We start from the raw sequence: 72089 nt of genomic DNA, 5'->3' as shown, positions 1-72089 counted from the left end.
GCATTAAAGCGAGCGAAAGCTTCGCGTCCTAGTAGTGCTTGATAGCGACTTGAGAACGGGACGATATGGAAGGTCAGCTTTTCGCGGCGGAGGTTATCGGCAGAGCCAAATATGACTTTGAGCCAGAGAAAACCCATACAATGGGTGTCCGGACCAGGTATTACCCCTTGAAAGGAGGTTTTGCTGCGGCGGATTCTTGCTGGGTTTATCCCCATGTGCTGGATTGTATCCTGATATATTAGTTTTAGTCCACTGTCGTCGTCCATAAGGACATTTGAAAACTGGAGTCCACCAATTATTGGATCGAGTATCAAGGCAGTCCAGCCTACATTCTTGATATTCCTAGAATAATCTAGCTGATCGAAGATGATCGGTTTTGACAACCAGTGGCAGGACCCTTTGGGGATGGGCCGTGTGGTGCGTACCTTAACGGGCGCCGCATGTTTTGTTATGTGAAGTGAGTTCACTGTTTTTACTTCTTGTGGGAAGTTCTTTTGTTTCCTGGTGCTCTGCTTTTGGGGTTCGTCCTCGTCTTCGCTTGGCGTGTCGAGCCCCTTGTGTTCAGCATTGAGTCTGCCGAATTGTTTGAAAACCCAACAGTCTCTGTGGGTATGGTTAGCAGGCTTCCCGGGAGTACTGTGTATCTGACATATCCTGTCCAGGACTTTGTTTAGGTTGGATGGATCGTCCCTGTTATCCTGGGGGGGGGCGATTTTTCCTGATTTTGTCCTGAGCCTTTGAATCCGGCATTGACTGCCGTGCTCTTCGGACTTTTGTCCTTAGTCCAGCAATGCTCCTTGTTGCGTCGCGGTTTTCCGTTTCCATCCCTAGTTTCGGATGTACTTGGGTTGCTGGGGCTGCACCTTGCCAACCAGCTGTCCTCCCCTGCACAAAAGCGGGTCATGAGGCTTTTTAGTGCGGCCATTGTTCTTGGCTTTTCTTGGCCGAGGTGTCTGGCGAGCCATTCGTCTCGAACGTTATGCCTGAAACCTGCTAATTCTTCGGCGTCCGGATAGTCGAGTATCTGATTCTTTTTAGTGAGGAATCTATTCCAGAACTACCGAGCTGATTCTCCGGGTTGTTGAGTTATGTGACTAAGATCGTCTGCATCCGGAGGGCGGACATAGGTCCCTTGAAGGTTTGCTCGGAAAGCATCCTCGAGCTCTTCCCAGCTTCCAATTGTGTTTTCGGGAAGGCTTTTAAGCCAATGCCGGGCTGGCCCTTTAAGCTTAAGGGGTAGATATTTTATGGCGTGGAGATCATCTCCTCTTGCCATGTGTATGTGGAGGATATAATCCTCGATCCAAACTCCAGGGTCTGTTGTTCCATCATATGCCTCTATGTTTACGGGTTTGAATCCCTCTGGGAATTCATAGTCCAGGACCTCATCGGTGAAACATAGGGGTGTGCGGCACCCCTGTATTTGGGTGTGCCGGATTCTGATGATGGATTCATAGCGTTGCTTATGAGAGCTTGCTTTCTTGGCCCATAAATGGACCTGACTGGGCCATGATGCGAATCCTTAAGTGGGTCGCATGCCGATTTAGGTGTGGCACCGCTTGCCTCTTTATGCGGTCGTCTATCCAACCGTGTGGCTTTTTCATTTTTTGAATGTGAGGGCTCTTGGGCCTCTTTGTCGAATTGAGGCAGTAGCTTTCTTTTCGGATAGCTTTTAGTGCGGCGACTGTCGCTGTACTTATCTGTGGTATTGATTACTTTGCTCCATCTAATCCGGAGTGCATCTTCCGCTGTTTTTAGCTTCCGCTTCTGCTTTTTTAGGCTGCGTGTAGTTGCAACGAGCCTCTCGTGGAGATTCTTCTGCTCCATAGGTTTATTCGGCGTGAGGTCGTCTGGAATGCCGTTTTCGCCGGAGGAGGGATGTTCGGTTTCTCTATCCATGTTGCCCTGTTCGGACAGTTGCTCTAAGGCCTGCTCGTCGTCTACCGGCTCGTCCTGCTCTATGGCTGGGTTTTTGTCGAGGCGGGGCTTGGGTCGGTGTTTACGCCGACGCTTTGATTGCTTTCCGGGGGGTCGATCTCCCGTCCCATCCCCTTTTTCCTCATTGTCGCTTCCTTTAGGGGTATCCACCATGTACACATCGTGAGATGAGGTGGCTGTCCAATGCCCTATGGGCGTTGGTTCGTCGATATCTCCTGCATCGTCATCCATGCTATCGATGTCTCCGGAGTCGAAGTTGAGCACGTCGTTTGAATTGTCAACAGTGGCTACCAAGTGGGTGGTGGGTGGGCTTTGAATTTCTTCATTGTCCGTATCCCATCATCGCTGACCGTAGTTCGGCCAGGGCTCTCTTGATAAGGAGAGACACTTGAGAGAGTTCAGGATATCGCCACAAGGCGAGTGCTGAAAGATGTCTGCGGCGGTGAACTCCATTATCGGCGCCCAATCGGATTCGATCGGCAGGGGCGCGGGGGGTTCGGAATTCGGAAAGGAGTCCGGATCCTCGGAGTCACGGATCATGCAGAGTGCGGGGCTAGCGTTCGGCTTGATCGCCTTTGAGATCGAAGCCCCCGAGGTGACGTCCAACCACTCATCCTCGATTGGCGCAATAGGCTCCGAGTTAGGGGTTGGAACCGATGCGTGTGCGGCCTCTAGGACACTGTCCGGAGGCAGAGCTAGGTCATGCCCCTCGAGATAGTGCGGCGCGCTTGGCCGTGGCTCGAGTCCGTCGAAGATCAAGTCTCCGCGGATGTCAGCCGTGTAGTTTAAGCTTCCAAACCTGACTTGATCGCCAGGGGCGTAGCTTTCAATCTGCTCCAGGTGGCCGAGTGAATTGGCCCGCAGAGCGAAGCCGCCGAAGACGAAGATCTGTCCGGGGAGCAAAGTCTCACCCCGGACCACATCCTTGTTGATGATCAAAGGAGCCATCGGGCCTAAAGGCGACGACACAGAGGAACTCTCAATGAAAGCACCAATGTCGGTGTCAAAACCGGCGGATCTCGGGTAGTGGGTCCCGAACTGTGCGTCTAGGCCGGATGTAACAGGAGGTAGGGAACACGATGTTTTACCCAGGTTCGGGCCCTCTTGATGGAGGTAAAACCCTATGTCCTGCTTGATTAATATTGATGATATGGGTAGTACAAGAGTAGATCTACCACGAGATCAAGGAGGCTAAACCCTAGAAGCTAGCCTATGGTATGATTGTTGTATATGGAGATGATTGCCTACGGACTACAACCCTCCGGTTTATATAGACACTAGATAGGGTTAGGGTTACACAGAGTTGGTTACAATGGTAGGAGATCTTGAATATCCGCATCGCCAAGCTTTCCTTCCACGCCAAGGAAAGTCCCATCCGGACACGGGACGAAGTCTTCAATCTTGTATCTTCATAGTCCAGGAGTCCGGCTGAAGGTATAGTCTGGCTACCCGAACACCCCCTAATCCAGGACTCCCTCACCAATGCTGCTACTATTTTTTGGCCGGGGGGTGTGGTGTGGCTAACTTACCAGTAGCGTGCCCTCTAGAAAGCAACGCTGCTGCTAAGTTGTACCAGTAGCGTGGTTTGTAACACATGCTACTGCTAATTATCAGTAGCGTGGGCTCCAAAACACACGCTACTGGTAAACTTCTATGTATAAGCCTTTTCCTAGTAGTGCCACCTTCTATGAGATGGTGTCACGAGAGACAAACCCCGGCAGGCAGGCTCCCTTCTATGTAGTGGCGCGGATTTTTCCATTTTCCCCACGGCAATCGTTTCATATTCTGTACGTGCCATTGAGGAATATATAACTTTATTTAATACTAACGCGTAAAGTCAAACTTTGTTCCGTCTAGGCGTGGTACCCGACCCTCCTTCGAGTAAACAACTGCTACACGTGTCAAATTATCAAGTGGGCTGCCTTTTCGTACAGAAACGAACTCCACCGTGTACCCGCGTGGGTGTGGCCGGGAACGAGACGTGAGTACGTGTGTTCTGCGTGCACCTCTTCTTTAGGTGCAGGTATGTACGTGGGTGGGTGTGAAAGAGATGGTTTGTGCTAAACAGAGGCAATGTGTCGATGGTATCTCAAACAAAAAAACATAGCATATGCAATCTGTGTGAAACGGAGTCATAGATGTGAGATATCAATAGTATCTAAAGCAGGGATGAGGTGTGTGGTTGCATGATCGATAAAGAGTGCCATCGAATTTGTGTTTGCCCACGTCAAAGATACAGGGTGGCTGGCCTACTAGAATTTGAGAGGGCAAAGGTGCAATTTTCAAAGTGGCATGGATACCTAGCTACAACGTTCGACTATCGGTATGTGTGTGGGGGGGCAGCGATCGATGGGCTAGTATATGTGCCGGGAAGGAGAGGGACCTAGCAATGTATTGAGGGAGTTTGATCGGCATCCATGGATATGTGTAGCAGAGGAATAAGGTTTGGACAAAGACAAAGGTAGAGCGTCAGAGGGTTGGTGGTGGAGTGGCAGCTCACAAATGGTGGGAGAGGTCTGCTAGACAAACGGAGGGTATGAGTGCAATATCAAAAAGAGAGGGAAGGGGATGTCTGTCTGTCTATGCACGTGCGTGTGAGAGACGGGTCGGGAGGTATGCAAGGATGATGAGGGGAGACGATATGGTTGTGGTAAGCATACGTAACTACATAGGATGATTAACCGCCGTGTGTCCGAGAAAGGGAGAGACATAACTAGTGAGGTAAGTCTACCAGTGCGTGGGGAAAACGAATTATAGTCGACCTGGCTATATGTAGGGAGATCGGTCCGTATACATGCATGCATGTGTTAGAAGCAAATAAGGTCCGGAGAGACAGACAGGGGGAGAGGGGTGCAGCTAGGAGGTGGTGCTAGAGGCCTACCATGTCGAGGGGGAGGAGTGTGCGACTATGAGATTGATGAAAAGAGGGGCGGGAGTGTGCACCTGCATGGAACCATATTGGACATAGGGGGGCATGGACGGTGAGAAGAGAAGAGGGGAAGTATGTGTTTGTGGTAGGCACACTTGGCAAGAGAGGTATATCGACTAGTGTGTGCCGGAAAGAAGGAGCCGAGGGGCCTACACACACCGCGGGTGAACGACCTAAAGAGAAATAATGAACGTGTGTGATGGAGGGGACGCTATGGGAGGGTGAGAGGGGGGCGGGCGTGTGCATGCACGATAGAAAGTTAGCGCTACCTAGCTACAAAGAGAATAGGATCGTGAAGGTGTAAAAGACGAACAAAGATCATAATTCATTATAAAAAAAGTGGATACGAATACTTGAAGAATATACCATAATGTAGAACATTGATTATAATTTGGGCTAATGTGTGGCTTTTGTAGCTCAGGGATAAAAACTTGTCATAATGTAGGGGGTGGAGCACTATACTTTGTGTGATAAACACGGTGTACATATGGAACATGGTTTAGATTATGAATATATAGTTAGTACATCAAATGTAATATTATTTGGAATCAACATCAAGTGTATTCAAAAAATTTAATTCGAGTTCATATAGTATACATAGTTCATATCTATCTCTATAGTAATCATGTGGTGTGTTGTTAAGGTAATAAAAGAATTATGGTTGAAGTTGGCAACAATCATGATTGTAGATTCTTATTGAAATAGAGAAACGAATTCAAATTTAGTTCGAATTGCAGAGGTAGTATAGACATTTGGAATGCACTAAAATTTTGGTATGAGTAGGTTACATGCATTATACAGCCAACAAAAAATTTTAATTGGACATAACATGTTGGTATGAGTAGCTTTGAATAGCATTTGTATAGGAAAACGGGACAAGACTCTCTCTTTGTGTGGTGTGAATAGTTTTATTTTTTTCGTTGAGGGAAGTGCGAATTGATTTGTTACGTATCTTACACGTTAGGCTTGTCCCTAAAATTCGACCGACGCCTTGTTATGTCCCAAAAATTCAGATATCGTGCTCCCAAAACTGGTGCCTTCACAACCCGTGCCTTGCTATCTGAAATTAGAATGCACGCAAAAACTCCCTCCAGCTGCCAAATCCTGACTGGCGAAATCCCCCTTCTAACCTGAGACGAAAGGGGTGCTAGTTCAAATCGGTGGGGGTACTTTTGTAACACACCCTACATTATGGACAAGCAGGTCCCTAATTCATGGTTCCACCTCCGCTCCAGCCATGAAACCCCATCTTCCTCCATCCCCCACCTCACCGCTGCCAAAGCAGCAGCCTCTTCCCCGATGTCGTCGTCCACCACAATAGCTCGATGTCCCTCATCCACCTCCCTGGATGAGGATCCGTCATCCATCTCGTCGTCCATCGGTTCAGCCGCCCCGTCCTCCACCTCCATGGAGCTGCTCCGATGATCGCCTCGTCTACCATGGCTACTCCATCCCAACAGCGCCGCCTTAACCTGCTCCACCGGAACCGCAGCACCCTCACCGACTCCTCGGACGAAGCTCAGGCCTACTGGGCGCCACCAAAGAGGTTGTACACTCATCGCATCGCACCTTCTCCTTAACTCGACCTCCCGGTGCCGACGGTGCTCCATCCTGCACCCCCATGGAGCGGATACCTCGAAAAGTCGGCGCAGTGGACGACATCTCCACAGCAGATCTCCCCCAGTGCGAGGCCCCTTCGGCGGCGACATCCATACCAGCCGAGCGTGCTGCGGCTGCTCCAGCTCTCGCTCGCTCGCTCACGCTGCTGCTGCTGCTCCGGCTCTCGCTCGCTCGCTTACTCACGCTGCTACTGCTGCTTTCCCCCTCGCTCGTGTTGCTGCTCTGCTCCGATTTAGCTACACCTCAGTCGACTGAATCAAAATTTGGGTCAGTCGATTTTCAGGGGGTGGGGCACTCACCGAAGTTAACGAAGAACCACCCGCAGTGGGGAGGGGGGTTCGCTGGAGTGGTACCCCACTATCTATCTTAGGTTTCGGGGTGGGGGCAGTGGTCACCAGTGGTGGGGGCGCGGTGGTGGGCGGTGGCGTGGGGTTTGCCGGAGAAAAAGCTCGGCACGTGGGGGGAGGGAGGCTAGAGGGCTGGCCAGGGCGGTGGGGAGTTGTTTCGGGGCGGCGAGGTGGTGCAGGGGCCGGCGGTTCGGCCGGTGGTGGCTGGCGGCTAAGGGGGGTGTAGGTTGGAGATGAATTGCAGGCCCTCCGTAAACTACATGTCAAGTGCCTCTCTGCTAGAATTGCGTTCAGTTTCGACAGTAACATTCAGATTCCATACTAAATTTTAGTTTCGACAGTGAAGTTCAGAATCAACAGTTTTTACCTCATCTATTGTAGTCAGGTGGTTTTTGGTGATGTAAATTTTACATCTATTTTTCATCATCTATTGGAGATGCTATTAGAATCCCACTTGAGATTAACGATGTCTGTCTTCTCCTGCTTCAGCCTTGACGTCTTATGGCTCACCGGAGCTGCTCCAACGACAGAACGATCCATCACAACAAAGCAGTGCCCTAGACGCCGTCTACAGATTCCTCAGATCTTCCTCCACACCACCGACATCCACCTCTGCCTCAACTTCTTTAGCGACAAAGCCAATGATGCTGAGGTCGACACGGCTACGGCAAAGAGGTTGTACACTTGTTGCATAACTTATTACTCTACATTCATGTCGATCCATTAGGGCTATTTTGGTTCAACGGAAAAACATAGCAATAGGAAATTTTCCTATGGCACTCTACTATTCAATTATTCATGCATTTTGTTGGAAGGAATGGAGCGAAACATCCACCTGGACCTACTTTTCAAAATCCTATGCATGAAAACAAGACCAAGTGCATTAGTGGCAGAATAACATTCTAACTATACATGCTTTCATAAGGTTTCACTTTATTTTGGCCATGTTTCTTTGCATTCCTCTGCACTTCCAATTCCTATGAACCAAACACCCAAGTTGACCGAAATCCTGTGTTTACAAATGCTCTATTTACCATGTGCATTTCTATCCTATTCCGGTGTTTTCCTATCCCTGCATTTTAAAAATCATGCAAGCCAAATGAGCCCTTACAGAATTACTTCAGTTACAGGTAGGTGTCAAAGGAAACTTTGTGTGGTTTGTCTTGCTCCTGCCATGACATCGTCCACCTCACCTGAGCTGCTCCATCGACAGAAGCATCCACCAAACGAGACATCACGACTCCTGACTGTCTTTCATCGCCTCAGATCTCCTTCCCTGCCGCCGGCACCCACCGCAACGGCTTCACCATCATCGACTCGGCAAATGAACCTGAGGAGTACACGGGTCCACAAGAGAGGTTGCACTCTTTTGTTTCTGCTTATGTTATGCATTGCTTAAAATTACCTACTGCTTTGTCATCCTGTTCACCTCTTAGACTCCAAGTCAGGTCCAAATTAATGTTCAAACTTGAGTTCTAAATTAGTTGTGGGGCACATATCAAGGCAACAATGAATAGTATCTCTGTCTAATATCTGGTTCACCTAGGGTATGCCTATGTTGTTCATCTTGGGTGAGAAACGAATAGTAAAGCAATCATCATCTATCTTTTTATTAAATTAAAGCAATCATCAGCCTACTATCATTATTTTTCGATCCATCCACTGGTTGTTACCATCACTCTAGATTTCTGCATGCTCTCCTTACATAGTCTCACCATATTTTTTCGTATGCATGTCATATATTGTACACAGTCCTAATGAACATGTAGAGAAAAAGAGAAGAGTTTTGCGTGGCAATACAATGTCATGCAGACGTCGCTCCATGGTGGGTTCAATGGCAAACCCCCCACCCCTCTCCAGATTGTAATCCAGAGGAAGATATCTATTCTGACGTGGATTCAGACGCAGCTGACCACTCCTATTTACCCCCCAAGGTGTTTGCTCTACCGCCTTGGCATGATGATGTTATTCATATCATGCATATGTTGCCTTGTTGTGCCTACTTTTGACGTCATATATGTCATCTGCTTAGTTTAGACTATTGGGGAATGTAGTATTTCAAAAAAATTCCTATGCACATGCAAGATCTATCTAGGTGATGCATAGCAACGAGCGGGGAGAGTGTGTCCACGTACCCTCGTAGACCGAAAGTGGAAGCGTTTAGTAATGCGGTTGATGTAGTCGAACGTCTTCGAGATCCAACCGATCCAAGTACCGAACGCATGGCACCTCCGTGATCTGCACACGTTCAGCTTGGTGACGTCCCTCGTACTCTTGATCTAGCTGAGGCCAAGGGAGAGTTTCGTCAGCACGACGGTGTGGTGATGGTGATAATGAAGTTACCGACACAGGGTTTTGCCTAAGCTCTACAACGATATGACCGAGGTGGAAATCTGTGGAGGGGGGCACCGCACACAGCTAAGACAACTGTCAACTTGTGTGTTCTAGGGTGCCCCCTGCCCCCGTATATAAAGGAGCAAGGGGGAGGCCGGCCGGCCCTCATGGGGCGCGCCCCAAGTAAGATTCCTACTAGGAATAGGAATCCTATTCCTAGTAGGTTTCCAACAAGGGAAGAGAGGGGGAAGGAAGGACGGGGAAAGAGGGAGAAGGAAAGGGAGGGGGCGCCACCCCCTCCTAGTACAATTCGGACTCCTCAAGGGGGGGACGGCCAGCCCTAGGGCCCTCTCCTCTCTCTCTTACAAGGCCCATGTAGGCCCATTAGTTCCCCGATGGTTCCGATAACCCTTCCGGCACTCCGATATTTATCCGATGACCCCCGGAACTCATCCGTTGTCCGAATAACATCATCCAATATATCATTCTTTATTTCTCGACCATTTCGAGACTCCTCGTCATGTCCGTGATCACATTCGAGACTCCGAACTATCTTCGGTAAATCAAAACACATAAACTCATAATACCGATCGTCATTGAACGTTAAGCGTGCGAACCCTACGAGTTCAAGAACTATGTAGACATGATCGAGACTCATCTCCGGTCAATAACAAATAGAGGAACCTGGATGCTCATATTGGTTCCTACATATTCTATGTAGATCTTTATCGGTCAAACCGCATAACAACATACGTTGTTCCCTTTGTTATCGGTATGTTACTTGCTCGAGATTCGATCGTCGGTATCTCAATACCTAGTTCAATCTCGTTACCGGCAAGTCTCTTTATTCGCTCTGTAATGCATCATCCCGTAACTAACTCATTAGTCACATTGCTTTCAAGGCTTATAGTGATGTGCATTACCGAGATGGCCCTGAGTGACAAATCTTAATCTCCATCTATGCCAACTCAACAAACACCATCGGAGACACCTGTAGAGCATATTTATAATCACCCAATTATGTTGTGACGTTTGATAGCACACTAAGTGTTCCTCCGGTATTCGGGAATTGCATAATCTCATAGTCAGAGGAACATGTATAATTTATGAAGAAAGCAATAGCAATAAACTAAACAATCATAATGTTAAGCTAACGGATGGGTCTAGTCAATCACATCATTCTCTAATGATGTGATACCGTTCATCAAATGGCAACTCTTGTCCATGGCTAGGAAACTTAACCATCTTTGATTAACGAGCTAGTCAAGTAGAGGCATACTAGTGACACTCTGTTTGTCTATGTATTCACACATGTACTTAGTTTCTGGTTAATACAATTCTAGCATGAATAATAAATATATATCATGTTATAAGGAAATATAAATAACAACTTTATTATTGCCTCTAGGGCATATTTCCTTCAGTCTCCCACTTGCACTAGAGTCAATAATCTAGTTCACATCATCATGTGATTTCACACCAATAGTTCACATATTTATGTGATTAGTTCACATCTCCATGTGACTAATACCCCAAGGGTTTACTAGAGTCAATAACCTAGTTCACATTGCTATGTGATTAACACCCAAAGAGTGATCATGTTTTGCTTGTGAGAGAAGTTTAGTCAACGGGTCTGCCACATTCATAGCCATATGTACTTTGCAAATTTTCTATGTCTACAATGCTCTGCACGGAGTTACTCTAGCTAATCGCTCCCACTTTCAATATGTATCTAGATCGAGACTTAGAGTCATCCAGATCGGTGTAAAAGCTTGCATCGGCGTAACTCTTTACGACAAACTCTTTATCACCTCCATAACCAAGAAATGTCTCCTTAGTATTCTAAGGATAATTTTGACCGCTGTCAAGTGATCAACTCCTGGATCAATATTGTACCCCCTTGCCAAACTCATGGCAAGGTACACAATAGGTTTGGTACATAGCATATCATAGTTTATAGAAACTATGACTGAGGCATAGTGAATGATTTTTCATTCTCTTTCTATTTTCTGCCATGGTCGGGTTTTGAGTCTTTACTCAACTTCACACCTTGCAACACAGGCAAGAACCCCTTCTTTGACTGTTCCATTTTGAACTACTTCAAAAACATGTCAATGTATCTACTCATTGAAAAAAAATTATCAAGCGTCTTGATCTATCTCTATGGATCTTGATGCTCAATATGTAAGTAACTTCACTGAGGTCTTTCTTTTAAAAACTCCTTTCAAACACTCCTTTATGCTTTCCAGAAAATTCTACATTATTTCTGATCAACAATATGTCATTCACATATACTTATCAGAAATGTTGTAGTGGTCCCACTCACTTTCTTGTAAATACAGGCTTCACCGCAAGTCTGTATAAAACCATATGCTTTGTGCACTTTATCAAAGCATATATTCCAAATCCGGGATGCTTGCACCAGTCCATAGATGGATCGCTGGAGCTTGCACACTTTTGTTATCACCTTTAGGATTGACAAAACCTTCTTGTTGCATCATATACAACTCCTTTTTTAAGAAATCCATTAAGGAATGTAGTTTTGACATCCATTTGCCAGATTTCATAAAATGTGGCAATTTGCTAACATGATTCGGATAGACTTAAGCATTGCTACGAATGAGAAAATCTCATTGTATTCAACACCTTGAACTTGTCAAAAACTGTTTTTCGACAATTCGAGCTTTGTAGATAGTAACACTACTATTAGCGTCTGTCTTCCTCTTGAAGATCCAATTATTATCTATGGCTTGCCGATCATTGGGCAAGTCCACCAAAATCCATACTTTGTTCTCATACATGGATCCCATCTCATATTTCATGGCCTCAAGCCATTTTGCGGAATCTGGGCTCATCATCACTTCCCCGTAGTTCGTAAGTTCATCATGGTCTAGTAACATGACTTCCAGTACAGGATTACCGTACCACTCTGGTGTGGATCGTGCTCTGGTTGACCTATGAAGTTCTGTAGTAACTTGATCCGAAGTTTTATGATCATCATCATTAACTTCCTCTCTAGTTGGTGTAGCCATAACGGGAACAGATTTCTCTGATGAACTACTTTCCAATTCGAGAGAAGGTACAATTACCTCATCAAGTTCTACTTTCCTCCCACTCACTTCTTTCGAGAGAAACTCCTTCTCTAGAAAGGATCCACTCTTAGCAACAAAGATCTTGCCTTCGGATCTGTGATAGAAGGTGTACCCAACAGTTTCTTTTGGGTATCCTATGAAGACGCACTTCTCCGATTTGGGCTTGAGCTTATCAGGCTGAAACTTTTTCACATAAGCATCGCAACCCCAAATTTTAAGAAACGACAACTTAGGTTTCTTGCTAAACCACAGTTGATACGGTGTCGTCTCAATTGATTTTAGACGGTGTCCCATTTAACATGAATGCAGTTGTCTCTAATGCATAACCCCAAAAAACGATAGTGGTAAATCGGTAAGAGACATCATAAATCGCACCATATCTAACAAAGTATGGTTACGACATTCGGACACACCATTATGCTATGGTGTTCCATGTGGCATGAGTGTGTGAAACTATTCCACATTGTTTTAATTGATGGCCAAACTCGTAACTTAAATATTCGCCTCTGCGATTAGATCATAGAAACTTTATTTTATTGTTACAATGATTCTCTACTTCACTCTGAAATTCTTTGAACTTTTCGAATGCTTCAGACTTGTGTTTCATTAAGTAGATATACCCATATATGCTCAAATCATCTATGAAGGTCAGAAAATAATGATAGCCGCTGTGAGCCTCTACACTCATCGGATCGCATACATCAGTATGTATTATTTCCAATAAGTCAGTTGCTCGCTCCATTGTTCTGGAGAACGGAGTCTTAGTCATCTTGCCCATGAGGCATGGTTCGCAAGAATCAAGTTATTCCAAAAGCCCATCAGCATGGAGTTTCTTCATGGGTTTTACACCAATATGACCTAAACGTCAGTGCCACAAATAAGTTGCACTATCATTATTAACTTTGCAACTTTTGGCTTCAATATTATGAATATGTGTCTCGCTACGATCGAGATTCAATAAACCATTTATTTTAAATGTGTGACGATAGAAGGTTTTATTCATGTAAACAGAACAACAATTATTATTTGACTTAAATGAATAACCGTATTGCAATAAACATGATCCAATCATATGATGCACAACGCACACACCAAATAATATTTATTTAGGTTCAACACTAATCCCGAAGGTAGAGGGAGTATGCGATGGTGATCTTATCAACCTTGGAATCTCTTCCAACACACATCGTCACTTTGCCCTCAACTAGTATCTATTCATTTTGAACTCTTGTTTCAAGTTATTAATCTTAGCAACTGAATCAGTATCAAATACCTAGGGGTTACTATGAACACTAGTAAAGTACACATCAATAATCTGTATATCAAATATACCTTTGTTCACTTTGCCATCCTTCTTATCCGCCAAGTATTTGGGATAGTTCCGCTTCTAGTGACCATTTCCTTTGTAGTAGAAGCACTCAGTTTCAGGCTTGGGTCTAGCTTTGGGCTTCTTCATGGGAGTTGCAACTTGCTTACCATTCTTCTCGAAGTTCCCTTTCTTTCCCTTTCCCTTTTACTTGAAACTAGTGGTCTTGTCAACCATCAACACTTGATGCTTTTCTTGATTTCTACCTTCGCCGATTTGAGCATCGCGAAGAGCTCGAGGAATCGTTTTCGTCATCCCTTGCATATTATAGTTCATCACGAAGTTCTAGTAACTTGGTGATAGTGACTAGAGAACTCTGCCAATCACTATCTTATCTAGAAGATTAACTCCCACTTGATTCAAGCAATTTTAATGCTCAGACATTCTGAGCACATTCTCACTGGTTGAGCTATTCCCCTCCATCTTGTAGGCAAAGTATTTGTCAGAGGTCTGATACCTCTCGACTCGGGCATGAGTCTGAAATACCAATTTCAGCTCTTGGAACATCTTATATGCTCCCTGGCGTTCAAAACGTTTTTGAAGTCCCAGTTCTAAGCCGTAAAGCATGGCGCACAAAAATATCAAGTAGTTACCATACCGAGCTTGCCAAACGTTCATAACGTCTCCATCTGCTCCTACAATAGGTCTGTCACCTAGCGATGCATCAAGGACATAATTCTTCTGTGCAGTAATGAGGATATTACCCAGATCACGAACCAAGTCCGCATCATTGCTACTATCATCTTTCAACATAGTTTTTCTCTAGGAACATATAAAAAATAAACAGGAAGCTACAATGCGAGCTATTGATCTACAACATAGTTATGCAAATACTACCAGGACTAAGTTCATGATAAATTAAAGTTCAATTAATCATATTACTTAAGAACTTCCACTTAGATATACATCCCTCTAATCATCTAAGTGATCATGTGATCCATATCAACTAAACCATGTCCGATCATCGCGTGAGATGGAGTAGTTTTCAATGGTGAACATCACTATGTTGATCATATCTACTATACGATTCACGCTCGACCTTTCGGTCTCAGTGTTCTGAGTATTCTGCATGTGCAAAACTGGCTTGCACCCGTTGTATGTGAACATAGATCTTATCACACCCGATCATCACGTGGTGTCTCGGTACGACGAACTATAGCAATGGTGCATACTCAGGGAGAACACTTATACCTTGAAATTTAGTGAGAGATCATCTCATAATGATACCGCCATACTAAGCAAAATAAGATGCATAAAGCATAAACATCACATGCAATCAATATAAGTGATATGATATGGCCATCATCATATTTGGCCTTTGATCTCCATATCCAAAGCACCATTATGATCACCATCATCACCAGCTTGACACCTTGATCTCCATCGAAGCATCGTTGTTGTCTTGCCAACTATTGCTTCTACGACTATCGCTACCGCTTAGTGATAAAGTAAAGCAATTACATGGCGATTGTATTTCATACAATAAAGCAACAACCATATGGCTCCTGCCAGTTGCTGATAAATGTGTTACAAAACATGATCATCTCATACAACAATTTATATAATCACATCTTGACGATATCACATCACAACATGCCCTGCAAAAACAAGTTAGACATCCTCTACTTTATTGTTGTAAGTTTTACGTGGCTGCTATGGGCTTAGCAAGAACCGTTCTTACCTACACATCAAAACCACAATGATTTTTTGTCAAGTTTGCTATTTTAAACTTCAACAAGGACCGGGCGTAGTCACACTCGATTCAACTAAAGTTGGAGAAATAGACACCCAGTAGCCACCGGTGTGCGAAGCACACCGGTAGAACCAGTCTCACGTAAGCATATGCGTAATGTCGGTCTGAGCCGCTTCATCCAACAATACCGCTGAATCAAAGTATGTCATGCTGGTAAGCAGTATGACGATTATCGCCCACAACTCTTTGTGTTCTACTCGTGCATATAACATCTACGCATAGACCTGGATCGGATGCCACTGTTGGGGAACATAGTATTTCAAAAAAAATTCCTACGCACACGCAAGATCTATCTAGGTGATGCATCGCAACGAGTGGGGAGAGTGTGTCCATGTACCCTTGTAGACCGAAAGCGGAAGCATTTAGTAACGCGGTTGATGTAGTCGAACGTCTTCGCGATCCAACTGATCCAAGTACTGAATGAATGGCACCTCCACGATCTGCACATGTTCAACTCAGTGACGTCCCACACACTCTTGATCCAGATGAGGCCGAGGGAGAGTTTCGTCAGCATGACGGCGTGGTGACGGTGATGATGAAGTTACCGATGCAGGGCTTCGCCTAAGCTCTACAACGATATGACCGAGGTGGAAATCTGTGGAGGGGGGCACCGTACACGGCGAAGACAGCCTGTCAACTTGTGTGTTCTAGGGTGGCCCCAGCCCCCGTATATAAAGGAGCAAGGTGAGGACGGCCGGCCCTCATGGGGCACACCCCAAGTAGGACTCCTACTAGGAATAGGAATCCTATTCCTAGTAGGTTTCCGACAAGGGAAGAGAGGGGGAAGGAAGGAGAGGGAGAGAGGGAGAAGGAAAGGGAGGGGGCGCCGGCCCCTCCTATTCCAATTTGGACTCCTCAAGGGGGGGTGGGGCACCCTAGGGCCCTCTCCTCTCTCTCTCACAAGGCCCATGTTAGCCCATTGGTTCCCAGGTGGTTCCGATAACCCTTCAGACACTCTGATACTTATCCGGTGACCCTCGGAACTCATTTGGTGTACGAATAACATCATCCAATATATCATTCTTTATGTCTCGACCATTTTGAGACTCCTTGTCATATCCGTGATCACATCCGGGACTCCGAACAACCTTCGATACATCAAAATACATAATCTCATAATACTAATCGTCATAGAACGTTAAGCGTGCGGACCCTACGGGTTCGAGAACTTTGTAGACATGACCGAGACTCATCTCTGGTCAATAACCAATAGCGTAACCTGGATGCTCATGTTGGTTCCTACATATTCTACGAAGATCTTTATTGGTGAAACCGCATAACAACATATGTTGTTCCCTTTTTCATTGGTATGTTACTTGCCCGAGATTCGATCGTCGGTATCTCAATACCTAGCTCAATCTCGTTACCGGCAAGTCTCTTTATTCATTTCATAATGCATGATCCCATAACTAACTCATTAGTCACATTGCTTGCAAGGCTTATAGTGATGTGCATTATCGAGAGGGCCCAGAGATACCTCTCCCACAATTGGAGTTACAAATCCTAATCTTGATCTATGCCAACTCAACAAACACCATTGGAGACACCTGTAGAGCATCTTTATAATCACCCAGTTACGTTGTGATGTTTGATAGCACACTAAGTGTTCCTCCGGTATTCGGGAGTTGCATAATCTCATAGTCATAGGAACATGTATAAGTTATGAAGAAAGCAATAACGATAAACAAAAACGATCATAGTGCTAAGCTAACGGAAGGGTCTAGTCAATCACATCACTACTAGAAAAAGGGCTGCTAGTGGCGCACCTATTTTCGCTACTAATGGCGCACTACTGGTGCGCCACTAGCAACACGCCATTAGAATTTTTTTCTAATGGCGCACCTGTGGTGCGCCATTAGAATGTGGTATTCTAATGGCGCACGGCTGGTGCGCCATTAGTATGGCCCACGGTGCGCCATTAGTATCTGGTATACTAATGGCACACCACATAGAAGTGCGCCATAGTGCTAAGCTAACGGAAGGGTCTAGTCAATCACATCACTACTAGAAAAAGGGCTGCTAGTGGCACACCTATTTTCGCTACTAATGGCGCACTACTGGTGCGCCACTAGCATCACGCCATTAGAATTTTTTTCTAATGGCGCACCTGTGGTGCGCCATTAGAATCTGGTATTCTAATGGCGCACCGCTGGTGCGCCATTAGTATGGCCCACGGTGCGCCATTAGTATCTGGTATACTAATGGCACACCACATAGAAGTGCGCCATTAGTAACAAATTTTTTTTCAAATTTTTTTTTCAGAATTTTTTTTAATTTTTTTTTCGTTTTTTTCTTAATCTCAGGTCATTATGTCTTAATCTCGGGTCAATATGCTTAATCTCAAGTCAAATAGCACTCCGTGGTCAAACTTCCCAAAAGGTCACCCATCCTCACACTACTCCAGCCCAAGCACGCTTAACTTCAGAGTTCTGTCCAACCCCAGCAACAGCTCACTTCACAGGCACTTGTTGATATATCTAGCATATCAATCCTATTATACCTTATTGATGTCTAGGACTTTGTTCATGTTCATGACTATGATGAAATTTTGAAAAATATTTCAAACTTCCCGGTCATATTACGTATCATTTTTTGAAAAAAATTAAAAAAAATTCAAAACCTTTTCTTGAATTTTTTGCCTCTAGATCTTGAAAGCCCCGTAACTTTTTTTGTGTTAGGTTTTTGGGGATTTTGAAAATGTTTAACGAGGTTCCCCCAGTTAAATTCGGATGTAACTTTTCGAGTAGATGATTTTTCATATATAAAACTTTTTAATCCGAGTTTGTATGCAAAAGTTATGCCCATTTTACAAATTTCCAGAGAGATTTTGCAAATAAAGTCGAAATTTATATTTGTAAATTTTCCCAACAAGTAGACCACATATCACATGGCAAACTTTGGGCAAACTAGTAATGGCGCACCGTGGGGTGGTGCGCCATTAGTAGTTAAACTAGTAATGGCGCACCACACCCACAGTGCGCCATTACTAGTTTTGAAAAAAGAATATAAAACATTTTGAAATTTTTTTGAATTTTTTTTGAAAAAAACTTTGTAATGGCGCACCAGTGGACAGTGCGCCATTACTAGTTTTTAATGTCCACTGGTGTGCCATTACTAACAATTTTTTTTATTTTTTTTACTTTTTTTCAAAACTTCTAATGGCGCACCGTGGGTGTGGTGCGCCATTACTATGTCAACTAGTAATGGCGCACCACACCCACTGTGCGCCATTAGTAACAAATTTTTTTATTTTTTTTTCAAAACTTCTAATGGCGCACCGCACACCAGGTGCGCCATTAGTAATATATTACTAATGGCGTACCTGTATGTGGTGCGCCATTGCTATATTCTAATGGCGCACCACACACGTGGTGCGCCATTAGTGACCATTTCATCTATAGCTGTTTTCCTAGTAGTGCATCATTCTGTAATGACGTGATCTCATTCATTAAATGACAACTCTTGTCCATGGCTAGGAAACTTAACCATATTTGATTAACGAGCTAGTCAAGTAGAGGCATACTAGTGACACTCTGTTTGTCTATGTATTCACACATGTTCTAAGTTTCTGGTTAATACAATTCTAGCATGAATAATAAACATTTATCATGATATAAGAAAATATAAATAACAACTTTATTATTGCCTCTAGGGCATATTTCCTTCTTAGACATGTTCTATAATGCCACCTGTTTAGTTTTTATATCTTATATGGGAATTATGCAGTCTCGTGTCTTTTAGCCAGCCATAATATATGTGAAATGTGCAATGCCATCCTGTTTAACCAGGCATCATATATTTGAATGATATCTTGACCATCCTTTCTTCATTACATTTCCATTTGTCGACAATGTTTGTACATTAAACTACTCTTCCCATGAATCATCCATTTGGGTGGGAGATGGAAAAATCTGGAGTGAAAACAAGGCCTTCAGAGCAGAAAGTGCTACCTGTCGAAGCAGATCTATTGTTGGGCCCCGATAGCTCCTCAAAGATGGATTCAGAGACAGATGACCAGTCCTATTCCCCAACTAAGGTGTATGCTCTATCTTGGCATGGTTATGCTGCTCATATCATGCATATGGTGTCTTGCATTGCATAGTTTAGACATCATATACACAATATTCAACACCATGTTCTTAGTTCAGACATCATATTGAATGCCCTCTATTTAGCATATAAATCACATATGTCAATTAAATCATGCGATCCTGATTCCTTAGATAACATGTACTCCCTCCGTCCGGAAATACTTGTCGGGGAAATGGGTAAAAATGGATGTGTCTAGAACTAAAATGCATCTAGATACATCCATTTCTCCGACAAGTATTTCTGGACAGAGGGAGTATGTGAATTATGTCATGCGATCATGTTTAGTTATTCATCATATCTTTGAATTATGTTATGCTATGCTATCCAGTTTATATAGACATCATATATGTGAAATTATGTCATGCCATCCATTTTAGTTAAACAATATACATGTCAACTATTTCATGCCCTGTTTTTCCACACTATCTATTGCATCTGTCTCTCATACAATGTTTGTACATTAAACTATGTTTCCTGTTTATCAGCCATTTGAATTGGAGCAGGTGATGCCAGTATCTAGCGGCGTAAAAACACGATCTTCAAATAAAACAGTGCTACCTCTTGGTGGTGATAGCACCCCGGTTGTACATGCACGATAACCCGCCCTACCACACATAACCCCGACTCTCGCAGATTGTACCCCTACTACGATGGTCAGAGAACCAGCTTCACCCAATCTAACCCCAACCCTAGCAGATAGTAACCCAGTTCCTGTTGACACAGCACCATCTCCACCACAGAGCTCCCAAACAAGAGCAGTTAGTAAGGAAGCTCCAGTGCCCAAACGGCCAGTACTACCACGGCGAACCCCAACTCCACCAGTTAGTATGCCTATTCCTGTGGAGGAAGCACAAATAGCCAGTCGTAGTTTAGCATCTATCGCATTTCATGTTGTTAAATCCTATGTGCGTATCTTCCCATCTTGGAAATATTATACTGAAGATGAAGGAAAATGCCAGTTGGAGGTGTTTGTCCAGGAGTTATTTGTAAGTAATGTTATTCATGGCAATTACTTTGCTTTGTCCCATACATTCTACCTCCATGATGGTTATAATATAGCAATTTTTCCCATTTTTCTCTATAGAGAAGGACCGATTTGGAAACTCAGGATGAGGTAACCTGGTGCTAATACCTCTGCTATCTTCAAGAATGCTTTGTGGCAGTATTGGAATTACCTGAAGAAAATGTACTTCACTGGCAAAGAAACTCATAAAATTCCCTTACGTTCTCCTGAGACACATTTACTGGACGATGACTGGGAATGCCTTGTTCTGTACTGGTCCCGAACCAAGAATGTGGTAAGGTCTATGGGCTCATTTTTAATTACTGTATTCTTGTATCTTATTGTACTCTGTTCATGTAGAACAAGTGCTTAAACCTGAAGAACAACTGTTCTAATTTAAGATTCCATTACTATCGTACATACTGTTTTTCTCTTGTATAACTTTATTTACTCATACAAACTTATTTTTAAATTGAAGGATCCAAAACTCCAATGGCACAGCAGGTATGCTCATGCATGTTTCTTTAACAGGTTTGCTCTTATCAATAGCTCTATTGATTTCAATTTCAATTGTGTATACAACTGACTTCTCATATCATGCACATTACTAGCATCACAACAGAGCCAATGGCCTTGTTGTACAAGTAGACTCGTGGTACCCATCTGAAATCTTGTTGTGCTATGTAGTTTCCCACGCTTTGTATTCTTTCACTGTTGCTTTGTCTTGAACTGATATGATTTGAACAGTATCTCTATTTTGATTTGGCAAGACAATGCAGTGACCATAGGACAAAGATATATGTTTGTTTGATGCTTTTATTATGTACTAGTACTTGGCAATAGAAGACTTGGTAGTTTAATCTTGTCCACCTTACTAATGAACTGGTTCACCGAAATGAGTTTCATATACTAGTACATGCTAAACCTGTTATGTATCTTCTTGTTTCTTCTTTTAGAATGCTGACAGAATATTGGGGAAGAGTGTGTTATTAAGCAATGGTAAAGGAAGTAATGCAAATAAGGTTTAGGATAGTGAGATATCCTTGTTGGTCTCCAACAAAGCTGATAAAATAGCTAAGGAAGACTACCTTGAAGACAGTGAGATAACCCCAAAGTCCTGTGTTGGTTTAGTGTTCGAGTTACTGGCCACTACCGCTTGCACAAGGTATTCAAACTCACTGTCTGAATCAGTTCGGTTTCTTGAGTCTCAACCACAAGCTGAAAGACATCAATCAGCTATGCTGCGACAAGAAGCGGAAGGACCACGGAGGTCCCTGGAGCATTCAGATGCATACTTTCTGATGCAACATCAAGCGTTGGAGGATTTTAGCGCCAAACAGGACAAAGCTAATAAGGTTCCTAAGCTTATTGCCAGCATGGTGGATACCCAGGATAATGTTTCTTGAGCTCTTCTGAAGATTTTTCAGTTATGCTCTTGTTTTGTTGCCGCGTTTATTTTCACTAGTGGCCAATTTTGACTGCCATTGTATGTAATATGCTGCTTTGTTCCCTATATTTGCACTGGTGGCGAACTTTGATGCCTAGTGGATGTAATATGTGTAATAGCTGTAATAGGCTAGCCTTAGTTGCATGCTTACTTATTTCCTTATTGTCTTGTTTAGTTGTTTGCTTGTAGTCACTACCGTTCTTTTTTTGCGTTTTTCTAGTGGCCACAATAACCTATTTTTGGTAACTAGGCCACAATAATCATGGCAACACACGGACGGTTGTAACCATGGGCCTCCTGTGGGCCCTAGGATCCATGGACTTTCTACGGGCCTTATGATCCATGGGCCTTCTACGGGCCTTATGATCCATGGGCCTTCTACGAGCCGTAGGGTCCATTGGTCTTCTACGGGCCGTAGGATCCATGGGCCTTCTACAGGGCGTATAATCATTTCGCCAAACATGGGTCGTACTATTCATGGACCATAATGGGCCGTTAATAGGCCATATTTGATAACGCTATGAAAACAGCCCTATGGGTTAACGGGCCGAATGTAACCACAGGCTGAATTTGGCCCACAAACGGAACAAGCCAGTAACGGACCGTAACTAACCGGATTCTAGAAATGACCACATGAATAAATGGGCCCTTAGAAGGCCAAAAGTTTACATGGGCTGGAAACGCCCAATGGAATAATGCCCCGTTAATGTCTATAAAGCAATACACTGTTCATTATGGGCCAGTTTCTTCTCGGGCCTTTATTGGGCCCACAGTTACGATGGGCCTCATATGGGCCGAAAGACATCATGGGCCATACATGGGCCGGAAGTAACAACTGGCTGGAATCATATTGGATGGCCCAGATGAAGCTACTGGGCTTAATTCTGATAGGCCGTAACGGGTCGGGAGTTAGCGGGCCATAAATGGGCGATATACGAACAGGTCGTTAACGGGCTTTTCATGGGCCGGCCCGTTACCTTTTGACCAAGTCAAACGGGCCGGCCTTTTCACAGGAATGGGCCTCTGTTGGGCCGTGCCATGTGTCGACGTATCATAGGCGCCTCATGTCGAATGAGTCGATGACATCTGTCCCAACGGTGAGCCAACACGTGTTACCTCTGCCAATGAGAATTTTACACGTGGAAAATCCCCATTGGTCTGGGCTATTAACAGGTTATCGAATCCAAAACCAGACCCGATAGCTCAACGGCGACCCGTTACGGTGGATGCCTTGTGTCGGTCACCCTTGACGAAAACACTTCTATGATGCGCGATTTATCGTCATGGAAGTGGACACTTCCGTGATGATAATTTTGGTAATGTCATGGGACACTTCTATGACAGCACAGGTATCACTATCTTGATTCTGTCATAAAATCGTCATGGATGTACATGCATGACAGAAAATGTGACCTACTGTGACAAACAAGTATTATCACGGAAGTGTATTGTAGCGACCAGGCCTCAAACGGTCCAATCTCTGTGCTCTGGTGTCATCCCTGGATCAGTAATGCTGACACCACACAGTACTTGAAGTATTTATAACAGAGTAGCAATCACACACTTATTACATTGAGTATCTCAAAAGAGAACTTGTTACAATAAATAAGACTTAAGGCCATCTAATCACGATAATAGCGGAAGGCTTGGAAGATAAGTGAGTCCATCAACTCCAACGGCATCACTGAGTATAGAACCACGACCTAAAAGGCACCTCACTCATCGTCTGAAAAGTCTGCAACATGAACGTTGCAGCCCGAAACGGGTCAGCACATGGAATATGCTGGCAATGTAACACATAGAGAGCAATAAAAGAATAAGGCCATTCTATATGCATATTTGGCTGGTGGAAAGCTCTATGGTTACAGTTTTGCGTAAAGCCAATTTTTCCCTACTTCAAGGGAATAAATTTATTTAACAATCATGGTAGTCGTTAAACATTGAGAATGGTTGACAGCATTCTCAATCCCAATTAAGAATCATCATTAAGACCCAACAAAATTAATTAGAGTAACATGATGAGATTCACATGATAATACAAGTACTAGATACTCAAGATGTCCATAACCGGGGACACGGCTAACCATGATTAGTTTATACACTCTGCAGAGTTTTGCGCACTTTTCCCCACAAGACTCGATCTCCTCCGTTAGGATTCTCACACTACATGGTGTTTGAGAAACAGATGACCAAGACATAGTCTATCAGAAGCGCTAGCACCTTACGAACGGGTAGACCATACCAACCTACATTCCCTACATCTGCTAGTCTACCACTGTAAGAGTTCGCACAACTTACTCAACTATGCTAGAGCCCACAGTAGCTTGTGGCTGCACACAGAAGTTTCCAGTATGAATAATCTCATGATCCCATTGAGCCAGGGTGGCGGTCCAAAAGAAAAACAGGCAATCGCTGGAATACCCAGGTGCCTAAATCCACCTAGATGTGTATTTAAGTTGCCACCTTAGATAAACCATTAATTTAACAATCTCACATCTGTCATGGATTTCACTCACCCAATCCACGTCTACTAGCATAGCATGGCATAAAAGCAAACGTAGAAGTAACTCCCAAAGGTTTGATAATAAATAGGTAATAGGTACTACCTCATCTACTTCCCAAACCCACAATTTAATTAGATCCTAATCATGCAATGTGTGAGGGTTGATCTAACACAATAAAAACTGGGTAATAGGAGGTATGATCAAAGTGATACTTGCCTACCTGATGATCCGCAAAACCTAGCGATTCGAAGTAGCAAGAGGCACACTCCGGGTACTCTATCGCAAACAAACAAGCATACAATAAGTACTCAACTAATACACAAGTAAAACTCAAATAAGATATCTAACCAGAAAATTCAACTTAGGAACTCCGGTTGGGAAAAAGAACCAAACCGAATGAAGCAACGAAAGACAAACGGCAAAAGAAACATGCTTCGTTTACTATTCTGGATCTAGGGCAATTTTTACACAATAAAAACTGGGTAATAGGAGGTATGATCAAAGTGATACTTGCCTACCTGATGATCCGCAAAACCTAGCGATTCGAAGTAGCAAGCGGCACACTCCGAATACTCTATCGCAAACAAACAAGCATACAATAAGTACTCAACTAATACACAAGTAAAACTCAAATAAGATATCTAACCAGAAAATTCAACTTAGGAACTCCGGTTGGGAAAAAGAACCAAACCGAATGAAGCAACGAAAGACAAACGGCAAAAGAAACATGCTTCGTTTACTATTCTGGATCTAGGGCAATTTTTACACAATAAAAACTGGGTAATAGGAGGTATGATCAAAGTGATACTTGCCTACCTGATGATCCGCAAAACCTAGCGATTCGAAGTAGCAAGCGGCACACTCCGAATACTCTATCGCAAACAAACAAGCATACAATAAGTACTCAACTAATACACAAGTAAAACTCAAATAAGATATCTAACCAGAAAATTCAACTTAGGAACTCCGGTTGGGAAAAAGAACCAAACCGAATGAAGCAACGAAAGACAAACGGCAAAAGAAACATGCTTCGTTTACTATTTTGGATCTAGGGCAATTTTTACAGATGCAAAAACTTGTTTGAGTTGGTTAAACGGGAAGAGGGTTTTGAGACGAAATTCCAGGCGCTTGAATTGCCTAATTCCGATAAACGAGGGAAAAGTTAAACAAAAACGAACATCGGATCAGGAATCGCGATCAGAAAAATCGTGGATTTAATCCAAGAAAAAAGAAAAACGACAAACGGATTAATGAATGAACGTTCGTTAACTGGAACTAAACGATGAACGCGTTCGTTAAAACGAACAAACGAGCGAACGCTCGCTAAATAAATAAACCGGGGAAAACCGATCTATTCAAAAAACGAAAACTAGGGTTTTCTAAAAAAACCGAAACGGCTTTTTTCAGAAAACCGGCGGCGGCTACCTCGGCTCGGGGCTCCAGCGATGCTTCGGCGGGGCTCCGGGCAGCGGCGGGTAGTGCGGGGCGGCGGGGCGACGGCTCCGGCGTTCGGCGGCGGCTCTGGCGGCGCGGGTGGCGTGGGGAGACGGCGGTGGGTGTGGGGCTCCAGGGGGGCTCGGCGGGGTTATAAAGGGGGCGGGGCGGCGAACTTGGGGAAGGGGGCGGCCTCGGGAGGCGTGTCCTCCCCGGACTCGGTGGCGGCGGCGGTCGGGACTCCGGTCCCGACCCGGGCGGGAGGCGGCGGCGGCTGCTGGGCCGGCCTGCTCGGCTGGGCCCTTGGCCCAGTCGGGCGCGGGGTCTCTTTTTTTTAAACAATAACGCTGCAACTAAAAAAAATTCTAGAGAGATAAATAAAATTCTAAAAATGCCAAAACAAATTTTCACCGTCTAAATAAAATATTTAGAACAGGATGAACATTTTCTTGGCCCTAAATGCAAATTTTGAAAACGTGCAATTTTTCCTAAATTCAAATAAAATAGCAAATAAAGCCAAAATAAAATCTTATTTGATTTTTTTATTAAATCCTCAATATTATTCCCTCTCTCAAAATTTTATAATAGAAATAATTGAAGATAAAATAAATAAAATCAAATGATCGTATTTTCCAAATTTGAGAAAACTCAAATATGAAAATAACGAAATCCCCAACTCTCTCCGAGGGTCCTTGAGTTGCGTGATATTTCTAGGATCAACCAAAATGCAAATAAATATGCTATGCAATGATGATCTATTGTATAACATTCCAAATTGAAAATTTGGGATGTTACAAACCTACCCCCTTAAGATGAATCTCGCCCTCGAGATTCGGGTTGGCTAGAAAATAGGTGAGGGTGGTCCTTCAACAGATCTTCCTGTCGTTCCCAGGTGGCTTCATCCTCCGTGTGGTGGCTCTACTGAACTTTGCAAAACATGATAACCTTGCTGCGGGTTATTCGGCTGGCATACTCAAAAATCTTGACTGGTTTCTCTTCATAGGTCAAATCACTGTCCAACTGAATCGCTTCCAGCGGCACTATATCTCTCAGCGGTATATCAGCCATCTCTGCGTGGCAGTTCTTCAACTGGGAAACGTGGAACACATCGTGAACTCCTGACAATGCTTCGGGCAATTCCACTTATAAGCTACTTCTCCCATACGCTCCAAAACTTTGTATGGTCCTACAAAATGTGGCGCTAACTTTACCTTAACTCCAAAACGCTTAACTCCTCGAAGTGGAGAAACTCGAAGATAAACTCGGTCTCCGACTTCATAAACTGTCTCCTTGCGTTTTGAGTCTGCGTAGCTCTTCTGCCTGGACTGGGCTACTTTGAGCCTATCGCAAATTAATTTTACTTTCTGTTCAGACTCCTTAATCAGATCTGGTCCAAACAACTGACGGTCTCCAACTTCATCCCATGACAACGGGGTCCTGCACCTCCTTCCGTACAAGGCTTCAAAAGGGGCCATCTTCAAACTAGATTGATAACTATTGTTATAAGAGAACTCTACGTATGGCAAATTCTCGTCCCAACTAGATCCGTAATCTAGCGCACAAGCTCTCAGCATATCCTCCAAAATCTGATTGACTCTATCGGTCTGTCCATGTGTCTGCGGATGGAAAGCTGTACTGAACTCTAGCCTGGTACCCAAAGTTTCGTGCAACTAATTCCAGAACTTTGAGGTAAACTGGGTTCCTCTATCTGATACAATGCTCCTTGTAACTCCATGCAGACATACAATCGTGGTCATATATATCTTTGCCAACTTAGCACTAGTATAGGTAGTCTTCACTGGGATGAAATGAGCTACCTTTGTCATACGATCGACTACAACCCAAATCGAGTCATAGCCTGAATGAGTTCTGGTCAGTCCTGTAATAAAATCCATTCCTAGCTTATCCCACTTCCATTCGGGTATCGGCAATGGCTGTAGCAATCCTGCTGGCTTCTGATGCTCTGCCTTTACTCTCTGACATACATCACAAACTGCTACATACTCTGCAATATCCTTCTTCATTCCGGTCCACCAGAAAGTATCCTTCAAATCCAAATACATCTTGGTATTTCCTAGGTGAATCGAATATGGTGAATCATGGTCCTCTTGCCGAATCAATTTCCTGATCGTCGAATCATTAGGCACATAAACACGGTCTTCAAACCCTAAGGTATTGTGCTCATCCTCATGAAATCCTTTAGCTTTTCCTTTGCTTATTTTCTCCTTAATAGAAGCAATCTCCTTATCAGCCTTTTGAGCTTCTCTGATCTTATCCATCAAAGTAGACTGAATCTCCAATGCTGCTACATAGCCTCTCGGAACTATCTCCAAACATAGCTTACGCAGATTTTCGGCTAACTCCCTTGGTAAATCTCCTGTTATTAAGGTGTTGACATGACTTTTACGGCTCAACGCGTCAGCTACTACGTTAGCCTTTCTGGGGTGATAATGCAATCTCATATCATAATCCTTGATGAGTTCCAACCATCTCCTTTGTTTGAGATTCAACTCCTTGTGCGTGAAAATATACTTCAAGCTCTTGTGATCCGTGTACACCTCACAATGGTTTCCAATGACAAAATGTCTCCAAGTTTTCAATGCATGCACTACGGCTGCTAACTCTAAATCATGCGTAGCATAATTTAACTCATGAGGCTTAAGCTGTCATGAGGCATATGAAACAACTCTTCCTTCTTGCATAAGCATTGCTCTAAGTCCTCGACGTGAAGCGTCACAATACACCTCATAATCCTTGGTCTGATCTGGCAAAATCAACACATGTGATGTAACCAAATGTTTCTTCAACTCCTGGAAACTGGGCCTCACATTCCTCAGTCCATATGAACTTGGTATCCTTCTTCAACAACTCCGCCATAGGTTTTGCAATCTTCGAGAAATTTTCAATGAATCTCCGGTAGTATCCTGCAAGTCCAAGAAAACTCTGGATCTCTCCAACTGTTGTTGGCGCTTCCCAATTTGTCACAGTGTCAACCTTGGTGGGATCTACTGCTATACCTTCTCCGGATATAATGTGTCCGAGAAATCCAACTTCCTTCAACCAAAACTCACATTTGCTAAACTTGGCATATAACTGATGTTCTCTCAGCTTACCAAGTACCAATCGCAAATGTTCCTTATGCTCCTCTTCATCCTTCGAATATACCAGGATATCATCAATGAACACTACGACGAACTTATACAAAAACTCCATAAACACTTTGTTCATCATGCTCATAAAATAGGCAGGTGTGTTAGTCAGACCAAATGACATAACGATATACTCGTACAACCCATACCTGGTGGTAAAAGCCGTCTTAGGTATATCCTGTTCTCGAATCTTCAACTGATGGTATCCGGATCGCAGATCGATCTTGGAAAATACCTTAGCTCCTTGCAATCGATCAAACAGGTCATTGATCATCGGTAGTGGGTACTTGTTCTTGATGGTTACTTCATTCAATCCTCGATAATCAACAAACATCCTTAACGATCCATCCTTCTTTTCCACTAGAAGTACCGATGATCCCCAAGGTGAAGAACTTGGGTAGATATATGCTTTATCCAGTAACTCCTTAATCTGCTTCTTAATCTCTTCCAAATCCTTTCCGGCATTCTATATGGTCTCTTAGATATTGGCCCTGTGGCTGGCAAAAACTCAATCAAAAACTCAATATCTCTATCCGGTGGCATGCCTAGCAACTCCACTGGAAATACATCAGGGAAATCCTTCACTACTGGTACTTCCTCCTGCACAACCCCTGTTAGGCAATTTACTTGAGTCCTTTTCAGCACATGCCGGGATACATACTTGATCCTTCTCCCTTCTGGGGTGGTAAGCAAAATTGACTTACTAGCACATTCAATGTTCCCTTCATACTTCGATAACCAATCCATGCCTAATATCACATCCAATCCTTGAGATTCCAATACTATTAGGTCTGAGGGAAATACGTAGTTACCAATCCTTAATGGTAACCGATCACACCATAGACTAGCCATATACTCTGCTCCCGGCAAGGTTACTAACATGGGTGACCTAAGGGCTTGGGTTGGCAGTTTATACTTATCCACAAATCCCCTTGATATGTATGAATGTGATGCACCAGTATCAAAAAGAACGAGTGCAATAATTGACTTAACCAAAAACTTACCTATTACTGCATCGGGCTGGGCTTCAAGCTCCTCCACATTTACGTGGTTCACCTGTCCCCTGTTGAAAGGGTTCAGCTTCTTCCCAGAGCTTCCATTGCCATTTCCATTCTGGGCTTCAGGACATTCATTGGCATAATGTCCGGTCTTCTGGCACTTAAAGCAAGTGACTTGGCTCAGGTCTCTCTTGGCTGGGGTTGATGGGTTGGTGCGGTTCTGGCCGTTGGTTCCTCCATTCCCATTACCATTCTTGGTGCCATTGTGATTGTGCGAGCTACCTCCTCCATGGGTATGCTGAAAATGTCCTCCCGGTCTAGGGGTAAAACGTGGCTTCTGCTGAGCTCCTGAATTGTACTTCCCTTGTCCATACTTCCTTTTGCGGTTCTCAATTTGCTGCTGCTTCCCTTCAATCATGAGAGCACGGTCTACCAACTCCTGGTAGTTGTTGAAGGCTGCTACCATCAACTGCATGCTCAACTCATCATTCAGTCCTTCCATAAACTTCTCCTGCTTAGCTGCATCCGTAGCAACGTCATCTGGGGCATAACGTGCTAGCTTACTAAAGTCCTCCACATACTGGCCAACTATCCGTCCTCCTTGGCGCAAGTTGCGAAACTCTCGCTTCTTCATGGCCATTGCTCCTGCTGACACATGGGCAGTACGGAAAGCCTTCTGAAATAGGTCCCATGTGACAATGTCGACAGGGAAAGTGGCTGTGAAATTCTCCCACCATGATGCCGTGGGTCCTTCAAGATGATGTGCGGCAAACTTCACCTTTTCCGCATCTATGCATCCTGCCGTGGTCAACTCCCTTGTTGTCTTGCGGAGCCAATCATCCGCTACTATCGGCTCGGTGCTACTGAAAAACACCGGCGGATTCAGCCTAAGAAAACGGGCTAAGTGATCAACAGGTGGTGGTGGTGGGTTGTTCTTGTTGTTCCCCTGATTCTGATTCTGGACTAGCAACTACATCAATGTGTTCTGCTGCTGGATCAACTGGGTGAGCTCCAGTGGAAAGGTATATCTAGGGTCACGTCTCGGAGGCATCTGAGGGTTTAGAAAAGATGAGATTTAAGAATAGAGAGGGGTCTAGAGGGAAAACACTACCCATATGCACATGAGGCAAAAGCAAACAATTCACTTCATTCAATCAAACAAGGGCATACAATCGATCTAGCTATCGCAAAAGTGCTCGGACTACTATATTTACATGGTGGACTACTACTACTGATAGGGTGGTCTACTAGAAATATTCTTCGGTTGCAGACTCCATGATATCTGCTCCAGCTTCATCAACATAGTCATCATCACTATCATCTGGATCCGAGTCGGTGTCGTTGATGATGATGTAGTCTTCCGGGCGAATCTCCTTGGGTTCTTCGTCTTCTCCTACTGGTGTAGGGCCTCCCATAAATATTCCAATCTTCTTGATCAGATCGTCATTCTTCTCCACTAGTACTTCGATTTCCTCTTCATAATCTTCACATGTAGCCTTGAGTTCTTCCTCCAGTTCCTTGATTCTTGTCTTCGCCTTCTTTAGATCTATCATGTCGGCGCACATCTGGTTCTCCTGACGTCGAATGTGCTGGTTTAATTCCTGGATAAAAGCTGCAATTGATCTATCCTTCTTGGTGCTGATAATCTCCCAGTGCTCATCTCGGCGCCCACAAATCTGGTAGATAGTATCCTTGAGATCATTGTAGTAAACTTCTCCAATGCATCCCATGGCGATGTGAGCTTCCATGCTCTTTCCTAGACTCCATGTTGGTGCATCAAATGAAAACTCTATGTGCTTAGTGACTGGCATGAACGTCCTTCCTGGAACTTGAAATTGAATCATCCAACGCTCTTCTTCAGGTAATGTGGCGTTGTAGGTTCCGATGAAGCTTGGTACTCCTATGTTCAGATATCTAGTGACTTCTTCAAGTGACGACCAAAAGGGGTATCTTCATCCGGTTGCGCGAACTTGTTCCTTGCATCCGCCATCCTAAAAGAGTAGAAAAGATGAGAGGTCAGAAAAAGAAGAGAGTAGTGATCTAGGGCTTTAGCTTAGTGGTCATGTCCTACAGTCAGCGTGTGCTCTGAGACCATCTTGTAGCGACCAGACCTCAAATGGTCCAATCTCTGTGCTCCGGTGTCATCCCTGGATTAGTAGTGCTAACACCACACAGTACTTCAAGGATTTATAACAGAGTAGCAATCACACACTTACTACATCGATTATCTCAAAAGAGAACTTATTACAATAAATATGGCTTAAGGCCATCTAATCACGATAACAACGGAAGGCTTGGAAGATAAGTGAGTCCATCAACTCCAACGGCATCACTGAGTATAGAACCACGACCTAAAAGGCACCTTACTCATTGTCTGAAAAGTCTGCAACATGAACGTTGCAGCCCGAAATGGGTCAGCACATCTAATATGTTGGCAATGTAACACATAGAGAGCAATAAAAGAATAAGGCTATTCTATATGCATATTTGGATGGTGGAAAGCTCTATGGTTACAGTTTTGCGTAAAGCCAATTTTTCCCTACTGCAAAGGAATAAATTTATTTAACTATCATGGTAGTCGTTAAACATTGAGAATGGTTGACAGCATTCTCAATCCCAATTAAGCATCATCATTAAGACCCAACAAAATTAATTAGAGTAACATGATGAGATTCAAATGATAATCCAAGTACTAGATACTCAAGATGTCCATAACCGGGGACACGGCTAACCATGATTAGTGTATACACTCTGCAGAGGTTTCGCACTTTTCCCCACAAGACTCGATCTCCTCCGTTAGGATTCTCGCACTACATGGTGTTTGAGAAACGGATGACCGAGACATAGTCTTTCAGAAGCGCTAGCACCTTACGAACAGGTAGACCGTACCAACCTACATCCCCTACATCTGCTAGTCTACCACTGTAAGAGTTCTCACAACTTAGTCAACTATGCTAGAGCACATAGTAGCTTGTGGCTGCACACGGAAGTTTCCCTTTGAGCCTGGGTGGCGTTCCAAAAAAAATAGGCAATCGCTGGAATACCCAGGTGCCTCAATCCACCCAGATGTGTATTTAAGTTGCCACCTTAGATAAACCATTAATTTAACAATCTCACATCTGTCATGGATTTCACTCACCCAATCCACGTCTACTACCATAGCATGGCATAAAAGCAAACATAGAAGTAACTCCCAAAGGTTTGATAATAAACAGGTAATAGGTACTACCTCATCTACTTCCCAAACCCACAATTTAATTAGATCCTAATCATGCAATGCGTGAGGGTTGATCTAATGCAATAAAAACTGGGTAATAGGAGGTATGATCAAAGTGTTACTTGCCTTGCTGATGATCCGCAAAACCTAGCAATTCGAAGTACCAAGCGGCGCACTCCGGGTACTCTATCGCAAACAAACAAGCATACAATAAGTACTCAACTAATGCACAGGTAAAACTCAAATAAGAGATCTAACCATAAAATTCAACTTAAGAACTCCGGTTGGCAAAAAGAACCAAATTGAATGAAGCAACGAAAGACAAACGACAAAAGAAACAGGCTTCGTTTACTATTCTAGACTAGGGCAATTTTTACAGATGCAAAAACTTGTTTGAGTTGGTTAAATGGAAAGAGGGTTTCGAGACGAAACTCCAGGCGCTTGAATCGCCTGGTTCCGATAAACGAGCGAAAAGTTAAACTAAAACGAACATCGGATCAGGAATCGCGATCAGAAAAATCACGGATTTGATCCAAGAAAAAGAAAAACGACGAACAGATTAACGAACGAACGTACGTTAACTAGAATTAAACGATGAACGCGTTCGTTAAAACGAATGGATGAGCGAACACTCGCTAAATAAATAAACCGGAGAAAACCGATCTATTTAAAAAATCGAAAACTAGGGTTTTCTAAAAAAACCGATACGACTTTTCTCAGAAAACCGGCGGCGGCTACCTCGGCTCGGGGCTCTAGCGATGCTCCGGCGGGGCTCCGGGCGGCGGCGGGTGGTGCGGAGCAGCGGCTCCGGCGTGCGGCGGCGGTGCAGCTGGCGGCACGGGGCGGCTGCAGCGTGCGAAGGCAGCGACAGGCGGCGCGGGCGGCGGCGGCGCGTGTGGCGTGGGGAGGCGGCGACGGGTGTGGGGCTCAGGTGGGCTCGGCGGGGTTATAAAGGGGGCGGGGCGGCGAACTTGGGGAAGGGGGCGGCCTCGGGAGGCGTGTCCTCCCCGGACTCGGCAACGGCGGCGGTCGGGACTCCGGTCCCGACCCGGGCGGGAGGCGGCGGCGGCTGCTGGGCCGGCCTGCTCGGCTGGGCCCTTGGCCCAGTCGGGCACGGGGTCTCTTTTAAAAAAAACAATAACGCTGCAACTAAAAAAAAGTCTAGAGAAATAAATAAAATTGTAAAAATTCCAAAACAAATTTTCACCATATAAATAAAATATTTAGAACAGGATGAACATTTTCCTGGCCCTAAATGCAATTTTTGAAAACGTGCAATTTTTCCTAAATTCAAATAAAATTTCAAATAAAACCAAAATAAAATCTTATTTGATTTTTTTTATTAAATCCTCAATATTTCTTTATTTTGGGAAAGTCATTTTATTCCCTCTCTCAAAATTTTATAATAGAAATAATTGAAGATAAAATAAATAAAATCAAATGATCCTATTTTCAAATTTTGAGAAAACTCAAATATGAAAATAACGAAATCCCCAACTCTCTCTGAGGGTCCTTGAGTTGCGTGAAATTTCTAGGATCAACCAAAATGCAAATAAATATGCTTTGCAATGATGATCTATTGTATAACATTCCAAATTGAAAATTTGGGATGTTATATGTATTTTTTGTAGTGCTAGTTCTTAATCCCCGTAGAAAAGAAGAGGTTGACTCAGATCAGAAGGGCGTAAGGTAAATGAGTAAAAAGAGACTTACATTCCCTTCCACAATCAATTCCCTTACATAACTAAAGAATTTCTAGACTCAACTTCGACCAGTTTGGGTTGGCAATCCTACAGGCAGTCAGGCTCTGATATCAAAGCTGTCAGGACCCCGATCCTAAGTCACACCGACCTAGCATGTAACACATCATATCACTTTGCGGCCTCACGCACGGTATTCCCACGGGTGCCACCATACCTAGCCTGGGACCGCTTGCACCTTTTGGCTCACGTATATGATAGTGTCGCTAGCATCCATATGACAAAGAGCCTGGGCTGACATGACTAGTCGTAAATCCAAAGTGGCACTAACTTACAGGGACAGGCATACATGACCCAGCAACGAACGTGTCGGTCATCAACGTATGAACCCAAGTCGTAGCAAGCTACAAGGACTTAAAGGAACAACACGTGAAATTTCCCTGAAGGGACAGACACATGAACGAAGAAGGACACACATGCCGGCCAGCCTAAGTGTTTCGGAGCAGTAGCAAGCTACCATGGCTCAGTGGAAGCACTAGGAGACATTTCCCAATAATAGAGGCTACCAAGAATAAACAACTATGTTGTCGGATCCCACACATACCAAGGATTTCAAAATCATACACACAATATGCACTGGTACAGCGAAGTCCTAAACACACGTTTTAAAATCCCTTTCCGCGACGGCATTTCAAACCGTCGCCAAATGAGTGTGGGCGATAGGGGGTCCTTCCCACACGACCCAGAAATCACCGGGGGTAGACCCTCGTGGGACCCAGGCTGGGGCCGTGTGCGATTGGGCGAGGCATGGAAACCCAATCATTTTCGTAGGTATGTAAATCCCACACGGTGAATCCCAGAAATCATTTCCGTAGGTATGTACATCCCACACGGTGAATCCTAGATATCATTTTCGTAGGTATGTACATCCCACACGGTGAATCCCAGAAATCATTTCCGTAGGTATGTTCATCCCACACGGTGAATCCTAGAAATCATTTCCGTAGGTATGTATATCCCACACGGTGAAACCCAGAAAATCATTTCCATAGGTATGTACATCCCACACAGTTCATTGTGTGGAAACATGTGTGCAAGGTGGCCTAACGCAAACAGTTCGCGGCCGGAAGCCATGTGTGATTTTTAGTTGATCAAACATGCCTACTTTCTAGAAACCGTGCGGGTTGTTTGAGTTCATCGCCCACGGTGATGTTTGAGTAACTGTTTGCAATAGAAAACCCCAATAAGCATGGTAATTAGCCTATTATTGATAATCCATGTACTAATCAAACTGTTATTTCTTATAAAACACGCCAGATATTTCATATCCGTATAAAAGCAACCAGGATTTCATAATCGAATTACATCAGATAGCTTCGGCACTCAGTTACGCCATTACACAACAACACCAAGTTTCACATGCAGCATCAAAAACCTTTGGAAAGTAGCATCATGCATGGTAAATAGACAGATGAATCTCATCTGGGAAACTGCAGAAGCGGAAGGCAAATATTGAGCCTTCAGTGATGTTGAATGTCCTCGCAACGTTAGGCCAGTGGCTATGGATAATTGCCCGCCCAACCTTCGTCCTCTTCAGCAAGACTTCAGTATTGTACCATGGGTGTTGAATGAATACCTTCCTTGCCTGTTGACCATGTAGGTGGTTTGAAAGGTAATCATCGGTGAACTGCTTTGAAAAGTACTGAAAACAAAGCTATGCATAAATTGCTGTTGTAAATTTTGAAATGGCGCAAGGGGTAAAAACAAGGTAAAAGAGTTGGTAGCATCCTATAGTTGACTGATATCTTCTTCATTGTGCAAATAAAGATCTTGCTGTTATTCGTCGCATGTTTCTTCATCCTAACAATCTTTCTGAGTTTCTTGACTTGACTGATATTCATGGACATCTCATTTCCCCATATGCAAAATGGGTTGAAAAGTGGGTCTAAGCCTCTGACAGCAGGACCTACATGTGCAAGACCAAATTGTAAGAAACCTAAATATTAGAATGATTCTTATAACTGCACAATAATGTGCCATTAGCCGAAGGACCCTACTTGAACAAACCTCGATGGTAAACCGCAGTGTCTCCCAATCCTTCCCTACAACACACATAAGGAAGATCTTGCTCAGGTTAACTGAGAGTTCCAATACTATCAGTAGAATATGTATTGAGTACAGCCAAATTCGATTGGTGTCACACGCAAAACAATACAAAATTGTACCCACAGGAAATGAAAATCAAATTGCAGAACTGAACCAAATAGTTAAATGGACAGCAGACCAAAGAGCATGACATTGCAGAATAGAAACATGTACTAGAAGATAAGGCAGTTAACAAAACAAAGAATGCTTGAGAACAGTACTACCAAATGTAGTAGTTGTTGGACCAAAGTGTTAACTGAACATTACATTTTCAGAGGACCAAACTGTTAACTGAACATCAGATTGCATATTAACATTACAGAGGACAAATCACTAGAAGGCACTGGCGGTGGCCTCGAGAAAACATCACGAACTGTATTTTAAAGTAGACAACCGCGCGGGGGTGTCGACGGTGGCCTTGAAGACGAGGTGCTCCTCCAACATCTGGCGGTCGACACGCATGTCAGCCATAGCGACCTCGTTCGTGCGTGCGGCCGCATGCTACTCAGCTCCATGTTATACTGCGTGTAAAATGGTTGTGAGCGGTGCTTAATTGGAGGAGGGGGCAGTGATTTCGGTGGAAGGTGTCACTCCGTTAGTCGAGGCATGTGGGACGGGAAAGGAGGAGGATGGTGTGGGTGGGTGTGGATTACCTGACCATATCGACGAGGTCACGCAGCAAGAAGATGGGTCGGCGGCGAGGAGGCCGCACAACAAGAAGAAGGGTCGCCGGCGAGGAGGCGGCGCTGCAAGAAGAAGGGTCGCCGGCGAGGGGGCGGCGCTGCAAGAAGAAGGGTAGCCGGCAAGGAGGCGGCGCTGCAAGAAGAAGGGTCACCGGTGAGGAGGCGGTGCTGCAATAAGAAGGGTCACCGGCGAGGAGGCGGCGCTGCAAGAAGAAGGGTAGCCGGCGAGGAGGCCGCGCTGCAAGAAGAAGGGTCGCCGGCGAGGAGGCTGAGCTGCCAATAAGCAGCAGTGAAGGTTTGAACATGGAAAGCAAGGAGGAACAATGGAAATGTGGCTTTGGTAGGAGGGAGGGGGCGAGGAGATAGATATTTCAGCAGTGGCAAAAAAAATTCGCTCGGTACCGCGATAAATTGGCACGCACGTGTGGTACAAGCGGGGGCGGTGGACTATAGACGATGAAGCTTCCTGCGTAAGCCAGACAAGATGGTGTGCCAGGATATTTTATATTGCATCCCACATGATTCTCTCTAGTAAACGGTTTGTGGTATACCTAATTTTTTCATTATGTTTTGAAAGAAAAAATGGTGTTACGGAGGGAAAGGATGGTGTTTGAATTGCTAGAACATTTACGTATAGTGAACATGCAACTAGTACATGAGTGTTGTGTTTAAATTTGGAATTATTCCGGGTTCGTTTGGCATTTTTATGCATTAATTGAGTTTCTAGGCATTTAATGTGCATAATTCAAATTTGAACTACAAGCACATGCTCCAATGCACCAAAGTTTGCTGAAAAATCACATGTGTGTCTTTGGGTGAATTTATAGGTCCCACGCAAGAAATGGGAACAAAATTCAAACATTTGGGTGTCGTGGCTCAGCCGGAATGATTGAGAAGCTTGGCTTTTTAATTCCTGTAAATTCAAAACATGGTTGAAAATCATGAAACTTGGCATGGTGTGAAGACATGGCACCAACATGCTGCAGTAAATATTTTGGCTGAATTGGGACAAGCTTTGGTGTAAGATTCTTGCAAACCGGAGCTTCCCTTAAGAAAGCTCCTGGTTCCGAGAGGGAACGTGTCACCTCCGTGTGCGAAATGACATACATACACTGCCTTCTCCCGCCTTAATTTTTTTACATAGGCAGATTAGACCAAATAGAAGTATTCTGCTAAATTTTGGAATTATTTCGCGTTCGTTTGGCCTTTTTTATACATTAGTTGAGTTTCTGGGAATTTAACGTGCATAATTCAAATTTGAACTACAAGCACGTGCTCCACTGCACCATAGTTGTTTGAAAAAACACATGTGTGTCCTTGGTGAATTTCTAGGTCCCATGCAAGAGATGGGAGTGAAATTCCAACATTTGTGCGTCGTGGCTCGGCCGAAAAGATTGAGAAACTTGGTTTTTTAATTCCTGTAATTCCAGAACACGCCTGAAAATCATGAAACTTGGCATGGTCTCATGAGATGCACGAACATACTGCGGTAATTTTTTTTGGCCGGATTGGGACAAGATTTGGTGTAAGCTTCTTGCAAACCGGAGCTTCCCTCAAGAAGGCTCGTGGTTCCGAGAGGGAACGTGTCACCTCCGTGTGCGAAACGACATACGTACACTGCCTTCTCCTGCCTTAATATTTTTGCAAAACCAGATTAGACCAAATAGAAGTACACTGCTAAATTTTGTAATTATTTCAGGCTCGTTTCACCTTTTTTATACATAAATTGAGTTTAGGGAATTTAATGTGGATAATTCAAATTTGAACTAAAAGCACAGGCTCCAGTGCACCAAAGTTGTTTGAAAAATCACATGTGTGTCCTTGGGTGAATTTCGAGGTCCCATGCAAGAGATTGGAGAGAAATTCAAACATCTGGGCGCCGTGGCTCGGCAGAAAAGATTGAGAAACTTGGTTTTTTTAATTCCTGTAATTCCAAAACACGCCTGAAAATCCTGGAACTTGGCATGGTGTCATGACATGGCACGAACATGCTGCGGTAATTTTTTTGGCCGAATTGGGACATGCTTTGGTGTAAGCTTCTTAAAAACTGGAGCTTCCCTCAAGAAGGCTCATGGTTCCAAGAGGGAACGTGTCGCCTCCGTGTGCGAAACAACATACGTACACTGCCTTCTCCCGCCCTAATTTTTTACACAGCCAGATTAGACCAAATATATGTATCGTGCTAAATTTTGGAATTATTTCGGGCTCGTTTTGCCTTTTTATACATTAATTGAGTTTCTGCGCATTTAATGTGCATAATTCAAATTTGAACTACAAGCACATGCTCCAGTGCACCAAAGTTGTTTGAAAAATTACATATGCATCCTTGGGTGAATTTCTAGGTCCCATGCAAGGGATGGGAGTGAAATTCAAACATCTGGGCGTCGTGGCTCGGCCGGAAAGATTGATAAACTTGGTTTTTTAATTCCTGTAATTCCAGAACACGCCTGAAAATCATGAAACTTGGCATGGTGTTATGACATGGCACCAACATGCTGTGGTAATTTTTTTGGCCGAATTGGGACAAGCTTTGGTGTAAGCTTCTTGCAAACCGGAGCTTCCCTCAAGAAGGCAGGTGGTTCCAAGAGGGAACGTGTCACCTCCGTGTGTGAAACGACATACGTACACTGCCTTCTCCCGTCTTATTTTTTTACACAACCAAGTTAGACCAAATAGAAGTACCGTGCTAAATTTTGGAATTATTCCAGGCTCGTTTTGCCTTTTTATACATTAATTGAGTTTCTGGGCATTTAATGTGCATAATTAAAATTTGAACTACAAGCACATGCTCCAGTGCACCAAAGTTGTTTGAAAAATCACATGTGTGTCCTTGGGTGAATTTCTAGGTCCCATGCAAGAGATGTGAGTGAAATTCAAACATCTGGGCGTCGTGGCTCGGCCGGAAAAATTGAGAAACTTGGGTTTTTAATTCTTGTAATTCCAAAACACGCCTGAAAATCACGAAACTTTGCATGGTGTGAAGACATGGCGAGAACATGATGCGGTAATTTTTTTGGCCGAATTGGGACAAGCTTTGGTGTAAGCTTCTTGCAAACTGGAGCTTCCCTCAAGAAGGCTAGTTGTTCCGAGAGGGAACGTGTCACCTCCGTGTGCGAAACGACATACGTACACTGCCTTCTCCTGCCTTAATTTTGTACACAACCAGATTAGACCAAATATAAGTACCATACTAAATTTTGGAATTATTCCGGGTTCGTTTGGCCTTTTTATACATTAATTGAGTTTCTGGGCATTTAATATGCATAATTCAAATTTGAACTACAAGCACATGCTCCAATGGATCAAAGTTGTTTGAAAAATCAAATGTGTGTCCTTGGGTGAATTTCTAGGTCCCATGCAAGAGACGGGTGTGAAATTCAAACATCTGGGACATGTGGCTCGGTCGGAAAGATTGAGAAACTTGGTTTTTTAAGTCCTGTAATTCGAAAACACGCCTGAAAATCATGAAACTTAGCAATGTCTCATAACATGGCACCAACATGCTATGGTAATTTTTTTCCGATTCGCGAAGGCGCACACATTAACAATCAACAAAGTCATCTTGGAACAAGTGCTGTCACGTTACAAATCGGAAACACAAGTATTATTAAAACCGTGGGCGTTCGACCTACCAATTACGTGTGTGCATGCGTCCCATTTTTTATTGGCTAGGAGGTGCCGTGCGGGGTAGCTATTTTAGTACGGGAGGCGTGCTATCAGACCCCTGCGCATGCTCATCGGGAGGAGAGCCCTTTTGACCGCTACCCACCGCGCACCTCCCTCCCAACGTCTCCATTAATGGCGCCCGAGCACCTGTTCTACGGCATGGCTATATGTCTCACTGGACTGATATTTAAGAGAGAGAAAATGAAAATCAAAAAAAGAAAGTTTTGCACGGATCTTTATGTAAGATCCGACGGACCTATATAGCATCGACTGCGACTTATAGCAAGCATGATGAATATAAGGATGATGACATTGGATAATAATTGTCTTACTTATTTATAAACATAATTAAAAAAGCCACACGCGGCAACGCCTGATATACACAAGGGCAAAAGAAGAAGGAAGCCATATCAGGAAATAATCTCTGCGGCTGGCGGTGACGAGCTCTTTCTTGTCCTCAAGATCCTAGTTGAGAGCATCCACGGATTCCTCCACCAGCCTTCTGCGCTCGATGCGCAGCATGGCATTCTCGTCCATAAGTTTCTTGACGCTAACGCCAGTACTCTTCAACAAGGCAGTGATCTCCTCCTGCTGCTCCGCACTTCCAATGATCTTCGCCCTCAGCAGGTCGCGCTCGGCCCAGAACTTCGCATTGCTCTCATTTAGTTGCTGGATGACGTCGGTAGACTATTCAAACAAGGCTTGCAGGTCATCCTGCAACCTCGCCCACCTGGAGATCTGATCCATCTGCTTGAGGACGAGGGCACGCATGCGCCTGTAAGAGTCCTCGCCTGCCCGCGAGGCAATTTCCCAGGCCGCCGCGGCATGGGAGGACATCTCTGCTGCATTCGCGGTGCGACGGGACATCTCTTCTGCTTCCGCGGTGTGGCCGGACTAGTCTGGTGCATCGACGGCACAGCGGGTCCTCCGTGCTTCTTCGGCGGCACGGCGGGACCTCTCTGCTGCTACGGCCGTGGGGCGGGACATGTTGGCCGCTTTCGTGGCGAGGCGAGACATCTCTCGTGCTCCCGCTTCCAGGCTCGCCCCTCCCTGGTGGCAATCTCTCGACCGAGAACTCACGCTGGCAATGGCGGACGCAAGGGAACGATGATGAATGGCTTGTTTGTTTTTGAATTTTTGTGGATGAGGAGTTGAGGAGGAATGTGCAGTCATCTTGGAGTAGTAGCATTTATAACTGCATAGTAATACACTCCTAAGTGGGAAACTGTTTAGGTTTTGATCGGTGTGAACAGGTTCGCAATTTGGAATGTGACGGGACGCATGCTCAAAATTTACTGACGTTTATAAGTGCGGTACTATTCCCAGAAGGCGTAACGTGGGCACGTACGCCTTCTCGGTCGCGTACGTGGCGTTTGCACCATAGGGTGCACCGATATAGGCAATGTCAGCACACATCTTTTAATTAGAATGGGTGTGCCCTTCTAGCGCACACACGTTGATCTATCTAACTGTTTCAGTTTGTTGTGGCTAATTGCAAATAGTTCATCCATGTGAAGTGTATGCCATCAATCGCAGACACTTTGATCTGGCTTACCCGTTTCTGTTCTGTTGCCTAATCGCAAATAGGTAATCCTTCTAAAGCGTATGCCCTCAATCACACACACCTTGATCTGGCTGACCGTTTCTTTTGTTTTGCCTAATCATAAATAGTTCATCCGACTGAACCGTATGTTGTATAACACACACGCCTTCATCTGGCTGCCCGTTTCTTTTTTGTTCCCTAATCACAAACAGTTCATCGGAGTGAACCGTATCCTCTATATCGCACACGCCTTCATCAGGCTGCCCATTTCTTTTGTTCCGCCTCATCGCAAACAGTTCATTGGACTGAACCGTATGCCCTCGATCGCACACGCAACTAAAATCTGAACGTGTTTGATGCATCCTCCATCACAAACTTTTTCACCTTTTTATGGCTTTCATGCAACACCGTTTGCGATTATGGCATCGCACATAGTTTCTCGAAGGGTCTCTGATCGTATTGTCGCGTTAGCAGCATCCTGCAGTAGTGATGCTCGATATGTGCAAATACAACATGACATCAAAACAAAACTCTACGACTCAAAGTATTTATTCATTAGGCTCCGAGGAGCCAGATATTACAAACATGGGTCTGATGACCCAGCATTCAAGTCATACAAGCAATAAGCCCATGCGGAAGCTTAACTTGTCTGAGTACAGACAACTACAAATGAAAAAGGCTGAGAAGCCTGACTATCTACAATACCTTGCCGAGGGCACAAGATCGTAGCTGAGGTAACAAGCTAAACGTCGAAGTCCATGCGGACCTACTAGTGAGACTGAAGTCTCTCTGCAAAAACATAAATTAAGCAAACGTGAGTAGAAATGTACCTAGCAAGACTTACATCAGAACTAGCTACATATGCATCAGTATCAATAAAGGGGGTGGTGGAGTTTAACTGCAGCAAGCCAGCTTTGACTCAGTGCCTATCCTGTACTACACTGCTGGTAACTCTTTGAGGGGGCGCACACGAGTCCACGTATTCAACATATCAATGCACCACTATGGATCCGTTCCCGTCTCCCTACAAGAAATCCATCCATAGCACTCACGCTTATCTTGCGTATTTTAGAGTATTCGGTTTTACTTGTCTATGAACTATATAAGCAACCTAGAAGTCCTTTACCACGGACACGGCTATTTGAATAGATCATGTTAACCCTGACTCAAAGGAACCTGTCCCTGTCCCATCAGCAACGTTCCCTCTTGGAAAACGTATCTACGTCCAGTCTGGACACCGTGCCATGCCGTGTGTCACCCGGACACACGCGTCATGCATCACCTACCCGCACACCTGACCACAAATGTTCGTGTAACCACAAGGTAGGCTCTGATAAACACGGAACTCAATTCCTGTGAGCCATATCACAAGACAATCCACCATGTTTTCCAACATGTCCTCTCATAACCAACTTGATCAAAATAGGTCAAGATACTTAAGTCTCTTCATTAGGACATGTTCATTCCAATTCATCACCCAGATGGATCAGACCCGACACAACTCTAAGCATAGCAAGCGAGCATGTAAGAGTGGTCACAACAAAGCTCAAAAAACTCCTAAGCATGCTAGGATGGTTTAGTTATTTGGTGACAATGTCAAGTCATGCAAAGGAATGGGTTCAACTACCGAGAAAAGGTAGCAGTTGAAGCATTGTTGTCCTAATGCAGTAAAAGAGAGCAGAAGCGAGGGAGTGGGATTGTATCGGGATGAACAAGGGGTTTTTGCTTGCCTGGCACTTCTGAAGATGATATAGCTCTTCAGCGGTGTCATCAAACTCATCGTCGGAACAACGTCTACTGAGGGGGAACAACATCGGCAAACAGAGAAGGAACACAATCAATGGCATGCAACAATATGATGCATGAATGTGACATGGCAATATGTTGTGATTTGAGCTAATACAGCTAGCAACAATTTAAATGAAGTCCATATGAACCAAGGGTTCATATGCAAACCCCATATCAAGCATTTATAATGCCATTATCATGTTTTGATTTAAACAACAAGGTTAAGTGGCTTTATCATGCATAAAACAAGTACCAATGGGTAGATTGGATTTTTCTGATCATTTTTCTTATATGATTTATTTCATTCTAAGTTATAGATTATTTTCTATGATTTTCTGAAGTTTATAACATTTTCTGGAATTTCTTAGTTAATTAAAATAGGCTAAATCCAGAAACTTCTTTATTGCATCATCATTACGTCGCTGTGATGTCAGCGAGTCAACAGGGCCCGCTAGGTCGAACCCGACGGCTGGGACCCACACGTCAGTGTCTCAGGGCTGGTTTGGGTGGATGACAGGTGGGACCGGTCAATGTTGACTTGTTCAAAGTCAAAGCTGACACGTGGGGTCCGCAAGATTAGCACTAATCTAAACAGGAATTAAACTAACCTAAACAGGCACAGGGGCCCACATGGTAGTGAATCTGGGGTGTTTGGCGGGGTCATTAGTGCTAACTAAACCGGTGCCACATCAACAGTTGATGCCGGCGACCACAACAACGGCGGGGGCTCGCCGGAGTTGCTCAGGACGGCGCTAAAGAGCACCGTTTCGCGCATGGTCTACGGTGATGGGTTTCTAGGCTTTGGGCGCATTCAGGGAAGTAAGCGGGAGGAGCTGGGGTGGCCTGTGGCAGCGGTGGCAGCAAGCTATGCGGTGGCCAGAGTTCGGGGGCATGCGAGCATGGGGCTGCGATGCAGTAGGGGGTCAGCTTGTTGCTGCGTTGGTCTCCTGGAGGTACCAGGAGAATGTTTGGGTGCACGGGTGTGAGCAGTTCGCGCTCAGCCCACGGCGGCGATGATGCATGGCGGCGGCGAGCTTCGGCCGCGGCGGCCAGTGGGGCTAGAGGGGTAAATCGACCGAGAAGAGAGAGGGATTGGGTGTAGGAGCTCACAACGAGGTCAAAGGGAAGGCCAGCAAGCTCGGGGAGGTCCTAGCGGTGGCGAATCGACGTGGCTAAAGGTTGAAGACGACGCAGTGACGGCGAAGCAGGGCATCCCCGGGTACGTGGCTCGACGGTGAGGAAGACGAGGTCGAGGCGAGGCTCCTGGTCACATCGCGGGGCGTAGGGGAGGCTTTGGCAGCGAGGTTCATGGCGACGAGCTCGCGCGGCTTTCGGCCATGGCGATGGGAAGGCGAGGAGAGGGAGAGACAAAACAGAGGGAGAGTGGAATGGCGGATGGGGTCGAGGCCATCTCGCTGGCGCTTCGAGCAGGCTCGAGGAGGGGGAAGCAGGCAGGGAGGAGGTGGCGTCGGCTGTCTGTGCTGAGGGCACGCAGCTGCTTCTCCTCCTGGCAGGGGGAAGAAGACGGTGCTTCCCCTATGGGCTAGGCTTCTACAGTGCTGGGCTGCCAGTTTAGTCCTCTCTCTTCTGTCTCTCTCTTTTATTTATTGTTTTCTATTTGTTTCACCTCTGTTTTGAATTAGTAAAAATACTAATTCATTTTTAACACTCATGAGACAAATTGTGGACACTATTTGGATTATTCCGAAGGCCCACAAATGATTCCAGAATATTTGGAGCATTTAAAATATTTACAGAATTCAAATGCCCCAATTCAAATACAATATGGGTTAATTCAAAAATCCATAAATGGCCAAGAAATATGCTCATCATTTTTGGAAGAGGTTTTCACATTTATCAGAAATCATGAACATTCTCAAAGGCATTTTGGGTTCTTTGAAAAAGATTTTATTTGAACCTATTTGAATTTTTTCTGGAGCTAGGGTTTGATCAATCCCCATTTCAGCTTTACATAAAATTTAAACATGAAGCAATAGACAAGTGCTAGCCTAGTGCAAGGTAAAGCTTGGGATGTGAAATTGGACAAGGACAACAACATAATGATTTGTGCTTGTTCATATTCACAAGAAGCCATATTGTCATGGATCCTTTAAGATGTGGGGCTTGTCCCCTATCTTTTCTAGCCAAAAGTTCCGCACTAAGAAGAGATACTACTTGTGCATCCAAAACCCCTTAGACCCAAATCTTATTTTCAAGGGTCCACCATACCTACCTTGGGATTGAGCAAGATCCCTCAAGTAAGTTGTCATCGGTGCAAAAGGGCAATAAAAATTGCTTCTAAAAGTGTGAGATCATTTAGTGTAAGAGAAAATTGAGCATTGCACGAACTTGTGATGGTGAAGAATAAAAGCGACATACTGCATAATAAAGATCACTATCACAAGGGGTAATGTAACGTGACGTTCTTTTGCTCTAAGGGATTGAGCATACAAACAGCATGGCAACCTATGCTTCCCTCTGCGAAGGTCCTATCTTTTACTTTTATGCAAGAGTCAAAGGTTTTCTCTCTATTCCTTTTATTTTTCTCCTTTGGCAAGCATCATGTGGCGAGGAAAGATCTAGGAACATATGTCTAGTTGAATATGGGTGGCATGAGTTATTATTGTTGACATCACCCTTGAGGTGAGTATGTTGAGAGGCAAAACCATAAGCCCCTATCTTTCTATGTGTCGGGTTAAAACGTTTTGCTCATGTGTACGCGGTGAGTGTTAGCAATCACAGAAGACTATATGATGGTTGAGTATATGGACTTGCCTAAAGGCTCCGACACGTGACCCTCCCTGAAAAGATGATGAATTGTACTTGCAAAGTTGACTGGGAACATATTTTGTTGGTTTCTAAAAGAGTTTTTGCTTTATACTTTGATTGTGTGATGAACTATTACTTACTCATGAGAAGTATATGATAAAAGTCCTATGTTTAATTTTGTTGCTATTATAATAATCGACATGATGCTTCTATGTCTGTATTTTGTTTTTATCGGCACCTCTCTCTCAAAGCATGTGGACATGTTTTTTAATTTCGGGTTTCGCTTGAGGACCAGCAAGGTCTAAGCTTGTGAGAGTTGATACGTTCATTTTGCATCATCTTTTCTTACTGTTATTTATAATATTTTTACCCATAATAATGCTTTTTGGGGTAATTCTAATGCCTTTTCTCTCTCATAATTTGCAAGGTACACACTAGGAGGGAGAATTCCGAGAGTTGGAAATGTGGACCTGGAAAAGCTATGCCAGGCCACCTATTCTGCACAACTCCAAACAACCTGAAACTTCACGGAGGTTTTTTATGGATTATTTAAGAATTATTGGAGCAAATAACAACCAGAGGGGGCCCACCAGGTGGGCACAACCCACAAGGGCGCGCCAGGGAACCCAGGCACGCCCTGGTGGGTTGTGCCCTCCTCGGCCCACCTCCGATACCCATCTTTTGGTATATAAGTCATTTTGACCTAGAAAAAAAATAAAGAGAGGACTTTCGGGATGAAGCGCCGCCGCCTCGAGGCAGAACTTGGGCAGGAGCACTTTTGCCCTCTGTCCGAGCGATTCCGCCGGGGGAACTTCCCTCCCGGAGGGGGAAATCATCATCATCACCAACAACTCTCCCATCTTGGGGAGGGAAATCTCCATCAACATCTTCAACAACACCATCTCCTCTCAAACCCTAGTTCATCTCTTGTGTTCAATCTTTTTACCGGAACTATAGATTGGTGCTTGTGGGTGACTAGTAGTGTTGATACATCTTGTAGTTGATTACTATATGGTTTATTTGGTGGAAGATTATATGTTTAGATCCAATATGATATTTAATACCCCTCTAATCATGAGCATGTTTATCATTTGTGAGTAGTTACCTTTGTTCTTGAGGCCACGGGAGAAATCATGTTGCAAGTAATCATGTGAATTTGCTATGTGTTTGATATTTTGATAGTATGTATGTTGTGATTCCCTTAGTGGTGTCATGTGAATGTCGACTACATGACACTTCACCATATTTGGGCCTAAGGGGATGCATTGTGGAGTAGCAATTAGATGATGGGTTGCAAGAGTGACAGAAGCTTAAACCCCAGTTTATGCGCTATTCCGTAAGGGACCGATTGGATCCAAAAGTTTAATGATGTGGTTAGAATTTATTCTTAATACTTCTCTCATAGTTGCAGATGCTTGCGGGAGGGTTAATCATAAGTAGGAGGTTTGCTGAAGTTAGAACAGCACCTAAGCACCGGTCCACCCACATATCAAATTATCAAAGTAGCGAACACTAATTAAACCAACATGATTAAAATGACTAGATGAAATTCCCATGTACCCTCAAGAATGCTTTGCTTATCATAAGAGACCGTTTTGGCATGTCCTTTGCCTCAAAAGGATTGGGCTACCTTTCTGCACTTTTGTTACTACTATCGTTACTTGCTCATTACAAATTATATTGCTATCAAACTACTCTACTACTTACAATTTCAGCACTTGCAGACATCACCTTACTGAAAACTACTTGTCAATTCTTTCTGCTCCTCGTTGGGTTCGACATGCTTACTTATCGAAAAGACCTACAATTGATCCCCTATACTTGTTGGTCATCATTACTGTGCAATAAAACGGAGTTTGGAGGACACACGAGGTGGCCACAAGGCGGGGAGCGCGCCCAGGCAGGTAGCACGTGCCCTCCACCCTTGTGGATTCTTCGTGCGCTCTTCGGACTACTTTTAATTTTTCTAATTTTTTTAATATTCCAAAACAGAGAAAAATTGCCATTAGAACTGTTTTGGAGTCCCTTTACTTATTGTACCACATACCTATTCCTTTTCGGAGTCTGAAACGTTCTGGAAAGTATCCCTTATGTACTCCTCCAGTGTTATGGTACTAATTATATTGGTCTCAACATTTATGGGAGTACCTGAGATATAATGTTTGATTCTTTGACCATTTACCACCTTCGGATTTGTACCTTCGGCGTTGATGATCTTGATGGCACCAGAACGATAGACCTCCTCGATAATGTAAGGGCCTTCCCATTTGGAGAGAAGCTTTCCTGCAAAAAAATCTTAAATGAAAGTTGTATAGAAAATCATGATCACCTAGATTAAACTCTCGCTTTTGTATCCTCTTGTCATGCCATCTTTTAACCTTTTCTTTAAACAACCTGGCATTCTCATAGGCTTGGGTTCTCCATTCATCAAGTGAGCTAATGTCAAATAACCTCTTCTCACCGGCAAGTTTGAAATCATAGTCGATCTCTTTAATAGCCCAATAAGCTTCATGTTCTAATTCGAGAGGTAAGTGACAAGCTTTTCCATAATCCATTTTATACGGAGACATACCCATTGGATTCTCATAAGCAGTTCTATAAGCCCATAATGCATCATCAAGTTTCTTAGACCAATTCTTTCAAGATCTATTAACAGTCTTTTGCAAAATCAAATTAATTTCTCTATTGCTCAATTCTACTTGACCACTAGACTGAGGGTGATATGGAGATGCAATTCTATGGTTAACATCATATTTAGCCAGGAATTTACGGAAATCACCATGAATAAAATGTGAACCACTACCAGTCATTAAATAACTAGAGACTCCAAACCTCAAAAAAATAACTTCTTTAATCATCTTAACAGAAGTGTTATGATCGGCACTACTACTTGGAATAGCTTCTACCCACTTAGTAATGTAATCAACAACAACTAAAATATGTGTATACCCATTAGAGGAAGGAAAAGGTCCCATATAATCAAAGCCCCAAACATCAAATGGTTCAATAACAAGTGAATAATTCATAGGCATTTCCTAACGTCTACTAATATTGCCAATTCTCTGGCATTCATCATAAGACAAGAAAAACTTACGAGCATCCTTGAAGAGAGTAGGCCAATAAAAACCAGATTGCAATACCTTGTGTGTAGTCCTATCTCCAGCGTCGTGTCCTCCGTAAGACTTGGAGTGGCACTTGCGTAGGATCTATTCCTATTCATGCTCAGGTACACAACATCTATTAACACCATCTAATCCTTCTTTATAAAGGTGTGGGTCATCCCAAAAGTAATGTCTCAAATCATAGAAAACCTTTTTCTTTTGCAGGTATGTGAAACTAGATGGTATAAATTTAGCAACAATGTAATTAGCATAATCAGCATACCATGGAGTATTACGAGAAGCATTTATGACAACTAATTGCTCATCAGGAAAGCTATCATCAATAAGCAGTGGGTCATCAAGGACATTTTCTAACCTAGACAAGTTGTCTGCAATGGAGTTCTCAACTCCCTTTCTATCAGTAATATGGAAATCAAATTCTTGTAGCAAAAGAACCCATCTAATAAGTCTAGGTTTATCATCTTTCTTTTCCATAAGATATTTGATAGCAACATGATGAGTGTGAATAGTTACTTTGGAGTCAACAATATAAGATCTGAACTTATCACAAGCAAAAACAACTGCTAAAAATTCTTTTCCAGTAGTAGCATAATTTCAATTGGCATTGTCTAGAGTTTTACCAGTATAATGAATAACATTCAATTTCTAATCAACTCTTTGTCCTAGAACAATGCCAACAACATAATCACTAGAATTAGACATAATTTCAAAGGGTAAATTCCAATCAGGCGGTTGAACTATAGGAGTAGAAATCAAGGCTTTCTTAAGTATTTCAAATGTTTCTACACAATCATCATAAAAAACAAAAGGAACATCTTTTTGCAAGAGATTGGTGAGAGGCCTAGAAATTTTAGAGAAGTCTTTAATAAATCTCCTATAGAAACCAGGATGACCAAGGAAACTTCTTATACCTTTGATATCTTTAGGAAACGGCATCTTTTCAATAGCATCTACTTTAGCTTTATCAACTTCAATACCTCTTTCAGAAATCTTATGCCCTAAGATATTACCTTCATTAACCATAAAGTGGCACTTCTTCCAATTCAAAACAAGATTAGTTTCTTCACATCTCTACAAAACTCGATCAAGGTTGCTTAAGCAATCATCAAAAGAAGTTCCGTAAATGGAGAAATCATCCATGAAAACCTCAAAAATCTTTTCACCAAAGTCAGATATTATAGCAGTCATACATCTTTTAAAGGTAGCAGGTGCATTCCATAAACCAAAAGGCATGCGTCTATAAGCGAAAGTGCCGAAAGGGCAAGTAAAAGTGGTCTTTTCTTGGTCCTCTTTTGGTGCATGTATTTGAGAGAAACCAGAATAACCATCTAGAAAGAAAAAATGTGTATGTTTAGATAGTCTTTCTAGCATTTGATCAATAAAAGGTATAGGTTAATGATCTTTTCAAGTAGCTTTGTTTAATTTGCGAAAATCAATTACCATTCTATAACGTGTAACAATTCTTTGTGGAATCAATTCATTCTTATCATTAGGAATAACAGTAAAACCTCCCTTCTTAGGGACACAATGAATAGGGCTTACCCATCTACTATCAGCAATAGGATAATGTATACCTGCCTCCAGAAGATTTAATATTTCACTTCTTACCACTTCTTTCATCTTAGGATTTAACCTTCGCTGATGATCAACAAATGGTTTAGCATCTAGCTACAATTTAATTTTGTGCTGACATAGAGTGGCACTAATGCCCTTATGATCAAGAAGAGTATATCCAATAGTGGCACAGTGCTTCTTTAGAGTTTTTAATAATTTCTTTTCTTCATGCTATGAAAGGTTAGCACTAATAATAATAATAGGATATATGTTCTTTTCATCAAGATAAGCATATTTCATAGTATCCGGTAATTGCTTAAACTCAAACACGGGATCACCCTTGGGTGGAGGAGGATCCCCAAGGATTTCAACATATAAATTGTGTTTCAAAATAGGCCCATGATTAAAGAATATTTCATCCATTTCCCTTCTTTCATTCAAAAACATATCATTTTCATGGTCTAGCAAATATTGTTCTAAAGGATTAGTAGGAGGCACGGCAATAGAAGCAAGACTAATAATTTCGTCCTTACTAGGCAATTCTTTCTCATGAGGTTGTCTACGAAATTTAGAGAACTTAAAATCATGAGACATATCCCTAAACCGACAGTAACAATATCTTTCTCGCATTCTATATTAGCATTAATAGTATTCAAGAAAGGTCTATGAAATATAATGGGACAAAAATCATCTTGTGGGGAAGCAAGAACAAGAAAATCAGTAGGGTATTTTACTTTCCCACACAAGACTTCAACATCTCTAATCATCCCAATTGGTGATATAGTATCTCTATTGGCAAGCTTAATAGTAACATCAATATCTTCTATCTCAGCAGGTGCAATATCATTCATATTTTCTTTATATAAAGTAAAAGGAATTACACTCACACTAGCACCCACATCACATAAGCCATGCTAACAATGATCTCTTATTTTAACGGAAACATCAGGCATGCCAACAACAGGTCTATGTTTATCTTTAATATAGGGTTTAGCAATTCTAGCAGCTTCATCACAGAAATAAATAACAAGCCCATCAATATTATCAACCAAGAGATATTTGACCATAGAAATACTAGGTTCAACTTTAATTTGCTCAATGGGTGTAGGTGTTCTAGTATAACTCTTCCGAACCACAGTTGAAGCTTTAGCATGATCCTTTATTCTAACAGGAAAAGGTGGTTTCTCAATATAAGTGATACGTCTCCAACGTATCTATAATTTTTTATTTTTTCCATGCTATTATATTATCTGTTTTTGGATGTTTATGGGCTTTATTATACACTTTTATATAATTTTTGGGACTAACCTATTAACCGGAGGCCCAGCCCAAATTGTTGTTTTCTTGCCTATTTCAGTGTTTCGAAGAAAAGGAATATCAAACGGAGTCTAAATGGAATGAAAACTTTGGGAGAGTTATTTTTGGAATGGAAGCAATCCAGGAGACTTGGAGTATATGTCAAGAAATCAACAAGGCAACCACGAGGCAAGGGGCATGCCCACCCCCTGGGTGCGCCCTCCACCCTCCTAGGCCCCTCTTTGCTCCACCGACATACTTCTTCCTCCTATATATATCCATATACCCCCAAACATCGAAGAACAGAATAGATCGGGCGTTCTGCCACCAGAAGCCTCCGCAGCCACCGAAAACCAATCTAGACCCGTTCTGGCACCCTGCCGAAGGGGGAATCCCTCTCCGGTGGCCATCTTCATCATCCCGGCGCTCTCCATGATGAGGAGGGAGTAGTCCACCCTCGGGGCTGAGGGTATGTACCAGTAGCTATGTGTTTGATCTCTCTCTCTCTCTCGTGTTCTTTAGGTGGTACGATCTTGATGTATGGCGAGCTTTGCTATTATGTTTGGATCTTATGATGTTTCTCCCCCTCTACTATCTTGTGATGAATTGAGTTTTCCCTTTGAAGTTATCTTATCGGATTGAGTCTTTAAGGATTTGAGAACACTTGATGTATGTCTTGAACGTGCTTATCTGTGGTGACAATGGGACATCATGTGATCCACTTGATGTATGTTTTGGTGATCAACTTGCGAGTTCCGTGACTACATGAACTTATGCATAGGGGTTGGCACACGTTTTCGTCTTGACTCTCCGGTAGAAACTTTGGGGCACTCTTTAAAGTTCTTTGTGTTGGTTGAATAGATGAATCTGAGATTGTGTGATGCATATCGTATAATCATACCCATGGATACTTGAGGTGAGATTGGAGTATCTAGGTGACATTAGGGTTTTGGTTGATTTGTGTCTTAAGGTGTTATTCTAGTACGAACTCTATGATAGATTGAACGGAAAGAGTAGCTTCATGTTATTTTACTATGAACTCTTGAATAGATCGATCAGAAAGAATATCTTTGCGGTGGTTTCATACCCTACAATAATCTCTTCGTTTGTTCTCCACTATTAGTGACTTTGGAGTCACTCTTTGTTGCATGTTGAGGGATAGTTATATGATCCAATTATGTTATTATTGTTGAGAAAACTTGCACTAGTGAAAGTATGAACCCTAGGCCTTGTTCCAACACATTGCAATACCGTTTGTGCTCACTTTTATCATTAGTTACCTTGCTGTTTCTATATTTTCAGATTACAAAAACCTATATCTACTATCCATATTGCACTTGTATCACCATCTCTTCACCGAACTAGTGCACCTATACAATTTACCATTGTATTGGGTGTGTTGGGGACACAAGAGACTCTTTGTTATTTGGTTGCAGGGTTGGTTGAGAGAGACCATCTTCATCCTACACCTCCCACGGATTGATAAACCTTAGGTCATCCACTTGAGTGAAATTTGCTACTGTCCTACAAACCTCTGCACTTGGAGGCCCAACAACGTCTACAAGAAGAAGGTTGTGTAGTAGACATCAATAAGCAGTAGGAACAATAGGATCAACATTATAATTAATATTTTCTCTTCTCTTTAATAGTTTCTACTACTTTCACTTCAATGGGAGGATGATATTTAAAACACTACTCCTTAGGGATATCAACATGAGTAGCAAATGATTCACAGAAAGAAGCTACTATCTTATAGTCAAGTCCATATTTAGTGCTAACATCACGAAAAACATCGGTATCCATAAAAGATTTAACACAATCAAACTTAAGTTTTATACCTGACTTATTACCTTCGTCGATTTCCCAATATTCAGAGTTGCATTTAATTCTTTCCAATAAATCCCATTTGAATTCAATATCCTTTTTCATGAAAGAACTAGTACAAGAAGTATCAAGCATGGATCGATCATTATGAGAAAGACGAGCATAAAAATTCTGAATAATAATTACTCTTGAGAGCTCATGATTGGGGCTTTAATATAACATTAACTTAACCCTCCCCCAAGCTTGAGCGATACTTTATCCTTCACGAGGCCAAAAATTATATATATAATTCTGATCCCGATGAACCAAATACATAGAATAAAACTTCTGATAAATTCCAATTTCAATCGGTTTTAGTTCCATGATCCAATATCATCACATAGCCTATACCATGTCAATGCATTTCCCTTCAAACATAAAGGGAAAACCTTCTTATTCACAACATCCTCTGGCAAACCTGCAAGCTTAAATAATCCACAAACTTCATCCACATAGATTAGGTGCATATCATGATGTAATGTTCCATCTCCTGCATAAGGATTAGCTAGCAGGTTATCTATCATACCTAAAGGAATTTCATAATAAATATTTTCAGTAGGTTCAGTAGGTTGAGGAGCAACTCTTTGCTCTTATGTTCGAGGTGAAGAAACCCCGAACAAGCCCCTCAAAGGATTATTTTCCATAGTAACAAGTGATAGTAAATTTCAGATCACTATATAAATGTTTCCTTACCAAATTCCACTTACCAAAGGTGCTTCACTCCACGGAAACGGTGGTAGAAAAGAGTCTTGATGACCCACAAGTATAGGGGATCTATCATAGTCCTTTCGATAAGTACGAGTGTCAAACCCAATGAGGAGTCAAAGGAAATGACAAGTTGTTTCCAGCAAGGTATTATGTGCCAGCACTGAAATTATCAGTGACAGATAATTGTATGATGAGATAATTCGTAACGGGTAACAAGTAACCAAAGTAAACAAGGTGTAGCAAGGTGGCCCAATCATTTTTGTAACAAGGTTGTAACACCCTCGATGCGACTATAGCTCCCACGTGTCGAGGCACGACTTAGAGACATAATCGCATTGAAGGCATATGTCGCAAGTTAGGCAATCTTCACAACATCCCATGTAATAATAATAAAAGGGGAGATAACATAGTTGGCTTACACTCGCCACGTCAATCAAGTACATAAATAACATTACATCATCCAAACACTCATGACCCGACTACGGCGCCAAAATAAAAGAGAACCCAACATGCGACAACGGTCCCAATCACCCCCAACTGGGCACCACTACTGATTATCGGGAAAGGAAACGTAGTATCGTTGAGAGTCTTTGTCGAACTCCCACTTGAGCTCATACGCCTCTCCTGGAGCGGAATCATCAGGCCCTGCATCTGGTGTAATAGTAATCTATGAGCTACAGGGACTCAGCAATCTCGCACCCTCGCGATCAAGACTATTTAAGATTATAGGTGTGACAAGGTAAAATATGAGTGGAGCTGCAACAAGCGACTAGCAAGTGTGGTGGCTAACTTGTTCGCAAAAGAGAGCGAGAAGAGGAGGCAAAGCACGAGTGAGAAGCTAGAGAACAACCTGCGCAAACATTACTCCAACACCGTGTCCACTTCCCGGACTCCGCCGAGAAGAGGCCATCACGGTAACACACTCAGTTGATTCATTTTAATTAATTAAGGTTCAAGTTGTCTACAACCAGACATTAACAAATTCCCATCTGCCCATAACCACGGGCACGACTTTCGAAAGTTCAATCCCTGCAGGGGAGTCCCAACTTAGCCCATGACAAGCTCTCACGGTCAACGAAGGAATAGACCTCCTCCCAAGATGTTCCGATCAGACTCGGTATCTCGGTTCTTCAAGACACTTCGACAGGTTAAAACAAGACCAGCAACACCGCCCGAATGTGCCGACAAATCCCGATAGGAGCTGCACATATCTCTTTCTCAGGGCACACTCAGATAAGCAATCCGTACAACTAAAACCAGACCTCGAGTTTCCCCAAGGTGGCGCTGCAAGGCGCTCTAGTTTGGACCAACACTCAGAGGAGCACTGGCCCGGGGGGGTTAAAATAAGATGACCCTTGAGTGTGCAGAACCCAAGGGAAAGAAAAGGCTAGGTGGAAAATGGTAAGGCCAATGTTGGGCATTGCTGGAAAAGCTTTAATCAAGGCGAAATATCAAGGGGTTCCCATTATAACCCAACCGCGTAAGGAACGCAAAATCCGGGAACATAACACCGATATGACGGAAACTAGGGCGGCAAGAGTGGAACAAAACACTCGGCGAGAGGCCGAGCCTTCCACCCTTTACCAAGTATATAGATGTATTAAGATAACATAGCAATATAATGATATCCCAACAAGCAAATAAATGTTCCAACAAGGAACGGCCTCCAATCTTCACCTGCAACTAGCAACGCTATAAGAGGGGCTGAGCAAAGCGGTAACATAGCCAATCAACGGTTTGCTAGGACAAAGGTGGGTTAGAGGTTTGACATGGCAATTTAGGAGGCTTTCAAGCAAGTGGTAGGCATCGTAGAAATGGCATAGCAAAAGAGCGAGCAAACTAGCATAGCAAAGATAGTAGTGATTTCGAGGGTATGATCATCTTGCCTGCACAGTTGTCAGAGTTGACTGGATCCCCAAGAGCAAACTCAACGGGCTCCTCATTAGCGAACTCGTCTCTCGGCTCTACCCAAACAAGACAAACAAGCAACAAGGATATAATCAACCACGTGCAAACTCAAACAACACGATGCAAAGATGATATGCTATGCGGGATGCGATGCGGGATGCAAAATGCAAGATATGATAGGAAATGCATGAACCTGGCCCCAACATGGAAATCCAAGTGTGCCACTGGAAAGATGAGATGAAATCTCTTGAGAACGATATAAAGAACGCTGGAATCGGAGTTACGGTTTGGAAATGGCAAGCGATTCAAAAATGACACCGGTCTGCGATTTACAGCAAGTAGGCATCTAAATGCAACGAAATGAACATGCTACAGCTCCCAAACATGCCAACAAAATACATGGCAGGGATACACGCAAGATGCTTAACAAAAGTCTAGCACTGAGATACAGCCAATTCATCCATTAGGAGGTTCAAACAAGCATGGCAAAAACACAAATGGAAAACAGATCTCAGACTTAGTGAAATTAACACTTGTCTGGAATTTCAGACCATATAGCCCTCTTCGGAGCAACAAAACAACATGCTACAGGACCTGAACATGACAAAGAAAGAGATTTAATGGAGCTACTCAACAAGCTTAACAAAAGTCCCTTAGTGACCTTGAGCCAAAATGGATCACAAAATATACTAACAAGCACACGAACATAGCAAAAACATAATCAGTTTTCAGACTTAGTGAAAACTGGGACATGCTGAAACATAACTCACGAAGGCATGTTTACGAGCTCGACGCACTCACCACGGTGCAAGTCATGGCAATACAAGCATACATCCCTAAAGAAGGCACAAAATACAAGCTAGAAATGGCAAGAACAATGGCATAGCATGCACGGATCAACTACAATAACATCGGCAAAATCGCAAACAAGTTGACGATCTGCCCAGATTCACCACGAAGCAAAAGTACAACTCGATTGACTCAAGCTAGGGTGATCCATAATTGCAAACAAAGGCATGGATTGATAGAGAACTACAAGATTAACAAAACTCCCTTACTGATCATCCTCAAAAGAGGCACAGATCACTAGGAAACAACAAGAACATATGGCATCATGAACTAAACAATCCCAGGACTTGGTGAAATTACTAAGTCCCTGAAAACAGAATTAGGAAGTGCACCACTTTGCAAGCTTGCACAAGTCACCAAACACATCCTAAAAATACATGGGTTGCACCTCTGGATAGATGACAAAACCCTTAACAAAACACATGAAGAACTCACGGGCATATCATGCACACATTAATCATGGCAAAAATGACAAAAGTGCTAAACGGAGTAACAGATCTGACAATTAACTCAAGTAGCCCTCTTCTAATAGCATTTCGGGCATCAAGATGAGCTAAAATGAAAATGATGCAATGGAATGAAATGACGTACTCTCTGAGATGAACATTTTGGTATGCTATGCGCCCAAATCGGAGCTACAGATGCAAAGTTACGGAGCCCTGAACAGAGCAACTTGGACTAAAATCCTGGGGACTTAGGAAAAAAATCAACCTCCGGATCTGGATCTAGGGTTTACTGTAGCTCCGGATCGGGCACTGTTCACGGGAGGCGGGTCCGAGGTCGCCGGCGTCGGGGTCTCGCCGGAGAGGAGGGAGGCCGGCCGGAGTGGTCGGGGCCGGGGCGCAGGCGGCGGCCGGGCGGCGGGGCGGCGGCTGGCGCGCGGCAGCGGGCGGCGGCGCGTCGTGGAGGCGGCGGCACGGGGCGTCGGCGGCGGCGCGGCGTGGAGGCGGCGGCGCGGGGCGATGGGCCTCGGGGGCCGGCTCCGGGCTCCCCGGGCCGCGCGGCGGCAGGCGAGTGGCGCGGCACCACGTGGCAGCGGCGGGGCTGGGCGGACGCTGTCCGGCCTCATCCGGACATGTCCGGCGGTGGCGCGTGGATGGATCTACGGTTTAGGGCGAGGGGAGACCCGTGAATTTGGAATGGGGGGTGTATATATAGGCATAGAGGGAGCTAGGAGAGTCCAAATGAGGTGGGGTTTTCGGCCACGCGATCGTGATCGAACGCTCTAGGACATGGAGCAGAGATTGATGGGTTTTGGGCCAAATTGGAGGGGTGTTGGGCTGCAACACACGAGGCCTTTTCGGTCCCTCGGTTAACCGTTGGAGTATCAAACGAAGTCCAAATGATACGAAACTTGACAGGCGGTCTACCGGTAGTAAACCAAGGCCGCTTGGCAAGTCTCGGTCCAATCCGGAAATGTTTAATCCCCACACACAAAAGAAAGTTAGAAATGACCACCGGAGGAGAACGAAGCACCGAAATGCAAAACGGACAATGGGGAAAATGCTCGAATGCATGAGACGAACACGTATGCAAATGCAATGCACATGATGACATGATATGAGATGCATGACAACGACAACAACACATGGAGACCAAGACCCGAACCCGAGGAAATAAATATAACTTAACGCCAGAAACGGCAAGAGTTGGGGTACAAATTGGGAAAGTTACATCCGGGGTGTTACAACACTCCACCACTACGAAAGGATCTCGTCCCGAGATCTAGGATTGAAAGAACGCCGGGTACTCAGAACGGAGGTGATCCTCGCGTTCCCAGGTAGCTTCACGGTCGGAATGGTGTGACCACTTGACTTTGAGAAATTTGATCGACTTGTTGCGAGTCTTGCGTTCAGTCTCTTCAAGAATAGCAACTGGGTGCTCACGATAAGAGAGATCTTCTTGGAGCTCAATGTCCTCGAAGTTGACAGTGCGGTCAGGAGTCTTGAAGCACTTTCGAAGCTGAGAGACATGGAACACGTCATGAACATTTGCAAAGTTTGAAGGAAGCTCGAGTTGATAGGCGAGGTCGCCTCTCTTACTGACAATCTTGAAAGGTCCCACGTATCTAGGGGCAAGCTTCCCTTTGATACCGAAGCGACGAGTACCTTTCATAGGAGAGGCACGAAGGTAAACATGATCTCCGATCTCGAAAGCCAAATCACCGTGCTTACTATCATAGTAGCTCTTCTGACGTGATTGGGCTGCTTTGAGGTTATCACGAATGACTTTGCACATTTCTTCTGCTTCTGTGATTAAGTCATTACCCAAAAGCTGACGTTCACCGGTTTCAGACCAGTTGAGAGGGGTACGGCACTTCCTGCCATACAGAATTTCAAAAGGGGCCTTGCCCGAACTTGCTTGGAAACTGCTGTTGTAGGAGAATTCAGCATAAGGAAGACAATCCTCCCATTTCATGCCGAAGGAGATCACACAAGCCCTGAGCATATCCTCAAGAATCTGGTTGACACGCTCAACTTGACCGCTTGTTTGAGGATGGAAAGTAGTGCTGAAGCGGATGTTGGTGCCCATGGCCTTCTGAAAAGAATCCCAAAACTTGGAGGTAAAGATGCTACCACAGTCTGAAGATATCACTTGAGGAATACCGTGCAGAGAGACAATTCGAGAGGTATAGAATTCCGCCAATTGAGCTGCAGTGATCGACTCTTTGATAGGCAGAAAGTGAGCCACTTTGGTGAATTGTCGATGACAACAAATATAGCATCATTGCCACGCTTGGACTTTGGAAACCAAGTCACGAAGTCCATTTCAATGTGGTCAAACTTCCATTCTGGAATGGCAAGAGGTTGGAGGAGACCTGCTGGCCTTTGGTGTTCTGCCTTCACTCTTCTGCAGACATCACATTCATTCACGAATTGAGCAATCTCGCGCTTCATTCGAGTCCACCAATAAGCTTGCTTAAGGTCCTGATACATCTTCGTACTCCCAGGGTGGATGGAGAGGAGAGAATTGTGAGCCTCGTTCATGATCACTTTACGAAGTTCACCTTTGGGTACAACAATTCGATCCTCGAAGAAGAGAGTGTCCTTGTCATCAAGGCGGTAGCACTTGTACTTGGACTGACTCTTGGCAATCCCAATCTTCACCTTTTTCACCATAGCATCAAGAAGCTGGGCTTGGCGAATCTGGTCTTCCAAGGTAGGAAAGACTTGAAGGTTGGCGAGGAAACCTTGAGGAACAACTTGCAGGTTAAGTTTGCGGAAAGCTTCACAAAGCTCGGGTTGATAAGGCTTAAGAATCAGACTGTTGCAGTAAGCCTTCCTGCTCAAAGCGTCAGCAATCACATTAGCCTTGCCTGGAGTATACTCGATACTCGGATTATACTCTTGAATCATTTCGACCCATCGAGTTTGCCTGAGGTTGAGATTAGGCTGAGTGAAGATGTACTTGAGACTCTTGTGATCAGTGAAAATGTCCACTTTTCTTCCCAATAGAAGATGTCTCCAAGTCAAAAGAGCATGCACAACTGCTGCCAACTCGAGATCATGAGTGGGGTAGTTCTTCTCATTAGGCTTCAACTGGCGAGATGTATAAGCAACAACTTTCTTCTCTTGCATCAATACTGCGCCAAGACCTTGGAGAGAGGCATCACAAAAGACCTCGTACGGCTTGGATTCATCAGGTGGAGTCAGAACTGGAGCAGTGATCAACTTCTCTTTCAAAGTGTTGAAAGCAATATCACACTCCGGAGACCAAACATACTTGACGTGCTTCTGGAGAAGATTAGAGAGAGGCTTCGCGATCTTAGAAAAGTTTTCAACGAATCTTCGGCAATAGCTTGCGAGACTGAGAAAACTACGGAGTTGCTTCACATTCTGAGGAGGTTCCCAATTCACAATTGCAGACACCTTCTCAGGATTCACGGCAATGCCCTTGGCAGAGATGATATGACCAAGATAAAGAACCTCATCAAGCCAAAAATCACACTTGGAGAACTTGGCGTAGAACTGATGTTCCCTAAGCTTATCAAGAACCAAACGCAAATGCTTGGCATGATCTTCCTTGTTCTTGGTGAAAACCAGAATGTCGTCGAGATAGACCAAAACAAAGTCATTGGTGTAGGCGTTGAAGATGAAGTTCATCATGCGAGAGAACGTCGGAGGAGCATTGGCGAGACCAAAAGACATGACAGTGTATTCATATGAACCAAAGCTTGTTCTGAATGCTGTCTTGGGAATATCTTCTTCACGAATGTGAATCTGGTGATAACCCATACGAAGATCAAGCTTGGAGAATACTTGGGCACCTTTGAGTTGTTCGAACAGCTCATTGATGTTGGGAAGTGGGTATTAGTTCTTGATGGTCTTCTTGTTCACTGGACGGTAATCAACACAAAGTCGGTCCATTCCATCCTTCTTCTTCACAAAAAGAACACCACAACCCCACGGAAAAGAACTAGGCCGGATGAGACCCATTCTTTCTTGCTCATCGAGTTGCTTCTTCAGCTCCTTCAACTCTTCAGGTCCGAGCTTGTAAGGACGTTTGCACACAGGTTCCGTGCCAGGCTCAAGTTCAATAACGAATTCAACTGGCCGGTGCGGAGGCATTCCTGGGAGCTCTTTTGGAAAGACGTCTTGGTATTCGCATATGACTGGAATTTGAGAGATGGCATCCAATTCACCCTTCTCATTGAGAGAAAACAGACGGATAGTATTATCCCGAGCGGCAAAGACAATTACATCCTCAGACAAATGAGTCAATTGAATCTGCCTGGCTGCACAATCAAGCTGAGCCTTGTGCTTAGAAAGCCAATCCATCCCGAGAATAAGATCAATATCCGAGTCACCAAGAACATTTGGAGAGGACAAGAACTTATAGTCACCCAAAGTGATAGTAACATCCGGAACGCATACTCGAGATGTCATGTGACGGGCCGGAGAGACGATAGCCAACGGCTTCGGCAACACTTGAGTAACAAAATCATGCTTAGATGCAAAAGGTCTCGAGATGAAACAATGCGATGCACCAGTGTCAAAAAGAACTTTTGCAGGAATATCATTAACAGGAAGGTTACCCATGATCACATCTGACGAGTCCTCTGCCTGAGCTGCATTCATCATATTGACCTTGGCATGCTTGGGGTTATGCTTGACCATAGCTGTACTTGCCGATCTGACAGGAGGAGGAGGAGGAGGAAGACGCCTCTGGTTGAGACACTTGTTGGCATAGTGACCCTTCTGTTGGCACTTGTTGCACATGACCTCTGAAAGCGGACGGTGATACGGAGCACTCGATCTTGGAGCTTGAGACGAAGTCTTGTTCTGAAAGCCAGGGTTGGGTGGGTGGTAAGAACCACTACCACCTTTGCTCTTCTGCTGATACGGCTGACGGAACGGAGGAGGAGGAAGCCAAAACTTCTGCTGCTTGGCCATTTGAGTAGAGGAAGAGGGAGTAACATCTCTAACTCGCTTCTTGGAAGCATCACACCTCAACTAAGCAGCCTCTTGCTTCAGTGCCATGTTGTAGAACTCATCGTATTTCAAGGGCTCGAAGAGGACAAGAGCTAGCTGAATTTCTTCTCTGAGGCCACCCCTGAACTGGTATATCATGCTCTTCTCATCAGGGACGTCCTGCTTGGCAAAGCGGGCAAGCTTCTGGAACAACTTGTTGTAGTCATAGACAGACAAAGAGCCTTGCTTCAGATTGCAGAATTCCTCACGCTTGCTTTCAACCACGCTCTGCGGAATATGATGAGCTCGGAAATCTCGACGGAAATCATCCCAAGTGATAACACGTCCACCTATGGAGTCCTTGTACTGCTGGAACCATTCTGCAGCTTGATCTTTGAGTTGGAAGGAAGCGAACTTCACAAAGTCCTCAGGCCTGACATTACTGCACTCGAAATGCTTGCACAGATCCACAAGCCAATCGTCAGCATCGGTTGCCTCAACACAATTGCTGAAAGTCTTTGGTCCGTTAGCAAGGAACTGGTTGAGTGTAGCAAAGTGACTCTGATTGCTGCCTTGATTCCCTTGACTGCCTTGATTGCGCTCTTGAAGAATTTTCATGATCAGCTGTGTGTTTGCATTGGTTGCGGCCATCACAGCTTGCCATGCCTCCGGAGGAGGTGGAGGTGGTGGCGGGGATCAGGATTCGGAGTTGTGCGCGTTGGAGGAGCCATCCTGAAGAGGTTGACCACCATTAGCACATTGATAGATAAATGTTGAAGCTGAATCCAACGGAATGAAAATTGCAACATATAGTCTTCACATCCGAACAAAATGAGCGAATGCATTCCTCTTGAAATGGTCACATATCCATAAATTGAGAAGTCACGTAGAATTAAGGTAGAGAAATAAATCAACAAGGTACAGATCAAGAACGAATAATTGGTAAGAAATCCCAATCTCAAACCAATATCCATGGAAGAAAAACTAGAGCTACTAGAATTCCCACCTATGAAACTCCCGAACCTTTCCGGTTATGCAATCAGGTGTTGGGGATACAGGGGAAGCATAATATCTCACCCAAACTAGCAAATCCTACATCCAGCTGTATCCATCCTTCAACACATAACCAAGAAACCTTCGGAAAACATCTACCTCAACCTTCGAAAAGCATCCATTATACAAGTTATGGCGATACTCCCGAACTCCGGCCCCAGTACTGGGTGGCGTCGAGGTTATCTCACCAACGAACTGCATAAAAGAGATTTTCGATGTCGGCGTACTAAACTCAGGTATTCCAGAACTGCAACGATAAAATTATGATGACAACACCTCAGAGCTCAACTCCCCGGGACACTTCCACTAAACCCCTGACAGGAGGCACCAAGACAATGTTCTCATCATAAAACCATCGGAACGATTCCAAGATACCCGCGTGATCCTAAATTTTTTTTTGTGAAATTTGAGAAGAGAAGAGTCAAAACTCTACGTCAGGAAGCCTTACCAGAGCGATGAGGAGACTGGGAAGTAAAAAGAATTCCTAATCTCTCCGATATATAATTCCTAAAAGACTCAAAACATTTTTCTAGACACAACTCGGCCGCTAAAAACGATCAAGCAATGGGGCTCCTAAGGTCGGGGAAGGCTCTGATTACCAACTTGTAACACCCTCGATGCGACTATAGCTCCCACGTGTCGAGGCACGACTTAGAGACATAATCGCATTGAAGGCATATGTCGCAAGTTAGGCAATCTTCACAACATCCCATGTAATAATAATAAAAGGGGAGATAACATAGTTGGCTTACACTCGCCACGTCAATCAAGTACATAAATAACATTACATCATCCAAACACTCATGGCCCGACTACGGCGCCAAAATAAAAGATAACCCAACCTGCGACACGGTCCCAATCACCCCCAACTGGGCACCACTACTGATCATCGGGAAAGGAAACATAGTAACGTTGAGAGTCTTCGTCGAACTCCCACTTGAGCTCATACGCATCTGCTGGAGCGGAATCATCAGGCCCTGCATCTGGTGTAATAGTAATCTGTGAGCCACAGGGACTCAGCAATCTCGCACCCTTGCGATCAAGACTATTTAAGCTTAAAGGTATGACAGGGTGAAAATATGTGGAGCTGCAGCAAGCAACTAGCAAATATGGTGGCTAACTTATTCGCAAAAGAGAGCGAGAAGAGGAGGCAAAGCGCGAGCGAGAAACTAGAGAACAACCTGCGCAAAACATTACTCAAACACCGGTGTCACTTCCCGGACTCCACCGAGAAGAGGCCATCACGGTAACACACTCAGTTGATTCATTTTAATTAATTAAGGTTAAAGTTATCCTACAACCGGACGATTAACAAAATTCCCATCTGCCCATAAACCGCGGCACGGCTTTCGAAAGTTCAATCCCTGCAGGGGAGTCCCAACTTATCCCATGACAAGCTCTCACGGTCAACGAAGGAATAGAACCTCCTCCCAAGACGTTCCGATCAGACTCGGTATCTCGGTTCTTCAAGACACTTCGACAGGTTAAAACAAGACCAGCAACACCGCCCGAATGTGCCGACAAATCCCGATAGGAGCTGCACATATCTCTTTCTCAGGGCACACTCAGATAAGCAATCCATACAACTAAAACCAGCCCTCGAGTTTCCCCGAGGTGGCGCTGCAAGGGGCTCTAGTTTGGACCAACACTCAGAGGAGCACTGGCCCGGGGGGGTTAAAATAAGATGACCCTTGAGTCTGCAGAACCCAAGGGAAAGAAAAGGCTAGGTGGCAAATGGTAAAACCAATGTTGGGCATTGCTGGAAAAGCTTTAATCAAGGCGAAATATCAAGGGGTTCCCATTATAACCCAACCGCGTAAGGAACGCAAAATCCGGGAACATAACACCGATATGACGGAAACTAGGGCGGCAAGAGTGGAACAAAACACTAGGCGAGAGGCCGAGCCTTCCACCCTTTACCAAGTATATAGATGCATTAAGATAACATAGCAATATAATGATATCCCAACAAGTAAATAAATGTTCCAACAAGGAACGGCCTCCAATCTTCACCTGCAACTAGCAACGCTATAAGAGGGGCTGAGCAAAGCGGTAACATAGCCAATCAACGGTTTGCTAGGACAAGGTGGGTTAGAGGTTTGACATGGCAATTTGGGAGGCTTGCAAGCAAGTGGTAGGCATCGTAGCAATGGCATAGCAAAAAGAGCGAGCAAACTAGCATAGCAAAGATAGTAGTGATTTCGAGGGTATGATCATCTTGCCTGCACAGTTGTCAGAGTTGACTGGATCCTCAAGAGCAAACTCAACGGGCTCCTCGTTAGAGAACTCGTCTCCCGGCTCTACCCAAACAAGACAAACAATCAACAAGGATACAATCAACCACGTGCAAACTCAAACAACACGATGCAAAGATGATATGCTATGCGGGATGCGATGCGGGATGCAAAATGCAAGATATGACAGGAAATGCATGAACCTGCCCCCAACATGGAAATCCAAGTGTGCCACTAGAAAGATGAGATGAAATCTCTTGAGAACGATATAAAGAACGCCAGAATCGGAGTTACGGTTTGGAAATGGCAAGCGATTCAAAAATGACACCGGTCTGCGATTTACAGCAAGTAGGCATCTAAATGCAATGAAATGAACATGCTACAGCACCCAAACATGCCAACAAAATACATGGCAGGGATGCACGCAAGATGCTTAACAAAAGTCTAGCACTGATCTACGGCCAATTCATCCATTAGGAGGTTCAAACAAGCATTGCAAAAATGCAAATGGAAAACAGATCTCAGACTTAGTGAAATTAACACTTGTCTGGAATTTCAGACCATATAGCCCTCTTCGGATCAACAAAACAACATGCTACAGGCCTGAACATGACAAAGAAAGACATGGCATGGAGCTACTCAAAAAGCTTAACAAAAGTCCCTTAGTGACCTTGAGCCAAAATGGATCACAAAATATACTAACAAGCACACGAACATAGCAAAAACATAATCAGTTTTCAGACTTAGTAAAACCTGGGACATGCTGAAACATAACTCACGAAGGCATGTTTACGAGCTCGATGCACTCACCACGGTGCAAGTCATGGCAAGACAAGCATACATCCCTAAATAAGGCACAAAATACAAGCTAGAAATGGCAAGAACAATGGCATATCATGCACGGATCAACTACAATAACATCGGCAAAATCGCAAACAAGTTGACGATCTGCCCAGATTCACCACGAAGGAAAAGCAGAGCTCGATTGACTCAAGCTAAGATGCTCCATAATTGCAAACAAAGGCATGGATGGATAGAGCACTACAAGATTAACAAAACTCCCTTACTGATCATCCTCAAAAGAGGCACGGATCACTAGGAAACAACAAGAACATATGGCATCATGAACTAAACAATCCCAGGACTTGGTGAAATTACTAAGTCCCTGAAAACAGAATTAGCAAGTGCACCACTTTGCAAGCTTGCACAAATCACCACACACATCCTAAAAATACATGGGTTGCACCTTTGGATAGATGACAAAACCCTTAACAAAACACATGAAGAACTCACGGGCATATCATGCACACATTAATCATGGCAAAAATGACAAAAGTGCTAAACGGAGTAACAGACCTGACAATTAACTCAAGTAGCCCTCTTCTAACAGCATTTCAGGCATCAAGATGAGCTCAAATAAAAATGATGCAATGGAATGAAATGATGTACTCTCTGAGATGAACATTTTGGTATGCTATGCGCCCAAATCGGAGCTACAGATGCAAAGTTACGGAGCCCTGAACAGAGCAACTTGGACTAAAATCCTGGGGACTTAGGAAAAAAAATCAACCTCCGGATCTGGATCTAGGGTTTACTGTAGCTCCGGATCGGGCACTGTTCACGGGAGGCGGGTCCGAGGTCGCCGGCGTCGAGGTCTCACCGGAGAGGAGGGAGGCCGGCCGGAGCGGTCGGGGCCGGGGCGGCGGCCGGCGCGCGGCAGCGGGCGGCGGCCGGCGCGCGGCAGCGGGCGGCGGCGCGGCGTGGAGGCGGCGGCGCGGCGTGGAGGCGGCGGCGCGGGGCGATGGGCCTCGGGGGCCGGCTCCGGGCTCCCCGGGCCGCGCGGCGGCGGGCGAGTGGCGCGGCGCCACGTGGCAGCGGCGGGGCTGGGCGGACGCTGTCCGGCCTCGTTCGGACACGTCCGGCGGCGGCGCGTGGATGGATCTAGGGTTTAGGGGGGAGGGAAGACCCGTGAATTTGGAATGGGGGGTGTATATACAGGTATCGAGGGAGCTAGGAGAGTCCAAATGAGGTGCGGTTTTCGGCCACGCGATCATGATCGAACGCTCTAGGACATGGAGCATAGTTTGGTGGGTTTTGGGCCAAATTGGAGGGGTGTTGGGCTGCAACACACACGAGGCCTTTTCGGTCCCTCGGTTAACCGTTGGAGTATCAAACGAAGTCCAAATGATACGAAACTTGACAGGCGGTCTACTGGTAGTAAACCAAGGACGCTTGGCAAGTCTCGGTCCAATCCGGAAATGTTTAATCCCCACACACGAAAGAAAGCTAGAAATGACCACCGGAGGAGAACCAAGCGCCGGAATGCAAAACGGACAACGGGGAAAATGCTCGAATGCATGAGACGAACACGTATGCAAATGCAATGCACATGATGAAATGATATGAGATGCATGACAACGACAACAACACACGGAGACAAAGACCTGAAGCCGAGGAAATAAATATAACTTAACACCGAAAACGGCAAGAGTTGGAGTACAAATTGGGAAAGTTACATCCGGGGTGTTACAAGGGTACAAGCGGTCTACTCACTCACATTGATATCTATTGATGGGCATCTCCATAGCCCGTTGATACGCCTAGTTGATGTGAGACTCTATCTCCCTCTTTTTGTCTTCTCAATAATGACTGTCTTTTCCACCTATAGTGCTATGTCCGTGGCCCACACTCATGTATTGTGTGAAAGTGGAAAAAGTTTGAGAACATCAAAAGTATGAAACAATTGCTTGGCTTGTCATCGGGGTTGTGCATGATTTAAATATTTTGTGTGATGAATATGGAGCATAGCCAGACTATTTGATTTTGTAGGGATAAGATTTCTTTGGCCATGTTATTTTGAGAAGACATAATTGCCTTGATAGTATGCTTGAAGTATTATTGTTTTTATGTCAATATTAAACTTTGGTTTTGAATTATACAGATCTGAACATTCATGACACAATAAAGAAATTACATGGATAAATATGTTAGGTAGGATTCCACATCAAAAATTCTTTTTTTATTATTTACCTACTCAAGGACGAGCAAGAATTAAGCTTGGGGATGCTTGATACGTCTCCAACGTATCTAGAATTTTTTATTGTTCCATGCTATTATATTATCTGTTTTGGACATTTTATATGCATTAATATGCTATTTAATTTAATTTTTGGGACTAACCTATTAACCTAGAGCCCACTGCTAGTTCCAGTTATTTCCTTGTTTAGAGTTTCGCAGAAAAGGAATACCAAACGGAGTCCAAATGGAATAAAACCTTCGTGATGACTTTTCTTGGACCAGAAGACTTGGAGATGAAGTAGGAGGAGCCACAAGGTGGCCACAAGGACGGAGGGCGCGCCTAGGGGGTAGGGCACGCCCCCACCCTTGTGGGCCCCTCGTGCACGTCCTGACCTAGTTTCTTTGCATATATATTTCCATATATCCCCAAACCTACCAGGGGATCCACGAAAACACTTTTCCACTGCCGCAACCTTCTGTATCCGTGAGATCCCATCTAGTGGCCTTTTCCGGCGTCCTTACAGAGGGGGATTCGATCATGGAGGCTTCTACATCAACTCCATTGCCCTTCCGATGAAGCATGAGTAGTTTACCACAGAACTACGGGTCCATAGCTAGTAGCTAGATGGCTTCTTCTCTCTCTTTGATTCTTAATACCATGTTCTCTCGATGTTCTTGGATATCTATTCGATGTAATACTCTTTTGCGGTGTGTTTGCCAAGATCCAATGAATTGTTGATTTATGATCAACTTATCTATGAATATTATTTGAATCTTCTCTGAATTATTTTATGCATGATTTAATATCTTTGTAATTCCCTTCGAACTATCGGTTTGGTTTGGCTGTTTAGATTGGTTTTTCTTGCAATGGGAGAAGTAGTTAGCTTTGGGTTCAATCTTGCGGAGTCCTTTCCTAGTGATAGTAGGGGCAGCAAGGCACGTATTGTATTGTTGCCATCGAGGATAAAAAGATGGGTTTTTCATCATATTGCTTGAGTTAATTCCTCTACATCATGTCATCTTGCTTAATGCGTTACTCCGTTCTTTATGAACTTAATACTCTAGATGCATACTGGATAGCGGTCGATATGTGGAGAAATAGTAGTATATGCAGAATCATTTCGGTCTACTTGACACGGACATGATGCCTATATTCATGATCATTGGCTTAGATATCGTCATAACTTTGCGCTTTTCTATCAATTGCTCGATAGTAATTTGTTCACCCACCATATTATTTTCTATCTTGAAAGAAGCCTCTAGTGAAACCTATGGCCCTCGGGTCTATTTTCCATCATATAAGTTTTTGATCTACAATATTAGTTTCCGTTTTACTCTTTTTGCAATCTTTTACTTTCTAATCTATAAACCATAAAATACCAAAAAAATTTACTTTACCATTTATCTATCTCTATCAGATCTCACTTTTGCAAGTAACCGTGAAGGGATTAACAACCCCTATATCGCGTTGGGTGCAAGTTGTTTGATTGTTTGTGCAGCTATTTAGTGACTTGTGCATTGTATCCTACTAGATTGATACCTTGGTTCTCAAAACT

This window comes from Triticum urartu, chromosome 7 (genome assembly GCF_003073215.2).
Source record: "Triticum urartu cultivar G1812 chromosome 7, Tu2.1, whole genome shotgun sequence".
NCBI classification, from domain to species: Eukaryota; Viridiplantae; Streptophyta; class Magnoliopsida; order Poales; family Poaceae; genus Triticum; species Triticum urartu.
This window is presented reverse-complemented; position numbering follows the sequence as displayed.